Source organism: Aegilops tauschii, chromosome 5 (assembly GCF_002575655.3).
Source record: "Aegilops tauschii subsp. strangulata cultivar AL8/78 chromosome 5, Aet v6.0, whole genome shotgun sequence".
Classification (NCBI taxonomy): Eukaryota; Viridiplantae; Streptophyta; class Magnoliopsida; order Poales; family Poaceae; genus Aegilops; species Aegilops tauschii.
Genome location: NC_053039.3, coordinates 375,640,070 through 375,711,401, shown reverse-complemented (window position 1 = coordinate 375,711,401; position 71,332 = coordinate 375,640,070). Strand labels below are relative to the sequence as shown.

Sequence of the window (71,332 nt, the reverse complement as noted above, 5' to 3'; positions counted from 1 at the left end):
CCAGCGCCCAGGTTCGCATTTTCTCCGCAAAATCACTCCAAACATGTCCGGAGCGGGAGGCAAGTGGATGGTCTCCTCCGTTATGGAGGAGAACATTACGAAGCTCCGGGAAGCCGGATACCTGGCCGCAGATATAGCGCACCGGCTCCCAGATCCGGGGCAGATCGTTCCCACCCCCGAGCCTCACGAAAGGGTCATGTTCCTTACCCATTTCGTCCGCGGACTGGGGTTTCCCCTCCACCCATTTGTCCGCGGGCTCATGTTCTACTATGGGCTGGACTTCCATAATCTGGCCCCCAATTTCATCCTCAACATCTCGGCGTTTATCGTCATGTGCGAGTCCTTCCTCCGCATCAAGCCCCACTTCGGCCTGTGGCTAAAAACCTTCAACGTTAAACTGAAGGTGGTGGTCGGCCAGCAAGCGGAGTGCGGAGGCGCCATGGTGGGCAAAATGCCCAACGTCACCTGGCTTGAAGGCTCCTATGTGGAGACCGTAAAGGGGTGGCAATCGGGGTGGTTCTACATCACCGAGCCGCGCGACACCAACTGGGTGGCGGCCCCCGAATTTTGATCCGGAATCCCCATGCGGCTCACCTCCTGGAAAGAGAAGGGCCTATCCTGGGGTTCATCGGTGGAGCTGACCGGACTCCAGACCTGCGTCAAAAACATGATAAGCAAGAAAATCAAGCTTTTCAACATGGTCCAAGTCATGCTCTTCCGCCGGATCCTCCCGTGTCAAAGATGGGCATTCAATTTGTGTGAGTTCGACCCGGCTAAGCACCAGACGCTGCGAGAGCTCTTCGACACGACGCACAAGGACGCCTGGAAGGTGCTGTTCAAGGGCGCCGAGGTACCTCCTCCCCTTCCCGAGGATCGCGGACTCAACGCAAAGCACCCTGCCAATCCGGTAAGTTTTTTATATCTCATAAGATGTTCTTTTCCCCAGTATAACCGTGTGAGGGATCTGAGCCTCCACACCTTTTAACAGGACTGGGTAGCGACAGCGGAGCAGATCTATTGTCCAGCCCCCCTGCCCGAAGATCCAGCAGATGCTCTCCTAACGGATATGTTGGTTCCGGTGCCTTATGAGGCGCCAGAGAAGAAGGCCAATAAGAAGGCCACGAGGACCAGGAAAGGTCTGCGGCGCAAAGTTATATCGGACTCATCGTCCGAAAACACCGAGGCGCACTCCTCCCACGAAAACGAGGAGGAGGAAGAGGAAAGTTCTCCCCCCCAGCCGGGGGAGACAAGAAAAGGAAGGCCGCCCCGTCTGGGGAGGCCGAAGGGTCCAAGAACGGAAGGACTCTCCTTCCGGACTGTTCCACGGCGGCCGCTTTAAGCGACGAGGAGTGGTTACCCAGGGACAAGCCCCTGGCGAAGTCGTAAGTATCCGGATACCATAGTTCTTGGTATGTTTTATTTTATTGCTTCTTATCACGCCGAACATGATTATGCAGTCCATCCCGAGCCCATATCGACGTATCTTCTTCGGATGATTCTTTGGGCCCGTCGGATATGAACAGCGATTCACTCCCGACCGCCTCCTCCCCCCGCCCTACGGACGACGCCGAGGTGTTGTCTCAAAGGGCACTGAACCAAGGGGAGACAGTTCCGGAGGCGCCCCAAGGCGACATTCCAGGCGCTGGGCGCACGAGGGGCAAGACTCTCCTGGGCCCTAACGCCGGGTACTGCGCTGGAACCTCCAGTGGTTCCGGATTCTGTCAGGCAACCCCTCGCCAAGGGGGGCAAGCCGTCTGTGCCGATGGCCTCCGTCCATCCAGAGGCATCGGACAACCTGCTGGAAGCGCTTCGCGGCGCTTCCATCAACGAAGAGCACCGCACTGTTATGAGTGCGGTGGTCAAGAAGGTTCAGTCCGCCAAAAGCGGACTGACTGAAGCCTGTGCCAGCCTCCTAACAGGCTTTGAGGTAAGTAATCAAATTATAAGAAAATGTTACAGCATAGACAGTAGCCCCTGATGCTCTGTTTGGCGTTCGCGTAGAAATGCCGAATAGGGGATCAAATAATAATCGCAGGAGTCTAATCAGAATGTGTCTATGTGAACAGGCTTCACTGCTGGCCGCTGCCGCTCGTACTGCGGAGGTCGCCGCACTGAAGCGGGACCTTGAGCGGTCCCAGGAAGAGCTCGGCCTTACCAAGAGGCAGATCGAAGAGAACAAAGGTAAGTGATACCCCGTCTGTATATTGATAAAAAAATGTGGTTTTTGAGTAATAGGATCGTCATGAATTTTGCTAGCGGCCACGACCGAAGTGGCGGCCCTGAAGAAGGCGCTGTCCGAGGCCGAAGACAAAACGGCCAAGGAGCGCATCGAGCGAGAGAAGCAAGAGGCCCGAGTCGGCGAGGTGCAGTAAGAGCTCCAGGCTCTCGTCAAGAAATACGAGTCCTTGGAGCGTGACTCTAAGACGCAAGGGTCCGAGCTTGCAAAGGCCCTCGAAAATGCACAACATGCCAAGGCCGAAGCCCAAAAGGCCCTCCAGGAGATTCAGGCGGTTAAGAAGATAGCGGCGGGTAAGGCATTCATTATGCAAAGCAAGCATGTGAAGGAAGCTTTCCTTTTACTTACCCGAGTTCGGAGCTCTCCAGGAGCGTTCGCAGATCTACCCCGCAGTGTGTCGGATGCCGCGGAGTTCTACCGGGCCGAGGAGGGGAGCTCGACGGAGAAGTAGTTCTGGTCTCAGTATACTGGGACCGAACATCCGATGCCCTTGAGCGACCAGTTGAAGCAACTGGTCGAGCTTCACAAGGCGGCCGAACAGGCCATGAGGGGTCTTATAGTCCGTATGTGGCCTGGCGAGCCCCTGCCTGGTAGCTACTTCGGTCTGGTAAGGCGGCTTGTGAATGCCTGCCCACGGTTTGAATTCATAAAGCGGTCCATCTGCATTGAGGGTGCGCGCAGGGCCTTTGCCCGGGCAAAAGTGCACTGGGCGAAGTTGGACGCCGAAAAGCTGGTGAAGGAAGGGCCGCCGGAGGGCAAGGAGCATCGCCACCCCGAAAAGTATTATGACAGTGCCCTGAAGGGTGCTCGCCTTGTGGCGGAGGAATGTGCTAAGGATGTAATATTTGAATGAATGTACTCATGTGATCCTGTAATATGAAACGAGTTCATCTGCGCTATGCAACGCTTGTTAATTTAAAATATTACCCTCTGTGCGGCCGTTTATAAAATCTGTGAGTTGGCCAGTCGTCGGCTTCTGCCCCCATGTAACTAGTACTGAGGTGTTCGGGATAAACCTGATCACTCTTTATCCCAGTTTTGGGTCCTTCGAAGGAGGTGTTCAGCACAACGAACCAGGCAATCGGACTATAAAGCTTTATCACTCTCACTTAGCCATAGAAGTCTACAATTTTAAATTTTGGTGAAGCCCCTAGTATTCGGAGGGCCGAACTTGGGGCGCTATGTACGCCTAAATCGGACAAGGCCGACTCCTCGCCCGAAACGGAAAAAATCTTTAAGGATTTGAGACCTCTCGAACAGCGACCAGCTCTCACCTCATCATGACAGTCAGTTTCCAGTTTTCTCTACTGAGGTGTTCGTCCGGAAGAACCGGGACACAATTGCAGTAGTTCTCCCAGCGCTACCTTAGCCGATATAGCGGAACATAAGGTACCAAAACATGGGAGCCGAGCAAACCCAACTATTGACCCAAGACATGATTCGGAGCTGATGCATATAATGCTATAAGTTCGGGGTGCCGCACTGTCGAAAGTGTTCAGACTTTTCATGCCGTGTTATGGGGTACACCGAAGCCCCTGGCGCACTGGTCGTATCAGAATGTACGGGTGCAATTTGTCGTAAATAAGCAGACAAAGAAAAAAAGGAAATGCAATAATAGGCTAACGCTATGCATTGTTATTTAAATAATACGTCAAAGCGTACGGATACAAGTAGTGCAATAAGCAATAAATAGGACTATTTGACATGTCCTATCCAAGGTCAAGCTGCGTATGGGTATGTAAAATAGGTATATCGATCGTTATCAGAGACCACCTGGGGATTCCCTTGTACGTCAGAGCGTCTTGCTTCCTTGGCATTTCCTTCCCGCAATGGGTCCAATGATCAGGCTGTCGGAAAGAGATTCCAGAGAGTAGGGTCCTGAAAGAGAGAAAATGATAAAGATGTACGGGGCCTGAAGCGGTTGAGCCGCATTGTGGGCCGTGCCTCCGCCTGTGCCCATGGTATCTTGAGTGTGTAATTATGTACGCGCGGCACGAATTTCGCCGCTTGACTGGGACTAGGACAGAGGCCGAATTGCTAGCCGAGCTCTGAACGTGCCTGGCGATCCTGTTGCAGGGTACTCCGGATTCGCTTGAAGGTGTCCGGTGGCTTCTTCGCCGAATTGGCGGTTGTCCTCAGAAGGCTGCTTTGTACTTCCGCGACGAGGGCCGCAGTGTGCTCCTCTGTGCGGAGCTTGCGTTCTGTGTTTCCATTGACTGTTATAACCCCGCTAGGTCCTGGAATTTTGAGCTTGAGGTATGCATAATGCGGTACCGCATTGAATCTAGCAAATGCGGTTCGTCCGAGTAGAGCGTGATAGCCACTACGGAAGGGGACGATATCGAAGATTAATTCCTCGCTTCGGAAGTTGTCCGGAGATCCGAAGACCACTTCCAGTGTGATTGAGCCCGTGCAACAGGCCTCTACACCTGGTATGACACCTTTAAAGGTGGTTTTTGTGGGTTTGATCCTTGAGGGGTCTATACCCATTTTGCGCACTGTATCCTGATAGAGCAGGTTCAGGCTGCTGCCACCGTCCATAAGGACTCGAGTGAGGTGAAATCCGTCGATGATAGGATCAAGGACCAATGCGGCGGAACCACCATGACGGATACTAGTGGGATGGTCCCTGCGATCGAAAGTGATCAGACAAGAGGACCATGGGTTGAACTTTGGGGCGACTGGCTCCATCGCATAGACGTCCCTTAGTGCACGCTTCCGTTCTCGCTTGGGAATATGGGTTGCGTATATCATGTTCACCGTTTTCACTTGTGGAGGAAACTTCTTCTGTCCTCCTGTGTTCGGCGGCCGGGGCTCCTCCTCGTCGTCGCTATGCAGCTCCTTTTCCTTGTTTTCGGCATTCAACTTGCCGGCCTGCTTGAACACCCAGCATTCTCTGTTGGTGTGATTGGCTGGCTTATCGGGGGTGCCGTGAATTTGACACGAGCGATCGAGTATGCGGTCCAAACTGGACGGGCCCGAATTGCTTCTTTTGAACGGCTTTTTCCGCTGACCGGATTTAGAGCCACTGAATCCGGCATTGACTGCCGTGTCTTCGGCGTTGTCGCCGTTGTTGCGGCGCTTGTGTCTGTTGCGACGTGGTCTGCCGTTGCTATCTATGGCATCTGAATTGCCAAGATTTCTTGGTGTGTTATTGCTGCAAGCCAGCCAGCTGTCTTCGCCCGCGCAAAAGTGGGTCATGGGTGTCGTGAGGGCTGCCATGGACTTCGGCTTCTCTTGGCCGAGGTGTCGGGCAAGCCACTCGTCACGGATGTTATGCTTAAATGCCGCTAAGGCCTCGGCATCCGGACAGTCGACAATTTGGTTCTTTTTAGTTAAGAACCGGGTCCAGAATTTCCTGGCCGATTCCCCTGGCTGCTGGGTTATGTGACTCAAGTCATCAGCATCCGGTGGTCGCACATAAGTGCCCTGGACGTTGTCAAGGAATGCATCCTCCAGATTCTCCAAACTGCCAATGGAGTTTGCTGGCAAGCTATTCAGCCAATGCCGAGTCGGTCCTTCGAGTTTTAGTGGGAGGTATTTGATGGCATGTAGATCGTCACCGCGGGCCATGTGGATGTGGAGGAGGAAATCTTCAATCCATACCGCGGGGTCTGTTGTACCATCATACGATTCAATGTTCACGGGTTTAAATCCTTCTAGGAATTCGTGATCCATCACTTCATCAGTGAAGCATAGGGGGTGTGCGGCGCCTCTGTGCCGGGCTATGTCACGATGCAGTTCATACGAGTCTTGTCTGCTGCATTCAGCCCGGCCGGATATGCTTTTAGTATATCCGGCGTGACGATCATCGTCATGCGCTAGGGCGCGCCCCCGTGATCTGTAGATCGATCTTGTATGTCCTGCTTTGTTTCCAATACGTTTCGCATGTCCTGCGTATTGCCCTGGGCCTTGGTGTTTTTGTTTGACTGGCGACGGGGTGCGGGCTGGACTCCAGGTTGATATGCCGTTCTGTCTCGGCCACGGGGTGGTCGATCAGCCGCATCATACGCTGGTAGTGTGGGGTTTAATGCTTCCTCCTCGAGTTGGGGTAGCAACCTGCACTTTGGGTAACTCTTGGTTCAGCACTCGAGTTCGTATTCCTCGGCCGCTAGGACCTCGGTCCATCTATCCGCCAGCAGATCTTGATCAGCTCGAAGTTGTTGTTGCTTTTTCTTCAGGCTATTTGCCGTGGCTATAAGCTGGCGCTTGAAGCGCTCCTGCTCGACGGGATCCTCAAGCACGATAAATTCTTTGTCGCCGAGGCTCACCTCGTCTTCGGAGAGAGGCATGTAATTGTCATCCTCTGATTCTCCGTCTGCTGCCTGTTCCTGAGGGCTAGCTTGCTCATCCTCCCGCTCGAGGCCTGGCTGGGAGGTATTGTCTTCGTCTTCGGCACTATCCGAAGCGTTATTGTCTTTTGTGCCGGTATCGCTGCTTTTTCTATGGCGGGACTTACAGTGGCGCCGCTGACGCCGGTGCTTGGATTGCTTCTTGGAGGGATTATCCTCCGTTGCCTTATCACCATCGCCTTCTTTGGGGGTGTCCACCATGTATATATCATATGATGAGGTGGCAGTCCAGCGCCCTGTGGGCGGTGGTTCCTGTTCATCTCCTGCATCGTCGTCCATACCGTCGATGTCTTCGGAGCCGAAATCGAGCATGTCGGTTAAGTCGTCGACAATGGCTATTAAGTGGGTGGTGGGTGGGGAACGAATTTCTTCGTCGTCCGCTTCCCACTCGAGCCGGACATAGTTCGGCCAAGGGTCTCTAGATAAGGAGAGAGACCTTAATGAATTTAGCACGTCGCCCAGGGGCGAGTGCTGAAAGATATCCGCGGAGGAAAACTCCATGATCGGTGCCCAATCAGATTCGATAGGTACTGACGCAGGCGGTTCGGAGCCCGTGGCCGGGGACGAATCCAAGAGTCCGGCGACACAGGTCTCATGGCAGGTGAAGTCAGTATTCGGCTCTATAGCCACTGAGTGTGCGGCCTCCGAGGCGGGGTCCATCCACCCGTCCTCGGACGGCGCAATCGGTTCCGGATCGAGGGCCAGAGTAGACAAAGGTGTGATCTCCCGAACACCGTCCGATGGCAGAGCTAAGTCATGCTCGTCGTGACTGTGCGGCGCACCTGACATGGGCTCGAATCCGTCAAAGATCAAGTCTCCGCGGATGTTGGCAGTATAATTCAAGCTTCCAAACCTGACCTGACGGCCAGGGGCGTAGCTTTCGATCTGCTCCAGATGGCCAAGCGAGTTGGCCCGCAGTGCGAAGCCGCCGAATACGAAGATCTGTCCGGGGGGAAAACCTCACCCTGGATCGCATCGTTGCTGATGATCGAAGGAGCCATCAAGCCTTGCGTTGACGGCACAGTGGAACTCTCAATGAACGCACCAATGTCGGTGTCAAAACCGGCGGATCTCGGGTAGGGGGTCCCGAACTGTGCGTCTAAGGCGGGTGGTAACAGGAGGCGGGGGACACAATGTTTACCCAGGTTCGGGCCCTCTCAATGGAGGTAATACCCTACTTCCTGCTTGATTGATCTTGATGATATGAGTATTACAAGAGTTGATCTACCACGAGATCGTAGAGGCTAAATCCTAGAAGCTAGCCTATGGTTATGATTGTTCTTGTCCTACGGACTAAACCCTCCGGTTTATATAGACACCGGAGGGGGCTAGGGTTACACAGAGTCGTTTGCAAGGGAGGAGATCTACATATCCGAATTGCCAAGCTTGCCTTCCACGCAAAGGAGAGTCCCACCCGGACACGGGACGAAGTCTTCAATCTTGTATCTTCATAGTCCAACAGTCCGGCCAAAGGATATAGTCCGGCTGTCCGAGGACCCCCTAATCCAGGACTCCCTCAACCGCACTGGGGTCTTTTCAAGCACATTTTCACCATCCGCTCCCAAACAGTGAAGAAAGCGAACTCGAACGACGAGAAAACCCATGTTATCCAGATGTGTGGGGGTCTGGGTATCCAGAAGAGGAAGAGGAGTTCCTTCCCTTCGATGACTCTTCCTGAGTCGGTCAGGGGCTGGCAGTCGACCTGGTTCTACTGCCAGGATATCGTGACCCCAGGCCAGTCGACTGGACTTCCCCCTTTCTCTTTTGATCGTGTTCAGACTCCATCTTCGTTGAAAGTGACCGCCGCAGAGAAGGCGGAGACGGGCATGCTGGTCGAGAGAGTAGTTCAACTGATCAACTAAGGTGTCACCGGCATAGATCTGTTGGAGGTGTTCCTCAGTCGGCGCATTCAACCACTCCAAGCTCGTGATCACTCCATGTGGATGTACTCCGGGGCTGGCGACACCGCTCGGGTTCATCCGGAGGAGGTGGTGGCCAAAACAGTGGCCCAGTGGCTGAGGGGCATCACCGGGAACAAGGACAACCCCAGGGGCGCCAGGAGAGTCAACCCTTTCTGCGACAGCAACCAGCCAGACAAGGTTTGGCCACTACAACTGATTGAATTTGGATGTGTTTTCTGACCGTTTGTTGATCCGACTGCTTTCCACTCGGCTCCTTGTTTTGTAGATTTACACAGAGATGTACTCAATGCCCAATGGCGAACAAGCTCTGGAGCAGGACCATGAGGGCGAGGACAGCGCGGAGGAGAGCGACGAGTGGGAGTCACCAGCCGACGATGAAGAAGATGAGAGCGATGAGTCGGACGATGAGGCGGTAGCCGACTCACCACCTCATTCCGAACGTCGATCCAAGCAGCACCATGATCCCGCGGGCAGGCGCAACAAGGCTGTGGCCTCGAGCTCTCCATCTCAAAAGCGCGCTCGGTCTTCGACTCCAGAATTGGCTGAGAGGGTCACCAAGCAGCCCAAGATCAATCCTTCGAAGGCTCGGAAGACCTTGCCTAGAATCAAGATGGACGTCCCTGTTGCTTCTGGGTAAATGTTCTTCCCGTATTTTCTTGTTCTGACCGATTTTCTTGTACTGAACGAGTGGATGATGAACCTTTACAGCCCGGCCTCGGCCGCGACTGATATGGATATCGACAAGACCCCAGACGACGAGGAAACCGACAACACAGCTACCTCCAAAGCCAGTAAGTCTGCCTGACTCGAATTTATTTAGACGACTGGATTGTTTGTCAGCTATCTCTTTGACTTTCTCTGTTTGTTGTAGCTCCACGAGACGTTGTTGTGCTCCCGGACGATGAACAAGAAGTACCGCTGAGGGGAAGGAGGAGGAGGGACAAGGAACTGAGTGGGAAAGTGCCTGAGGCCCAGGTTCCTCAGTCGACTGTGATGCCTGGGACGGCAGTCGAGCGATCGACAGATCCGGCTCGTACCAACGTCACTTTCGCTATCCCATTGTCGACTAATTGCCCATCAGGATCAGCTGCTCAGACTTCTGCTGCACCAATATAGCTCCACGCATCAGACCCAGCGGCTGCTCTGACTGCTCTGCCGTCATCGCTTTTCACTGCGTATCAAACCCCGGACGACCCACCGGTTGCCGCCAAGGAAGCTCTTCTTCAGTTGAACCTTGTGATGGGGCAAATGAAAGAGGTGCATGAGGCCAGTCAGGTGGCCTTCAACGCCGGAGCTGCTCTGTAGACCAATGTCCAGGTTAATTGATTTCCGATTGATCATATTTCTCGTCCGATCACCCACTGGGGTGTGACTGTTTTGAAGTTGCACAAGTCAATTTGAGTCGTCTTGGATTGAATCTTTGAACTAGTGGGGGCACTCTTAGTGCACCCACTGGGTGTAGTCCCCGAGACCATAGTTGACTGCGGGCAGTCGACTGTGGTCTGAGAATCTGAATTTTGTCACTCGGTCTGGACGGACCAGGTAGAATGAAACCAGAACCAGTGGGGGCACGCTAAGTGCACCCACTGGGTGTAGTCCCCGAGACCGTGGTTGACTGCGGGCAGTCGACTATGGTCTGAGAACTGCTTTTTTTAACTTGCGCTGGGTAGACCATGTCGAGTGTTTATTCAAACTAGTGGGGGCACGCTAAGTGCACCCACTGGGTGTAATCCCCGAGACTGCCGTTGAATGTTTGATTCGGCGGTAGTCTTAGAATAGCTATCACTGTGATGTCTTTTTATCTCAGTCGACTGATATGGCTTATACTGCAGAAATCTTGTGACCTTGGGGCTCAGCTTTCTACAATGAACAAGCAGCAAATCAGCCTCAACCTTGATCTGGAATTGGCCAAGAAGAATCTCAAGACTGCTCATGATGAAGTAGCTGCCATGGGAGGTAACCAGTCGTCAACTGTCTATCTCACTGCTGGCACTTTTCCTTTCCATTTTTTGAACCGAGTGACTCCACTTGAGCAGATGTATGTAGTGAAAACCGTCAACTCCAAGCCCGTCTGAAGAATGTTATTTCTTTAGAGAAAATGAAGCAGGCTTTGGAGAAGAAGGATCTGGATCTTGCTGCTGCACAGAAGGAAGCGCGAGAGAAAACGACGGTTGCTGACAAGAAGCTTGCTTCAGTCGGCAAGTTAGAAGAGGAGAACTCCAAACTGAAGACTGTTGTTTCTGACGCCAATCGGGAGGTCGAGCGACTGAAGAAAGACAAGGACAAGCTGACTGACGAGCTTGGGAGCCTCAAGGCCAAGAAGGGCGAGTTGGAGTCTTATCTGGGCCAGCTTGCTGCAAAGCTGGTCCTAAAACTTGAAGGTACTGATGATTGACTGACTTATTACGGTCGACTGTCAGGCCTGATTATACCGTCGACTCACCATTTACTCAACTGTGCAGAGCTTTGTCAAGACTTTGAAGCGGAAACTGGGCGGGTCGAGACGGGTCTCGATCCCATAAATTGTCCAGTCAAGGATGATGTTGCGATGAATGTGCTGCGGTTGGAATCTCGTATGGACAGCGCGGTTGCTTATCTTGCCCGCCTGAAGGCAGCGATGACTCGGGTTGACGCTGAACTCTGGCCTCAGTCGGAACTGTCTCAAGACCTCGAGTCTCTGATGGCTCGACTGAATCAAATACCTGAGCGAGTGCAAGAATGGAAGAAGTCATCTGCTCGTTGTGGCGCTGATGTCGCGTTGTCCCTGGTCCGAGTGCACTGCAAAGACGTCAAAGAAGACAAGCTGGCGGAGCTCAAGGTTGCTAACACAAAGAGGCACACTTTCCAGTCCTTCATGGACACTTTCCTTGACGCCGCCACTCGCATTGCAGACAGCATAGACCTTGACAGTTTCTGCGACCCAGCCAGTCCTTCTCCTGACGCGTGACCGAGAAACATTATGCTCCACCTTTATTTGCCTCGGAATGCCGAGTGATTGTGTAATCGTTAAACTTCTTCGGGCTTGATGCTCGAATACTTTTGATCCGTCGTCCAGAACTTTAGGATTTATTTGAACTTGGTTTATCTTTGAATATGCTTGCGTTAGCCTTCAAGTGGAATTTGCTCTTCACTCGGAATAATCCTTGTACTTGAGATGCAGCTATGTACTTATGGCGCAGCTCCAAGGAGAAGGTTGCAGTCGACCTGCACCTCGCCGTCCTTGCGGATAGGGATGGAGCGTACGTTGTACTTGTGGCGCAGCTCTGAGGAGAAGGTTATAGTCGACCTGCACCTCGCCGTCCTTGCGGATAAGGATGTAGCGTACATTGTCCCTGTGGCGCAGCTCCCAGGAGAAGATTGCAGTCGACCTGCACTTCGCCGTCCTTGCGGATAAGGATGGAGCGTACATTGTACTTGCGGCGCAGCTCCGAGGAAAAGGTTGCAGTCGACCTGCACCTCGTCGTTCTTGCGGATAGGGATGAAGCGTACGTTATACTTATGGCGTAGCTCCGAGGAGAAGGTTGCAGTCGACCTGCACCTCGTCGTCCTTGCGGATGGGGATGGCGCGTATGTTGTACTTGTGACGTAGCTCCGAGGAGAAGGTTGCAGTCGACCTGCACCTCGTCGTCCTTGCAGATAGGAATGAGTTTCAAACTTAGGCGAGTAGTTGACTGCAGCTAAACCCCCGAGTGGGAGGGTTGCTCACCACTTGGTGGGATTTTTCAAACTTAGGCGAGTACTGGACTGCAGCTAAGCCCCCGAGTGGGAGGGTTGCTCATCACTCGGTAGGATTTTACAAACTTAGGCGAGTACTGGACTGCAGCTAAGCCCCCGAGTGGGAGGGTTGCTCACCACTCGGTAGGATTTTACAAACTTAGGCGAGTACTGGACTGCAACTAAGCCCCCGAGTGGGAGGGTTGCTCACCACTCGGTAGGATTTTACAAACTTAGGCGAGTACTGGACTGCAACTAAGCCCCCGAGTGGGAGGGTTGCTCACCGCTCGATAGGATTTTTCAAACTTAAGCGAGTACTGGACTGCAGCTAAGCCCCCGAGTGAGAGGCTTGCTCACCACTCGCTAGGATTTTTCAAATTTAGGCGAGTACTGGACTGCAGCTAAGCCCCGAGTGGGAGGGTTGCTCACCACTCGGTAGGATTTTACAAACTTAGGCGAGTACTGCACTGCAGCTAAGCCCCCGAGTGGGAGGGTTGCTCACCACTCGATAGGATTTTACAAACTTAGGCGAGTACTGGACTGCAACTAAGCCCCCGAGTGAGAGGCTTGCTCACCACTCGGTAGGATTTTTTTAAACTTAGGCGAAACGGATTCGCGGCTAAGCTACCCACTGGGGGATTTCAGACACAAATATAAGCAACGATAATCATTTTAGAAGACTGTAAAGCTCTTGTCTTTGATAAACAGACTACAAAGGTATTTCTTATTACATCTCGACGGAATGAGTACTTAAGTATAAAATGGGCGGAGCAGCTCCGCATTCCAAGCGTGCGTCTCGTCTTTCTTGTGCTCGACATTGTAGAGGTTGTACGCTCCATTGTGGAGCACTCTGGTGACAATGAAGGGACCTTCCCAGGCAGGAGCGAGCTTGTGTGGTTTTTGCTGATCCACTCGGAGAACCAGGTCTCCCTCTTGAAATGCCCGACCCCTTACGTTTCTGGCATGAAATCGACGCAAGTCTTGTTGATAGATGGTTGACCGGTTCAGAGCCATCTCTCTTTCCTCTTCCAGGAGATCGACTGCATCTTGCCGTGCCTGTTTTGCTTCATCTTCTGAGAAAAATCTCGACTCGGGGTGCATTGTGGAGCAAGTCACTCGGGAGTACAGCTTCAGCTCCATAAACTAAGAAGAATGGAGTTCGGCCAGTCGACCGATTGGGAGTTGTCCTTAGTCCCCACAGCACTGACGGAAGTTCATCGACCCAGGCTCCTGCTGCGTGTTTGAGATCACGCATCAGTCGGGGTTTCAACCCTTTTGAGAATCAATCCGTTTTCTCTTTCGGCTTGTCCATTCGACTGGGGGTGAGCGACCAAAGCGTAGTCGACTCGAGTACCTTGGGAAGTACAGAAGGCTCTGAACTCATCAGAATCGAAGTTTGACCCATTGTCAGTGATGATGTTGTGTGGAACACCATATCTGAATGTTAACTCCTTGATGAAGCTGACAGCAGTACTGGCCTCAAGGTTTTTGATAGGCTTGGCTTCAATCCATTTGGTGAACTTGTCGACTGCCACAAGCACGTGAGTAAAGCCGCTCCTACCAGTCCTTAGAGGTCCAACCATATCCAAACCCCAAACAGCAAAGGGCCAGACGAGTGGAATGGTCCTCAGGGCCGACGCAGGCTTGTGAGACATGTTGGAGTAAAACTGGCAACCTTCACACTTGTCGACTATTTCTTTTGCCATCTCATTTGCTGAGGATGTTGAGGATGTTGAGGATATAACCATTAGAATCACCCGCCCAGGAGGGGCCGGGTTACGTTATAATGATCATCACGTGAAGCCTAGTACCAGGCCAGAGGATGGCGGATCAATAATGGGCTTAAGACCCGGAGGCGGCTTAAGGCCCGTAGTTATAAACCGTCGTTATGGCAAGACTTGTAATGTAAGGCAAGAGTAGTTAAGAGTCCGAGCCGGATACTGTTATAAGCCGGCCGAGACTCTGAGAGCCGCTGGGCGTCAACCTCTCTATATAAAGGGACGACCCGGCGGCGGTTCAGGACGAGAGACAACAAATCGATAGCCAGGCATAGCGATTAAGCTCCCTGGTCATCGAAACCCTAAGTAATACCACCTCAACTGGACGTAGGCTTTTACCTTCACCGTAAGGGGTCGAACCAGTATAATCCTCGTGTTCCTTGTCCCGCTTAACCCCTTTAAGCTTCCTAGCTGTGATGGCTCCACGACTAAGTCCTTGCACGAGGACATCTGCCGTGACAATTCCACGACAGTTGGCGCCCACCGTGGGGCCAGCGCACGGTGGATTTGAGTTCTTGAAGGGCAGCTTCGAAGGGCTCAAGGGATACGCTGTGGGCCGGATGACCAAGAGTCGTCGCGGCAAGCTCTACATCGACGATGCAAACTGGGGCCCCGACACCGGCTCAATTGAGTACGGGTACCGGGTCCCCTTCGGCGGAATCCATGTCTTTATTGGCAAGATTGGTGAGCCGGGCCTTGAGCTGGACCTTTGCGCCGATCTCATCGAGACGGCTCAACGTGCAAGACCCACCCGGACTTTGCCTGCCTTGAAGCGTGCTTTCGTGGGATGCGTTCATGGAGGGCTCTCTGAAGGATCTGGGTCTGGTGATGAGACGGCCGCTCGCTCTGACGGCGAGTCATCCACAGAGGAGACCGATTCGTTATACCAACTTCAAGATGGCAGGCTCAGGGGTTGTTCCGAGGGCGACAGTATTCCGGACCCCTTTGAGCCACCGAGCCGGGTTGGAATCTTCATGGCTGGCGCACAACCTGTTCAAAACCCCACCGCCGGGGCAGGAAGCCCTGTGCCCTCGCCGGCTCAGGTGCTGATGGATCTCACAGACAAGATGACGGTCCTGTTAACCGCTACGTTCGCCCCGGTGGATCAAGCTCAGCATGACGCGGAGGTGGCACAGTTAAGGCTCGATCTAGCAAAAGCCAAGGAGGATCTGGCGGCGGAAGGGATCAGGATGGCTGCAGAGAGGGCGGCTCTCGACGCCCAGACTCAGCTGATTCAAGCGCAGTCTTTCCGGCTCACGATGGATCAGAACGCGTCCAATGAGATCATGAGAAGGAGGCATCAAAAGGCTCAATCTCGACTCCCTCCGGTTTACGATCCTCGAAACCTCTTCAACATGCCTGGTGCAGGGCCCAGTAACCCGCCAGAGATCACGGCGCCCGGGGCTGGAACGCCAATTCAGCCCCAAGTGATGGGGCCTCCCCGGGTGAACACTACTCCGCCTCAGTACGTGCCAATACCACCGGGTCATTATGCCAACCCGTTGGAAAACATGGTCGCCGCGGCGGCGCGACTGGCGGCTCTCCCAATCGAGGGCGACTCACCGACGGCGGTTGAAACCCGTCGGGTCAGAGAACTCTTTCAGACGGCTCTGGCGCAACAGGAGGCATATTCTTATAGTCGGGACAGGATTCATTCAACCCCTCGTCCTGGCTGGAGCCCGAGTTACAGTAGGCACATGGTTTCTGCGACCGGCTCAAGCAATGTCCGACACCGTGACTTGCCTCCTGGCCACGGCCCGGTTCATAATGGAGCCTTTAACGCGGTAGACCAGGACAGAGCACGGCAAGAGGTGGAGCAGGCGGCTCAGTTGACGGCTTACCAGCCACTCCCGGCTTATCCAACGGCTTCTATCGACGCAGGTATACCTACGAGGGCTGGAGGTGTTCCTTGTCTGGTGCCGGCTCTCCGTAATGAACGTCTGCCCAAGGATTTCAAAGGGCCTAGGAAGGTGCCTAATTACACGGCTGATTTACAACCCGGAGCATGGATCGAGAGTTACGAGATGGCTATGGAGTTGCTGAAGGTTAGTGAAGCGGCAGTGGCCAAGTACTTCACCATGATGTTAGATGGGACTGCCCGCACTTGGTTGAAAGGACTGCCGCCTAACTCTATCGGGTCTTGGGCTGAGCTAAAAGCCCGGTTCATCCAAAACTTCAAAGATACCTGTAGGCAGTCTATGTCAATTGTGGATTTGACTAACTGTAAGCAGCAGGAGGGTGAGTCTACGACCCATTGGGTTCGCCGGGTCAAAGAGATAATACATTCATCTGATAAGATGGATGCCGGTTCTGCAGTCTTAATGTTAGAGCAGAATTGTCGTTTTATGCCCCTGAAGATGAAGCTCGGGCGGCTCAAGCGCGATTGTAATGATATGGGTACGCTGATGGCGGCTCTGGTCAAGTACGCCGACTCTGATAGTACCAAGGATCCCGCGTCGGATGATGAAAGGACAGGGAAGGGAAAACGGAATGGCAATGGCAAGGGCCCCCAGCCTAACCCGGCGAACCAGGGAGGTAACAAGCGTAAGGCTGATGGCAGTATGGAGTTTGTGGCCAACACCGGTTCACAGGGTAACAACCACCGGCGTAAGGGGAGACCACCTCCCTGTGCCGGCGGGTCAGGCCCGACGCTTGAGCAGTTGTTGAATGAGCCTTGTCCAAGGCATGGTTCTAGGGAAAAGCCGTCCACTCATCTATGGAAGGACTGCGCAATCATGAAGGCCTTTAAAAATTCCAATGCTTTCAATGGCAACAGTGGCCCGGGCGGCGGCTCAGGCGCCAGCGGCTTTCATGGCCCGGGCGGCGGTTCAAATTCCAATTCTCAGAATGTTGAAGGGGGCTTTAATCAGCAGTCCGGCCAGGGTCATCAGCAGCAGCAGCAGGGGGGATACCAGACCAATCCAAAGTAGCTCAATGGCGGGCAGTATCATGTGTTTACTACCAGTCTGTGCAAGCGAGAACAGAAGCTTCATAAAAGGGTTGTGCATGCTGTTGAGCCGGCGGTTCCACGCTATTTAAGATGGTTTGAGCAGCCTATTGTGTGGAGTAGGGAAGATCATCCTCCCCGGGTTGATAATCCGGGTCACCTGGCCTTGGTGGTGGCTCCTCAGGTTGGGGGATATAAATTCACTAAAGTGCTCATGGACGGAGGCAGTAGCATCAACATCCTCTATTATGAGACCTTCCGTCGTATGGGTTTGACTGATAAACACCTCAGCCAGTCCAATACTGTTTTCCATGGCGTGCTGCCCGGTAAGTCGGCGTATCCAGTCGGTAAGATCGAGCTGGAAGTGGCCTTTGGAGATGAGTACAATTATAGGGCGGAAAAACTAACCTTTGAGGTGGTTAAGATAAGGAGTCCGTACCATGCTTTATTTGGGCGGCCGGCTTACGCCAAGTTCATGGCACGGCCATGTTACGTGTATTTGCAGCTCAAGATGTCGGGTCACAATGGGACCATTACGGTTCATGGCAGCCGAAAGATAGCCTTGGAGTGTGAGGAAGGTGACGCGGCTTACGCTGAATCTGTTTGTGCAACAGAGGAGTTGAGGTTTTACAAGGACAATGTTGACCCGACAGATATGACGTCTTTGAAAAAGCCAACCACGGAGCATGAGCCGGCAATGAAATTTAAGTCAGCTGATGAGACTAAACTTGTTGACTTTGTTCCAGGTGACTCATCTCAGCAGTTCAGCATCAGTGCCAATCTGGATCCGAAATAGGAAGGCGCGCTCATCGAGTTCATCCGTGAGAACAAGGACATTTTTGCATGGAAACCTTCTGACATGCCAGGTGTACCTAGAGAACTCGCTGAGCACACTCTCAATATTGATCCGAAATTTAAGCCGGTCAGGCAATTCCTTCGGCGGTTTAATGAGGAGAGGCGGAAAGCCATTGGTGAGGAGGTAGCCCGGCTCTTGGCGGCTGGGTTTATTGTTGAAGTTTTTCATCCAGAATGGTTAGCTAACCCGGTGCTCGTGCTCAAGAAGAACGGCACCTGGCGGATGTGTGTGGAGTACATGGATTTAAACAAAGCTTGTCCGGATGATCCTTTTGCTCTCCCCCGTATTGATCAAATTATTGATGCTACGGCAGGTTGTGAGCGCTTAAGTTTTTTGGATGCTTATTCTGGATACCATCAGATTAGAATGGCAGTTAAGGACCAGGAGAAGACGGCATTCATCACTCCCTTTGGAGCCTTCTGTTATGTGTCTATGCCTTTTGGGCTCAAGAGTGCGCAGGCGACTTACCAGCGTTGTGTGCAGAATTGTCTTCATAACCAGATTGGGCGCAATGTTCATGCCTATGTGGATGATATCGTGGTTAAATCCAGGGAGAAGGAGACCCTGGTAGATGATCTTAGAGAAACCTTTGATAATCTCCGGGTTTACAAGATGATGCTTAATCCGACCAAGTGTGTTTTTGGTGTTCCCGCAGGCAAGCTCTTGGGTTTTCTGGTTTCTCACAGAGGCATCGAGGCTAACCCGGAAAAGATCAAGGCAATCACCTCTCTAGCTAAGCCGGCGTGCGTAAACGACGTCCAGCGTCTGGCGGGTCGCATCGCTGCTTTGAGCCGGTTTATAAGCCGTTTGGGTGAAAAGGCCATGCCACTGTACCAGTTGATGAAGAAAACAGATGACTTTATCTGGAATGATGCTGCTAATGCTGCTTTTGAGGATTTGAAGAGACAGCTGGCTGAGCCCCCAGTCCTTGCTGCTCCTGTTGACAAGGAGCCCTTATTGCTGTATGTAGCCGCTAACACACGAGCCGTCAGTGTGGCTGTGGTGGTGGAGCGTAAGGAAGAGGGTAGGGAGTATCCGGTTCAGCGGCCGGTTTACTACGTCAGCGAAGTACTCATTGAGTCCAAACAACGGTATCCACATTGGCAGAAGCTTGTTTATGGGGTATTCATGGCAAGCCGGAAGCTTAAGCATTATTTCCAGGGTCACCCTATCACTGTGGTTAGTTCTGCTCCCCTAGGAGATATCATCCAAAACAGGGAAGCCACAGGAAGAGTGGCTAAGTGGGCTATAGAACTTGGGCCTCATGGTCTGAAATACGTGCCACGCACTGCTATCAAATCTCAAGCATTGGTGGATTTCATCAACGATTGGACAGAGCTGCAGGTGCCTGAAGAGAAACCGGATAATACATACTGGACTATTCATTTTGACGGGTCTAGGCAATTGGAGGGCTCAGGGGCTGGAGTTGTATTAGCTTCCCCTCGAGGTGACAAGTTTTGCTGTGTGCTATGGTTGATGTTTCCCTGTACTAACAATGCGGCTGAGTACGAGGCTTTGCTCCATGGTCTTCGGATGGCTAAGGAGATGAGCTTGAGCCGGGTAAGGTGCTTTGGCGACTCAGATTTAGTGGCCCAACAAGTGTCAGGCAAGTGGGATTCCAAGGACCCTCTCATGGCGGCTTATCGCCGCGAAGTTGATGCCATTGCTGGACATTTTCAGGGTTACCAAGTAGAGCACATCGATCGCAGGAAGAACGAGGCGGCTGATGCTTTAAGCCGGCTGGGCTCTCAGCGAAAGCCGGTGCCGCCTAACATTTTCTTGGACATCTTGCATAACCCTTCTGTTAAGTTGCCTACAGAGGAAGACTTGGCTGTTCCTGACCCGGAGGCACAGTTGGTGGCGGCTCTCCGCATTACCCCAGACTGGACAGTACTGTACTTGGCTTACATGACCCGGGGAGAATTGCCTGAGGATGAAACTTTGGCCAGACAAATAACCCGGCGGTCTAAGTCAATGATATCAATGGCGAGCTACATCGTCGCAGTGTCACTGGAACTTTCCAGCGTTGTGTTTCACCTGAGGAAGGCCAAGAGATTTTACGTGAGATTCACGAGGGGGATTGTGGCCATCATGCCGGTTCAAAATCCCTTGTGGCCAAGGCTTTTCGTCATGGTTTTTATTGGCTGGCGGCTCATGCTGATGCGGAGGATTTGGTCAGTAAATGTGACGGTTGCCAGAGGTTCTCGCGACGGGCTCATGTGCCGGCTCAAGAATTGAGGATGATTCCAATCACTTCGCCGTTTGCGGTCTGGGGGCTTGATATGGTTGGGCCTTTTAAAAGATCCAAGGATAAGAAGACCCACCTCTTGGTGGCGGTCGACAAGTTCACAAAGTGGGTTGAAACAGAGCCAGTTAGTAAGTGTGACGCAGCCACAACGGTTCAGTTCATGAAGAGGGTGATATTTCGCTTTGGTTTCCCACACAGCATTATAACTGATAATGGTACCAATTGTCTAAAGGAGCCATGGAGGAGTTTTGTCAACGAGAGCATATTCGGCTTGATGTTTCATCAGTGGCTCACCCTCAATCCAATGGTCAAGCTGAGAGAGCCAATCAGGAAATCTTGAGGGGCATCAAGCCCCGGCTTTTGGTCCCTTTACAACGGACGCCGGGTTGTTGGGTGGAGGAGTTACCCTCCGTGTTATGGAGCATCAATACTACTCCTAACAGGTCTACGGGTTACACGCCTTTTTTCATGGTTTATGGAGCGGAGGCGGTCCTCCCTAGCGACATCCGTCATGACTCGCCTCGAGTGGCGGCTTATGTTGAGGCGGATAATGAGCGGGCGCGCCAAGATGCTCTTGACTTGTTGGACGAACAGCGTGATGTGGCAGCAGCTCGCTCGGCGATTTACCAACAAGACCTGCGCCGCTATCACAGCCGCCGGGTTAAGTCCAGGGTCTTCCAGGAAGGTGATCTGGTGCTCCGGCTCATCCAAGATCAAACAGATGCACACAAGTTATCCCGGGAAGGGCCCTTTGTGGTCAGCAAGAACTTGCATAACGGGTCATACTACCTTATCGATGTTCGGGAGCACAAAGATTCACATAAGTCGGAGGAAGAAACCCGCCGGCCGTGGAACATAGCTCAGCTTCGGCCTTACTACACTTGAGCCACCGGCTCTCATAATGTACATATTTCTATAGCCATGTATATATTATGATAAATAATAAAGCAGGACCTCTGTCCTTTTCTCCTCCAAAGGTTAATGTGTTATTTCCTTTACAACATTACATGGTCACTTGGAGGTGGATCCGGCTTATGATCGTATTCGAATCTAGCCATTAACAATATGGTCACTTGGGGGCTTCCTGTTCAAACATAGGTCGTATTCGAACCAAAGAGAACATAGCTCTCGATACCCACTTGATTGGCAGATTGCCGAGCTCATTGGGGAGTTTTTCTTGATCATATTTGAATCATAGTTCAACCCCCTTTGGGAACCGACGTGGATCGTATTCGAATCAGCGTCGTTAAACAACTCTCAAGGTCATTTGGGGGCTTCCTGTTCAAACATAGGTCGTATTCGAACCAAAGAGAACATAGCTGTCGGTACCCTCTTGATCGGCAACGCCAAAGCCACTGGGGGCTATATGATCGCATTCGAATCTTAGCTTAACCCCTTTGGGACGGTTCTCTGGTCGTATTCGAACCAGAAGCCCCTAAGTTTTGATCTTTTGGTTTGCGACAAGTTCTTTTGATCATATCAACAGTGTGCAAGGGCGGTTCTTACTCCGCCGGCTTAACTTTGATTAACAATGTTGATAGCACACAATAAGCATTATCGATGCTTGTGAACCGGAGTTGAGTTCTCAACCTCCTTATTTGGGTTACATAAACCGGAAGTATACTTGAAGGCTTGCAAGTATGCTATTATGGTTACCTCGAAGATATAATTGAGAGCCAGTCTTTGATGACTTTGGTTCATATTCCGGGTTATATGTAAAATATATGACTCTCAGTGCGGTAAGCCGCCCAGAGACTTGTGATTTGTTTTCTATGCAGGACAGTTAAAGACAGCTCTTTAACTTAAGGAAGGTAGATGATCGAACATAACTCGGAGGAATATAAAGGAGCAGCTTCAACGGAGTTAAGCACTATACACGTGCACGATGGCACGACAAAATTAAGTGTTTGTCCTGCTCTATTACAAGACTCCCCGAGTCCAAAAGGTGAGGCATTGTTTTAAGGTGTAACCATGAGCCGCCTAAGAAATCAAGGTGCTTGTTGGGTTGAAGCTCCCGGCTCATCCCTCTCCGCTCCTCCGGCTGTTCCCATGACCTGGAAGGTTGATGATTTCCAGTCAATGCCGCTCAAAGTTTCAAATTGGGCCTCATCATCAATTAACCCAGCCGGGTCAACTTCTGGGGCGAAGGTATGCTTACGAGTCGGAGGGATCAGGCTGACTGCTTCATAGCGTGGAGTTGGAATCCTCTGATTCTCCGCGTCATAGCCCGGCTGATACTTGGTAAGGTCTGTGTCATTCCCAATCAAGGTGGCCACCGGGCGCACGCTCTTCACACAGGCGGCGAAGTCTTTTTGGTCAAAGGGAGTGCCGTCTTCCTTCAGGCTGGGGTATCCAAGAGCGATGTTGGCCGGGTCTAGCTCCGGTAGAAACGCCTTGGCCCGGCTCAGAGCAGCTATGGCTCCGGCTCTTGCAGAAGCCCGTCTCAGCTCTTGGAAGCATTGAGGAAGTATGGCAAGCCGCCTGAGTACGTCTGCCAGGTGAGTGGGAACCTCATTGGACAGAGCCACAACGGCTAAGGCACGTTGTGACCCGGTGTAGAGTTGCTCCACCAAGGTGTAAACAGCCTTCAGCTTGGTCAGCACGTTTTGATTAAGATTGGAGCTTCTGGGACCTGCATAATAACGTCAGGTGAGCTGATGGCAATGGTGGGACTTATGAGACATGAAGAATGTAAACTTGTTAAAAGCTTGCAGAATGACTTACCGAAGATTGCGGAGACCATCTGTGACACATGGCGTTTTAAGCCGGAGAGTTCGGCGGTTCTTTCAGTCAGAGCAGCCTCCGCTTGTTCGGCCCGGCTGAGCAAGGCATTCTTCTCCTCGGCCCAAGTCTTTCTTTCTGTTTCAAATTTCTTCTTCAGTTTTTCTTGTGCAGCAACACTGAACTCAAATTTGGCATTAGCCTTCCGGGTCTCAGTTTCCTGAGTCTTCAGGCGGTTCTTCAGCTCAGAGATTTCCAATTCAAATTTCTTGCAAGCAGCCTGTACAAATTCCGGGTTATAGTTTGAGTGATTATCATGCAACATTAAAGTCCCAAGCACTTTGCAAGCAAAGACACTTGGCACTTGGGGGCTAATGTATGCTGAAAGATTCTAGTTATAGTGCCGGTTCATGAAAGTAAGTCGGAATTAAGTCTACAACATATTCTATCATAAGTAATAGACTTGGGGGCTAGCATGGTAAGGATGACTATGGAGTAAGCAAGAGAGTTGTACCTCAGATTTTTGCTGTATCTGTTTCACCATGTCAATTTCCAGGTCCCGGCTGCTGTGCACTTGACCAATATAGCCAGAAACAATGTCTCCAATGCTCAAGTTAGCATAGTCAGTGATATCCAGCCTGGCCCTGCGGCGCTCCAGCAATTCTTCTTTAGCAGAGCATCTGGCCAGCACAATGGGTCTTCCCGGCTCAACATATTCGGTCCGGCTAATCACCACATCCGGGTCATCGGCCGGTTGAGCTGAGCTGGGGATCTCCGGGTTGTCAGAACCTCCCATGGCTTGTTGTTCAGTTGGAGCGGTGGTTTCTGGAGCTGGTGCAGATGGCGGCTCAGAAGCAGAGGCGTCGGGTTCAGTCAAGACCGGTTCTTCGACCGGGTGACTTTACTTTGCCCTCTTGCTGAGCTTTGCTTGTGCGCTGAAAGTCGAAAGGTTAGTGCAAGAACATGAGTAAGATAAGCACAAAATAAGATGACCATCATTACCCGGGTGCAGTCTTGAAAGCCGGCAACTTAGATTGCATGGAGTCACCGGAGGAAGGTGAAGTTTCCTGATAGTTTGAATCAGAAGAGTTGAGTGGTTGACGAGTGATGCCCGCCAAAGGATGAAAAGGATATAAGTTGGCGATAACCTCGGTCCGGCACTTCCTTGATGCTTTAGGTAAGCCGGAGGAGAGATCTGCATCCTTGTTGGCCCGGGTTTGCCTCCGGCTCTCATGAATCTGTTGCTTCAAAAGAAATTGAGGATCTTGATAAGCTAAAGGATGGGAAAATCTTACTTTCCGGGTTACTCTTCGGACTTTCAGCCTTGGCAAGGGCTCCGAGTCGGAGGAAAGTATAGTTACCTCTTCAATCACCGGGTTACTCGCTCCGGTGTCCTCCTGCTGATAATCAGTGTCAGTAAGGTGGTTAAGAACCAAAAAAACAAAGAGAAGAGCATAAGAATGAAGGGTTACCTCTGACTCGGAGGTGTCATCCAGCTGAAGGAGGTATGAGGCGCTAGGCTTACTCCCCTTCTTGCGGGGAGCGGCTCTCCTGGCAGCTTTCTTAGCCTTCCTGGCTTTTTTAGCCGCCTCATGATCGTACTTGACCTTCCAGAACTTATCATTAGCCTAAAAAATACAACAAAGATTTCTTGAGGTTAAGATGAAAATTGTTAAAATGGAAAGTAAGGTGCTCAGATCAGTAGCTTACCGCCGGAGCCGGGTTGGCTTTGCAGAAGGGACTTAAGCCTGTCCTCCCGCAGTCTGCTAAGCTCTCGTTCAGAAGGGACTTGGTCATGTCGTCAACGACGTCCTCAGGTAAGTCATTGGGGCTGTGCCGCAAAGGATCATCCTTCCGGCCCGTGTAATCACACATTAAGACGGGGCGGCGGCTCAAGGGAATCACCCGCCAGGCAATCCAGACCCGGACCAGATCAACGCCGTTAAGACCATTTCCCAGAAGAGCTTTTATCTTGTTGATGGTGGGGATAAGCGGTTGACGCTCAGCTTGAGATAATTTGTCTGGCAGGGGGTGATTTGACTCCAAACGCAGGGCGCGAAAGCCGGGCAGAGGGTTCTCATCAGCCGGAGAAGTATCCTGGCAGTAGAACCATGTCTGGTTCCAGTCCTTCGGGTGGCTTGGCGGTTCAGCATAAGGAAAGAGGCAATCTCTCCGTCGTTAGATTGAAATTCCACCAAGTTCCAAGCTAGGCCCGTTGGCACACTCGTTCTGGCGGTTCAGATAAAACAGCTCCCTAAAGAGCAGTAGGCTGGGCTCTTCTCCAAGGTATACTTCACAGAACACTTGAAAGTTACAAATGTTCGACACGGAATTGGGTCCAATGTCTTGAGGCCGCAGATTGAAGAAGTTCAGGACATCTCTAAAGAATTTTGAGCCGGGAGGTGCAAAACCTCGGCTCATGTGATCAGCAAATATCACAACCTCTCCATCTCTTGGTTGAGGTCTTTCTTCCGACGGGTCAGGGGCACGATAGGACATGACCTCCTTCTTAGGCAGGTAACCCGTCTTCACGAAATCATCTAAGGTATCATCAGTAACATTGGACCTCACCCAGTTGCACGTAATGGGTGCCTTGGGAGCCTTGGGCGGCATTGTGAAAGACGAAAAGCCTATGACAAAAGGAAATGTCCGGTTCAAATATAAGCCGGAGGAAGATTCCAGTTCAGTATTCAAGATGGCGGCTTATGAAGGGGCCTAATGATATATGGCTAATTGTGTCGGGTTATCTAAGCCGCTGTGGACATCATGAGTAATTCAAGTTGTTTAAAACTCTATCATAAATGCGCCGGAAATTTCACAGCGCATGGCCTCTTTTAAACCGGAGATATGAGCCGCCATAGCTAACAGATGCAATTTTTGACTAAGTGTGGCACAAACAGGTTTCACATATCGCAGTAATTATTTTGGATCAAACGGTCATCTAAAAAGGAAATTTTTTCTAGACCTAAAAACTGGCACAGAGAAGTTCATAAGTTCTAATGAGGTCTTTTTGCAAGCAAGAGGGATCTGCTTGTACTGGAAATGGGTGCGAAACCACTACCGCAGGAGTTCTATCCTACTTCCGGATCAAAAGAGGTCGCGGTGGCGGAACTGCGAAGAACTTGAGATGAACTACGAAGAATAGGGGAAGAATGACAGAACCCTAATGCGAATCTACTGTAGGGAGGGGCAAGGACTTACTGGTGCTGATGAGATGCGGAGGTCGCCGCCGTTTCTCTGGACCAGTTCAGGGTGATGCAGCGGCCGAGGTTGAGGAAGACAAGGGGCGCGGCGGCGGCGGCGGAGCTCGAGCTCTTGGGCGTCAGAGGAGGAAGATGATGGAGGAGAGGAGTGAATGAAGGCTTATGGGCCGGGCCTATTTATAAGGGTAGCTGGTAAATGGGCGCGAGAAACGAGGAGGCCGAAGACGTGATTATCTTGCCACAGAAACGCCTCGATTTTCGGGATGGTCATTAAGAGATAAGATCCGTTGGGATATGACAGAATAAAAAAATGAATTTAATGGAAGATGACATCATGGCGGGTTACCAGGAATCCAGAAGATGACGTCACGGCGGGTTATAACCTTCGCACGAGCAGAAGCCGGAAGATTTTCTTTCAAAGGGATTAAAGATTGACATGAACCGGTTCAAATCAATCCGGGGCCTAATGTTGAGGATATAACCATTAGAATCACCCGCCCAGGAGGGGCCGGGTTATGTTATAATGATCATCACGTGAAGCCCAGTACCAGGCCAGAGGATGGCGGATCAATAATGGGCTTAAGACCCGGAGGCGGCTTAAGGCCCGTAGTTATAAACCGCCGTTATGGCAAGACTTGTAATGTAAGGCAAGAGTAGTTAAGAGTCCGAGCCGGATACTGTTATAAGTCGGCCGGGACTCTGAGAGCCGCTGGGCGTCAACCTCTCTATATAAAGGGACGACCCGGCGGCGGTTCAGGACGAGAGACAACAGATCGATAGCCTGGTCATCGAAACCCTAAGTAATACCACCTCAACTGGACGTAGGCCTTTACCTTCACCGTAAGGGGACGAACCAGTATAATCCTCGTGTTCCTTGTCCCGCTTAACCCCTTTAAGCTTCCTAGCTGCGATGGCTCCACGACTAAGTCCTTGCACGAGGACATCTGCCGTGACAATTCCACGACACCATCTCATTTACTCGTGGCCAGTAAAATCCTGCTCGGTATGCTTTGGCCACAATGGTCCGAGAGGACGCATGATGACCACAGGACCCCGAGTGGATGTCATTGAGGGTCACTCGGCCTTCTTCCAGTGTTATGCATTTCTGGCAGACTCGAGTCGCACTCTCTCTGAACAACTGTCCTCTTATCACAGTAAAGGCTTTGGATCGACGGACGATCTGTCGAGCCTCTTCTTCATCCTCTGGGAATTCCTTCCTGAGAATGTATGAAATATACGGCACTGTCCAGTCGGGAGTGATGACCAAAACCTCCATGATCAAGTCGACCATGGCTGGGACTTCGACTTCAGTCGGATATGCGGCACTCTTAGGCTGCGGGGGCTCTTCAGTGAAAGGATCTTCTTGAACTGAAGGTGTATGAATGTGTTCCAAAAACACGTTGCTGGGAATGGCCTCCCTCTTGGAACCTATCTTTTGGCAAATCATCAGCTGCTTGATTTTTCAGTCGGGGTATATGATGGAGCTCTAACCCCTCAAACTTCTTTTCTAACTTTCTCACTTCATTACAGTAACCAGTCATAGCTGGGCTTCTAACATCCCACTCCTTCATCACTTGATTAACCACCAAATCTGAGTCGCCGTAGACCATGAGGCGACGGACGCCGAGTGTAATGGCCATACGCAACCCATACAGGAGTGCTTCATATTCAGCTTCGTTGTTGGAGGAATCAAAGTGAATCTGGAGGACATATCTGAGCGTGTCTCCTCGGGGGGATACCAATACCACCCCAGCACCGGAACCATTCAGCATCTTGGATCCGTCAAAGAACATGGTCCAATGTTCCGAGTGAACTTGAGTCGGCAATTGCTGTTCGATCCACTCGGCGAGGAAATCTGCTATTGCTTGGGACTTGATAGCTTTCTTTGCCTCAAACTTGATATCCAAGGGAAGGAGTTCAATCGCCCACTTTGCCACTCGACCAGTTGCATCTCTGTTGCTCAAAATCTCTGATAATGGAGCGTCGCTGATGACTGTAATGGAGTGATCAGAGAAATAGTGTGCAACCTTCTTCGTGGTCATGTAAATCCCATAAACAAGCTTCTGATAATGTGGATATCTTTGCTTTGATGGAGTCAGAACTTCGGAAACATAATATACTGGGCGCTGAACTTTATAGGCTTTTCCTTCTTCTTCCCGCTCGACCGTGAGTACTGTACTGATAACTTGTCCAGTGGCTGCAATGTAAAGCAGTAAAGGCTCTTTGTTGATTGGGGCAGCGAGCACCGGCTGGGTGGAAAGCAGGGCTTTGAGCTCTACAAACGCTGCATCAGCTTCAGGAGTCCACTCGAACTTATCAGACTTCTTCATCAGTCGGTAAAGAGGCAATGCCTTTTCACCGAGGCGAGAAATGAATCGGCTCAAGGCGGCCAAACAACCAGTAAGCTTCTGGACATCGTGCACACGCACAGGGCGTTTCATCCGGAGTATAGCACCAACTTTCTCTGGGTTAGCGTTGATCCCTCGTTCGGAAACGAGGAAACCGAGTAATTTTCCGCCAGGAACTCCGAATGTGCACTTTGATGGATTAAGCATGATATCGTACCTTCTGAGGTTGGCAAAAGTTTCAGCAAGGTTAGCCAGCAGGTCGGAACGCTTAAGTGACTTGACTACAATGTCATCCATGTATGCTTCTACATTCTGACTGATTTGAGTGAGCAAACACTTCTGAATCATCCTCATGAACGTAGCTCCGGCGTTCTTGAGGCCGAACGGCATGGTGACATAACAGAAGCACCCGAATGGAGTGATGAAAGCTGTTTTTATCTCATCGGGTCCATACAGTCGGATCTGATGATACCCGGAATAGGCGTCCAAAAAGGACAAGCGCTCACACCCCGTAGTCGAATCGACTATTTGGTCGATGCGGGGGAGAGGAAAATGATCTTTCGGGCAGGCCCGATTGATATGCTTGAAGTCAATGCACATGCGAAGTGAGTCGTCCTTCTTGGGGACCATGACAACATTGGCGAGCCACTCGGAGTGGTAAATCTCTCGGATGAACTCAGCTGCCAGGAGCCGAGCCACTTCTTCACCAATTGCTTTTCTGTTCTGTACGGCGGACCATCGAAGATGTTCTTTGACTGGTTTCACTTTTGGGTCAACTCGCAAACGGTGCTCAGCCAGCCCCCTGGGAACACCCGGCATGTCAGAAGGTTTCCATGCAAAGATGTCCCAGTTCTCACAGAGGAACTGTATGAGCGCTTCTTCCTATTTGCTGTCGAGTGTTGTTGAGATGTGGGTCGGAGCAGCATTGGGATCGGTCGGGTGAATATGAATCGGCTTCGTTTCACCGGACGACTAAAATGCAGAGTCTGTGGCAGGCTTCTTGGCTCACAGCAAATCACTCAGATCTGCATTTTTCTGATACTCTTGCAATTCTACTACTGCCATTTGTGCATCGGCGATCTTTGAGCCCTTCTGGAAGCACTCTTCTGCCTTCTGTCGATTGCCAGTGATAGTGATCACTCCTCTGGGACCAGGCATTTTCAATTTGAGGTACACGTAACATGGTTGAGCCATAAAACGTGCATAAGCAGGCCTACCCAGAATAGCATGATAAGCACTCTGGAAATCCACGACTTCAAATGTCAACTTTTCCTTGCGGTAATTCTTGGAATCACCGAAAACCACATCGAGGGCGATCTGGCCGAGTGATTCAGCCTTCTTGCCAGGTATAACCCCATGGAAACTCATATTGCTTTCACTAAGTTTGGACATCGGAATGCCCATCCCTTTCAAGGTTTCGGCATAAAGGATATTCAGGCCACTGCCACCATCCATCAGCACCTTAGTCAACCGAGTGCCTTCGACAACCGGGTCGACCACCAGCGCTTGCCTCCCAGGGGTGGCTATGCGCGCTGGGTGATCAGACTGGTCGAATGTAATGGCAGTCTGAGACCACTTCAAATAACTGGGTGTCGCCGGAGCGACCATGTTCACTTCTCTGTTAATGACTTTCAGTCGACTTTTGCTCTCTACATCAGCCAAAATCATCAGAGTGGAATTGATGTTGGGGAAACCATCATCATCTTCTTCCTTATCCTCACCCTTGTCCGACTCCTTTTCCTTCTCCTTGGGTTGTTTCTCTCGGAACTGCTGAATCAGGAGCCAACACTGTCGAGTGGTGTGTTTAGGGTAAATGAAATTACCCTCTTCATCTTTTTTGGTGTGAATGTGGCATGGTAAATCTAACACATCATTTCCATCTTGATCTTTCACTTTCTTGGGGTTCCACGGCCCTTTGGGCTTCCCCTTGAACTTTCCTTGAGTCATAGCTAAGGCTTCACCAGGAGCAGCTGGCTCGGCTTTGCGCTTCTGTTTCCGACTGGAATTCCCTCCTCCGGTTTCTTGGGCGACTGTTTTGTGCTTGCCACTCCGGAGTCGATCCTCCTCTTCACCATTAGCATACTTGGTGGCAATCTCCATCATCCGACTCAGAGACATATCCCCGGTCCGACCGAACTTCAGGTTCAATTCTCGATACTTGACACCTCCCTTGAAGGCACAAACTGCTTGGTGATCTGACACATTCTCCACTGTATGGTGCAACGTGATCCATCTCTGGATATAATCTCTCAAGGTTTCATTCGGTTTCTGCACACAGGACTGCAACTCTGTTAACCCTGCTGGCCGTTTACATGTACCTTCAAAGGTCCTAACAAACACTCGGGCGAGTTCCTCCCAACTATATATGCTGCCAGGTGCTAACTGATTCAACCACGCTCTGGCCGAGCCCTCCAATATCAGAGGAAGGTGCTTCATGGGCCACTTCATAATTGCCGCCGCCAATCTGAACAGCCACTCGGTAGTCCTCAAGCCAAGTGTCAGGCTTGGACTCACCAGCGAACTTGCTGACTCCAGTCGCCAACCTGAAGTTGGGAGGAATCACTGCAGCCCTGATGGCTCTGCTGAAACACTCTGGACCTGAGACATGCACTCTACTGCTAGTCGGATAATCTCTGTCATGACCTTCTCTGTGAGCTCTGTTCCTGTCAACCAGACCCTGAACGAGAATAGATCTCGCATCAAAGCCCGGCTCTCGGGGGTCGACTGGAATCCTTCGCCCACCACTGTGAGGGCGTCTGTCATCGTGTTGCCGAGGCACGTATGACCCACTCCTTGGGGGAGGCGTGGGCACTCGGCGACAATCATCGTGGTCGAGTCGGTGATCATATTACTCACGGTTTCTATATTGTTCTCGCCGATCTCCACGTCCCTCACGCCTCGGAGGCGATCTTGGGCTGTGAGCCGACTGAACTGTGTCTGCCACCACAGATCTGCTATGAATCCTATTCCGCGACTGAGACACTGCTGTGTTCTGCTCTCCCGCTGCCCGGAGTAAAGCCCGGATCTGCATCAAACCTCTGCCAGCTTCTGACTGGGAAGGCTGAATCGACTCTGCTATTCGGGCTGCAGCTGTGAGATTCTGAATCGGAGTTCGGTATACCTGAGTTGGGGGCGGAAAAAGCTGTCGTCGACTGGACTCAGGAATCCGCTGCCGAGCACGCTCGTCGAGTGCGTGCTGGAGATTCTCCAGTCGAGTGCGCTCAGCCAAGTTGGCCAGGCGCGCCTCCTCCAAGGCCCGGGCCTCAGGGGTTTCTCCAGCGATAGGAGTGTGAAGTGCATCCATGTTACGGCGGCGAAGCTCTTCCCTCTGCTGCGAAGAGAGGGGCTCGGGGCGTAACTCCTCGTGGACGCGCGACGGATCGTCTCCGCCATCGCCACCGTCGTCACGGGGGAAGCCAGGAGGACTGCGCGGTCCGTTGACCATCAGGACTTCCGCCGCGGGGTCACTGCTGTCGCACTCGGATGCCGTCTCGACGGAGCCAGTCGAACAGGCCGTAGAGAGTTTCATCGGGCTCGATTGCCGCGACTTGTGGGGTGGCCGACTGGCGAGCCACCGCGTGCCTCACCCACTGCTGGAGCCGCGACCGACCGGAACGCTTGCGCCGGTGAACAGCAGGGAGTGAGGACGCCACAGGAGCCGACCGATACTGAGTCGACGACTGCCGCAGAAGGACGTCGCGGACGCACGCGCGAAAGTGCGTTGCCCCGCGGACGGGGAGCGCCTCGACGTCGAGTGGAGCCTCTTGGAGCCAAGCGGAGTCGTCGGCGACGAACACGAGCGCGCCAAGACAGATTTCGCGGCCCTCGGCCAATCCTCCGCCAGAAACCATGATGATGGGGATCGGAAAAATTGCAACTTCTCCAACAAGTCGCTAAGACACCTGCCCACGGTGGGTGCCAACTGTCGTGGTACTAAGACTGACAGTGGAATAGGGGGGTAAGTATGGAGAGGCAAGATCCTAGCTATGGCGAAGTTGTACACACGAGTTTTACGAGTTCGGGCCCTTCTCGGAAGAAGTAACAGCCCTACGTCTCGGAGCCCGGAGGCGGTCGACTGGATTATGTATGTGTGTGTTTACAGGGGTGCGAACCCATGTGCCAGTGGAGGGGGGTGGCTTATATAGAGTGCACCAGGACCCCAGCCAGCCCACGTTACATAGGGTTCAATGTACATAAAGAGAGAACGTTACAGGTAACGTCCGTAATAAAGTGCTATAAATGATCATTAAGTATATGAGTAAACGCCCGACCGTTGCTGCGCGGAGTGGCTTTAGGTCTTCTGCACGTCGAGTGGTTTAGTGGTCGAGTGACCTAAATAAGGAGGGGTCTTCGAGTGAATGGTAGGTCGAGTGGATTGCACTCGACACCTTTGTTGGGCCCCCTCTATTTACACTTGAACTTCTTTGCTTCTAGGACAAGGACCTTAGGTAGGACGTATAGGTCAGGCCTATTACCCTACCCCAGGTCTATGTCCTCATCACCAGCCACCTTCACGGGGACGGTCTCTGAGCACCGGCCACGAAGAGGAGGCATGAGAGCCGCTGCGTTTCTATGTTCAGATCAAGGACATGGAGGATCTCGCCATGCTCATCATCCCACCCAAGTTCACGGAGGTGATGAAGCAGCGGCTGGTGATTAAGCCCCCGTGCGTCGTTATGCTGTCGGCCAACTAGTGGTGTGAGTTCTGGGTTCAGGTCCAGAACTTCCTGGGTAAGATGGTCCTTAACCGAGGCTGGCTGTACTTCTGCCGCCGCCACATGATCGTCCCCTGCGACTTCCTCGTCTTGTGAATCTCCAGGCTTGACCTCAAGGTGCAGATCTACAACCACGACAACTCGATCATGTGCAGGGGCCGCTGCAACAGGCACAACTGCATCGGCAACATTTCTCTCGCGCTCTAGAAGTCTTTAAGTATAAACATGTTAGTAGTTTGTGTTGATGGTGTGAACTAGTGTTGTAAACTTGTTTATATTTTGCCAGGATCAACACCTGGTGTGAAGTAGGGGGCATGGGATGCCCCTGTTGTCTTAAACCTTAAACCCTACTATTAGTATGCATGCTTATCAGTGGTTGTTTATCTGTTGTTGTGTTGTTAATTAGGTAGTTTGTTCTTATGCTATGCTTGTTGTTGTGCTACAAATGTGGTGGTAAGGTCACCGAATTTAAAAGGGATGAGCAGAATACCAACGTGCACGCAGCCAAATAGGTGTGATGTGCATCTGCCGACTTCTGAAGCACATATGTGTGCAACCAAACAGCTAGCCCTAAAATCACCATTGATGCAATACAAACAACCAAACAACATGCATATATTGATTTTTAACCTGTTTTTACTCAGCTAGGCTGAACTGAGACAAATATGCAATGCTGGTAATATTTGATATGACAACCAGACATGCGCTTTTAGCAACTCAGCTCATTCACTAGGAGGGATCTTGGATGCGTGGAGGTGGAGCCACTGCAAAGCTGGCAGTATCTAGGCACCGGTGTAAAAACGTTGCCCAGCATCACGTTCAAACGATTTTGATGAAGTTAAAAGCATCAGGAGTCTTACAACTTGCGCCGAATGTGATGGTTTGGTCCTGGAACTTGCATCTTGACCCTACCCAGTCCTTGAACTTGCATCAAATGTGCAAATTTGGTCCTGACCAATCACAGAGCGACAAGTGGACGCCTGGTTCCGGCCCGGTCAGCGCTCGGCCTTTTGCAAAGAGGCCCCTGCCTTTGGTTCGAATCTACCCGCAGGACACGCCAAAGTTCGCCACGAGGTGGTCCGCGTCGGCGCCGTGTTCGCCTACGGCCTCCTGCGCGCGATCCGTTTCCTCCAGCTCAACTGGAAGGAGCTCGCCGCCGACATCGAGGCCGGCGCGCTCAGCCCACGCGTCACCGACGCGTCCGTGCGCGAGGCGGTCGCGGGCATCCTCCGACCGGACCCCGAGCTCGCCCAGTTCGTCCGGGACGAGTGCTGCAACGACGACTGGGCCGGCATCGTCAGGCGCATTTGGCCCCACACGAAGTATCTCGACATCATCGTCACCGGCGCCATGGCGCAGTACATCGGGACCCTCAAGTACTACAGCGGCGACCTGCCCATGGCGTGCACGATGTACGCGTCGTCGGAGTGCTACTTCGGGCTCAACCTCCGCCCGCTCTGCGACCCTTCGGAGGTGTCCTACACCATCATGCCCAACATGGGGTACTTCGGGTTCCTCCCCGTGGACGAGGCGACCGGCGCGACGTCGTGCATGGACGCGGGCAACCTGGTGGACCTCGCCCGCGTGGAGGCCGGGCGGGAGTACTAGCTGGTGATCACCACCTACGCCGGGCTGAACCGGTACCGCGTCGGCGACGTCCTCCGCGTGACGGGGTTCCACAACGCGAAGCCGCAGTTCCAGTTCGTCCGCCGCAAGAACGTGCTGCTCTCCATCGAGTCCGACAAGACCGACGAGGCGGAGCTGCAGCGCTCCGTGGAGCGCGCGGCGCGTCCGTGGCGGAGTACACCAGCCAGGCGTGCACCAAGAGCATCCCCGGCCACTACGTGGTCTACTGGGAGCTGCTGAGCATGGGCGCCGGCGCGACGGCGGTGGACAAGGCCACGTTGGACGCCTGCTGCCTGGAGATGGAGGAGGCGCTGAACACGGTGTACAGGCAGAGCAGGGAGGCGGACGGCTCCATCGGGCCGCTCGAGATCCGGATCGTCCGGGCCGGCACGTTCGAGGAGCTCATGGACTACGCCATCTCCCGGGGCGCCAGCATCAACCAGTACAAGGCGCCCCGGTGCGTGATGTTCCCGCCGATCGTCGAGCTGCTGGACTCGCTCGTGGTGTCCAGCCACTTCAGCCCCGCGCTGCCGCACTGGACCCCGGCCCGGCGCTCCGGCTAGAGCGCGACGGCGGTCGTCCCGCGAAGCACGACGACGGCTCCGCCTGAATCGATTCACCCGTTGAAAGTTTTGGCTGTTGCCGTCGGCGTCATCGGCTAGTAGTAGCAGTAGCAGTAGAAGAAGGATAGTGAGTGCCCCCTTTGATGCTAGGAATGAGGCTGGAATATGGTTAATGGTTGATGTAACAGTCCGATTACTGCCGGAGTATGATTAATGATTGATGGTTAATGATTGATGTGCTTGTCTGTCTGTATCTATCTATCGGGAGTTGTATGATTGTTAATTAATTCACGGAACATGCCTCCAAAACCGTACGAGTTAGTGGTAGTACTGTACTTGGAAGATATTTCCCCCAATTATTGTTCGCTAGCCGACACCTGCATAGACTAGAGGCCGATGCCGATTGTTCTTCTTTCTTCATTATCCTGCCTTTGGCCTTTCCATTTTGCCACTGAGAATCCGTTGCTGCTGCTCGTTCGAAAGTGTTAGCAAGAGGAGCAGAATTAACCGCGTCACATGGCTCATCGCCGCAATAATTGAGGCGTCCGCGGCTTTTCGCCGTCGATGGACGACGTCACCGCGTCTCCTTATTGTTATTGCGATGGTGACGAGGAACAAAGGGCCGGGGAGATCATCGAAATTACCTCTAGCCCGGAGCCAGAGGGGGTCGTCGACGGCGGTAATCTGATTGTTGATGATAGCTGTCTAGTCGGAGTTACGTATATGTGTTGTTCGCTGTTGACACTTGATTAGACAAGACCGGCTTGATGATCAGGCCATGACAAGCGTTGCCCATTGCTAAATCATGCATGCCGGACCCAAGCACGATCCTGCTGTCTGCGAGGTCGGTCGTCAGGCCGTTCTTTTGTTTGAATGGTTTTCGGGGTACTATTGCTAGTAGGAGCGGACCAGCATGCTTTCTTGACTGCACGGTCAGTGCTGTTGCGTCTCCTCTGCTCGTTTTCCTCTTCTACCGAGTCCAAACTGAGATGATTTTTACTTAGAGAAAAATTCACTATACGTCACAAACTTGAGCCAGTTGACAGACTGGTACCACTACTTCAAAATACCCTAACTACGGTTCACGTACTTGCGCACAGGGTTTACTTCTACTTACATCGATCCCTCCATTCCAAGCAAGGATTCCTCACCATCACTTTGCATAAAGTACAGGTCACAGCGCACGTAGTATCCAACATTTGAAGCAGAAAAACAAACGTACCAGGGACGGTCACCCCCTTGTAGACAAAACTTTTAGCGAGAAAAGAAGACAAAGGGAGGGATCGATGTAAGTAGAAGAGAAAAATTCACTGTAGGTCAGTAAACTTGAGCCGGTTGATAGATTGACACCACTACTTCAAAAATACCCTAACTACGGTCCACGTACTTGCGCACAGGGTTCACTTTGGTCCATTTGTATGATTTTGTGTACGTATTTGCTGACTTGGCTTAGTCAGCGCCCGCCACCTTGCTTTGACCGCCACCTGGTCGATCCTGGGTGAATACTAGTCGATCCGGGGTTTTTTTTTTTTTGCAAAAACACCCTGACCATTAAACCAGCCCCTAAACACGGCCTCCACGCTCGCGCCCGCGGAGGTCACGGCCTCCATGCTCGCCGTCGCGGGGGGCTCCGCCATCTGCGGCGTCGCCGCCGACAACGGCACGGCCTACTGCATCGCGGCCGGCGCCGGCTCGTCGGCCTACAACGCCTCCGCCTCCTCCGTCGCGCCGCAGCTCGTCTTCTCGCAGGTCTCGGGCGGCACGGGGTTCCTCTGCGGCGTTGGCGCGGTCCCAGGCGGCGGCGTCACCGCGCTCTTCTGCTGGCCGCCGGCGGCCCCGAGGCAGCTCAGGCGGGTGTACAGGGGACCGGCGCCGCTCTCGGACCTCGCCGTCGGGGCCGACCACGTCGCGGCGTACGACGGGCAGGCGCGCGGGATCCGATGGTGGAGGAGGGGGTCTGGGCAGTTCCCGGAGCTGGTCCCTGGCGCGTTCGGGTCCCTCGTCTCCGGCGACGGCTTCACCTGCGCGCTGGAGACCGGCTCCTTGGTTGTCCGATGTTGGGGCCCGCTGGGTAGCGCCGTGCAGGCAGCCTTTGCCAACGTCTCTGTGTCGTCCCTCGCCGCGGGGGGCTCCCGTGCGTGCGGCGTGAAGGCGGCCACCGACTCGGGCGTGGGCGTGCTCCCACAGAGCGACCTCGACCCGGACGGGCGCGTGGCCTCTTCCGGCGGCAACTCTCCCGCGCCATGACGCGGCAGCGCAGCGGGCCGTCGTCCTTCAACTTCAAGGAGCACACCGAGGAGTACACCTTCGCGCAGCTGGCGACGGCGACGAACGGCTTCGTGGCGGAGGCCAAGATCGGCGCGGGGAGCTTCGGGACGGTGTACCGCGGCAAGCTCCCCGACGGGCGCGAGGTCGCCATCAAGCGCGGCGAGGCGTCAGGGCCAATGGCGCGCAAGTTCCAGGAGAAGGAGAGAGCGTTCCGGTCGGAGCTGGCCTTCCTCTCCCGGCTCCACCACAAGCGCCTCCTCGGCCTGGTGGGCTACTGCGAGGAGAACGACGAGCGGCTGCTGGTGTATGAGTACATGAAGAACGGTGCGCTCTACGACCACCTCCACCCCAAGGGCGCCGGCGCCGACGCGGCGTTGCCGGTGGTGTCGTCGTGGAAGTTGCGCATCAAGATCCTGCTGGACCCGTCGCGGGGCATCAAGTACCCGCACTCGTACGCCGTGCCGCCCATCATCCACCGCGACATCAAGTAGTCCAACATCTTGCTGGACGGCGGGTGGGTGGCGCGCGTGTCGGACTTCGGGCTGTCGCTGATGGGGCCGCCGGAGACGGAGGAGGCGGGCGGCGTGCAGGCGCAGCAGCAGCACCTGTCCATGAAGGCCGCTGGCACGGTGGGGTACATGGACCCGGAGTACTACGGCCTGCACCACCTCACCGTGAAGAGCGGCGTGTACGGCTTCGGCGTGGTGATGTTGGAGACGCTGACGGGGAAGCGCGCCATCTTCAAGGAGGCCGAGGGCGGGAGTCCCGTGAGTGTGGTGGACTACGCGCAGCCGAGCATCGTCGCCGGGGAGCTCGGCAAGGTGCTGGACGGGCGCGCGCCGGAGCCGTCGCCGCACGAGGCTGTCGAGCTGGTGGCCGGCCTACACGGCCGTGCACTGCGTGCGGCTCGAGGGCAAGGACCGGCCGGCGATGGCCAACATCGTGGCCAACCTGGAGACGGCGTTCGCGCTCTACAAGGGCAACGCGGGCGGCAGCCGCGGCGCCACCACCGGGGGCGGCTTCGGCAACAGCTCGTCCAGCGCCAGCCTCTCCATGACGTTCATGGAGCTGTCGGGAAGGCTCACGGAGTAGCTAAATCCGTTCGTGAATTCAAATCCAGGAGATTCAAATTGTGATTTGTCCGGGAACAGAAGGAGGCGAGGTCTGGCGGGGAGTAAGAGCGGACGGACGGATTAAATTAGCGTGCATGGAAAAGGTAAAAGGGCGGGCAGGACGAATGGATGGGGCGACCGCGTCGGGGTTTCCGGTGCGTCTGGATGGTTTCCGGGCGGTGTTTAGGGGCTGGTTTAATTGTCACGGCGTTTTTGCAAAATCCTCCCGGATCGACTAGTATTCACCCAGGATCGACCAGGTGGCGGTCAAAGCAAGGTGGCGGGCGCTGACTAAGCCAAGTCAGCAAATACGTACACAAAATCATACAAATGGACCAAAGTGAACCCTGTGCGCAAGTACGTGGACCGTAGTTAGGGTATTTTTGAAGTAGTGGTGTCAATCTATCAACCGGCTCAAGTTTACTGACCTACAGTGAATTTTTCTCTTCTACTTACATCGATCCCTCCCTTTGTCTTCTTTTCTCGCTAAAAGTTTTGTCTACAAGGGGGTGACCGTCCCTGGTACGTTTGTTTTTCTGCTTCAAATGTTGGATACTACGTGCGCTGTGACCTGTACTTTATGCAAAGTGATGGTGAGGAATCCTTGCTTGGAATGGAACCGTGTCCTGCGGGTAGATTCAAACGAAAGGCAGGGGCCTCTTTGCAAAATGCCGTGCGCTGACCGGGTCGGCACCAGGCGTCCACTTGTCGCTCTGTGATTGGTCAGGACCAAATTTGCACATTTGATGCAAGTTTAAGAACTGGGTAGGGTCAAAATGCAAGTTCTAGGATCAAACTATCACATTCGATGCAAGTTGTAGGACTCCCAGTGCTTTTAACTCATTTTGATGTGTGATATTCCTAGAGACGTGTGGGATTTTCGTATTCTCTGAATCAGTCAGCTCTACTCCAAGATGGCCGGGGCCCAGGAGGTTCTCCGAATCAGTCAGCTCTGCTCCAAGATGGCCAGGGCCCATGAGGCAGTACTCTCTCTGCACGAACGAGGCTCCACTCGTTGGTCTAGGATTACTGAGAAAAAAAAAGCCTGCGAGCATGTGGACCAATTCACAGTCCGTAACACGTTTTGTCCTCACACTGCGCCTCTGCTAGTATTTTTTTTTAAACAGAGGCAAAAGCTTTGCCTTTTTCATTAATTAAGAAGAAGGTAGTTGCCCGGTTAATTGATGGAAAACCGGGCGAAAACCGATACATCGAGGGCCAAAACCACAAGACTCAAAACTAACGGAGATACCGCAGGTGGCACACAACAAGCCATCCCGCGAAACCACAAGCGGACTACTCCCAAAAAGACGGCCACCGGAGAAACAAGCACGTGCTAGCGACTAACATCCTGCAGGGTTGTCCCCCAAGGGGGCACTGATCCGCTGGTTGACCTTCTTGATCTTCTCATTGACCAGGCGACACAAACCTTGAATGATTGGAGTCTGACCTGTGAGCAGCTCGGCGAAGTCATGCAAAGTGCCCTCGCTCTCGGTCGCCAAGGCGCATCCCTCAGCAACATCCCTCACTTCGCCCGCGGCAGAAATGGCCACGCTACACTCAGTGGCCATGCTGCCCTCGACACCTTGGCCCCCATCTTTTGCTACCAACGGCGCCAATGCAGTCAACATCGAGCCATGAGTGTCCGAGTCAGAGAAGCAGGGTCCCTGCAAAGAGGCTTGGATCGACCCCTTGTCACCATTGGAGACCTCTGCCTGCTCCAATAAGGTGGTTGCACAGGCCACCAACAAGCTCAAAGGGCGAAACGTCTTTGCCACCATGGATTGCAGCTCAGCGGTAAAAGGTGCAAGCAAAGCGTCAGCGGACCTTGCCACAACATCATAACCATGACAACCTTCAGTAGGATCTTCAGAAGACATCACACACTCTGGAGCAACAACAGAAGCCCAAGAGCGTCCGACTGAGGAAGGAGAAGGTGGAGCTGGGAGGGGGGGAGGGCAGGCGCATTGCGGCGAGCTCTGACAGAGGAAATGCGACGACGACGACAGTCCCTCTCACGGTGCCCAGAGCGCAGGCAGGGGAGGCATCGAATCGCACGACAAGAGGCAACCTTGTGGTCTGGAGCCAAACAACGGAAACAACGACCGTGAGTTCGACGCCTGAAGTCAGCAGCTTGCACAAGCCTCGCACCACTCCTGGCCAAGACATCAGAAGCTTGGCTGCAGTGCTCACGGTCACAGGGGTGGTGCTTTCGCCCCACGAAGATCCAGGGACCATCCCCTGGCAACACGTCCACCGTCTCTGCCGGATCACAAGGAAGCGGCGCGGAATCGCTCGACGACACGCGAGCAACACCACGACAGGAGCCCTCCTCAGCAGCTGCGGGCGACTGTGCGCCATCTCCTGGAAGCAGGCATTGCCAGCGCCACGAGCTACCAAATCTGGAGACTGGGGATCCGCACCAACTTCGAGGCCTTGAGCAATGGCTAGAGGCGACTGCAGGGACAGGTCCTTGATAGCGTCCTCGCGGCGGCCGGAGGCGGATGGAGGCGACTGCAGGGTCGGGGCCTCACCCATGACGAAACCAGGCTGAAGCTGCGCATCGCGGGAGACAAATCCCGCCAGCGGAGACAGCGGGGCAACCTCCCCATCCCCGGCCTCATCACCATCGGCGGCGCACGAGGGAGCAGGCCGGGGCTTGAGGCACCACACGGAAATTAACACGTAAGCATTTTTCTATATTTCCAAAACCGAAAAGAGCACGTATTCCTCGCAGCTACGCACAGTCGTGTCGAGTTGTCAACTTGGACATGCATTTTTGTTCTTCTAAAACACAGTACATATGCAAATGGTCATATGTATGCTCATATATACTCATCCATATGAACGCACACACATTCTACCTCTGCATCTCCAATAGACTGAGCCGGCACATTATCTTGAGATTGATGAAGTCGTCACAGACATCTTCGTAGTTGACGGAACGTCTCCTACCCCTGAACGCACATTGATGGAAGGCTTAAAATAATTTTAAAAAAAGTGAGCATCAATGTCAAGTCTAGGACATAAACTTTGATGGGCTCTGTCCTTCTAACCATCCAACCATAAATTGGTTCGCACTTGAACGTAACTTTGGTGGGCTGGGATACTACTGTCCTTCTAACCATCTAACCAGAAGTTGGTTCGCACTTGAATGTACAAGTTGGGACGGGCTCTTTATCTGTTTGTGCTCCTATAAGTTAGAAAAATAATCTGAAAAATTGACAAGAGATATCAAAATAACAACCAAAACATAGTCTAGACGTCTCGCTATTGACAAGGACGTCACCTTCCTAATTATCCAACCACTGATTTAGACTCTCGTGAGTTGAGAATAAACTGCCCTTCTAACCATTCAATCATAAAGGCACTGTCTATTTAACATTCGACTGATTTTCAATTGACTTTCATTCAAACTTTCTGACAACTAAAGAGATGACACCTGTATGTCCAAACACAGCTGATACAGATACTTGTATGTTTGTATGTTCAACAAAACGGCCGGACTAAAAATTCTTACCCGGTTCTCACCGAACCAAAACATCACCCGATTCATTTCTGCTCAACTACGCAACCAACTAGGCCCTCCTGGATCACAAAACACCAACACTCTCCTACTCTTTTTTGCTCTCCCTTATAATGTACAAACACCTTTTACGTGAACTTGTCTGCAGAAAACATCAAAGAATCAAGTGAAGAAAAATTGGAACCATTAGGTTCTAACTGACTGAAAGCAACACTGAAATTTATTTAGATCAGGGTAAAAACAGTGAACCAAACAGGAAATACTGAGTTAAAATGCATTCTAATACACATGAAAATAAGGGCGTTTGGTAAGTACACATGAAAATATGTGCTGCATTACAGTGTAATGTGGCATCAATTTACATTATCAGAAATTCAGGAAATTAGAGATGAAGCATGGACTATAATAAATGTGGGATATGCAGTGAAAAAATCAGAGGAGCTCCCTACAGTATATACAATGTAAAAAATGGGGTATTTACAGAGTGTAATTCCCTAAAATAATCTTAGGTATTGCACTGTAATACCTACAATTTTTACAGTGACTATTCCGTAAATTACACTGTAAAATATTACATTGAAATCAAACTGAAAAAGCACACTGCAGGAATGACAACAATGAAGTAGGCACAAAGACAACATTTTAGACACATCAGAGAAAATTCACTGAGTAAATCAGTGGAAATTGCAGTGCAAACACCAAGGAATGACAACAATGAAAAATCACAGGAAATTACAATGTGAACACCAAGGATTTACAGTGACTAAAGCTCTGGAATTACACTATACATTCTAAGGAATTACTCTGAAAGTAAAGTACAGTGAAGGTACACATGAATTATAGTGCTTTACAAGAAAATTTACAGTCTAAATACATATGAATTACTATAAAATAAGTACAGCAAAATACAATCTAAGAACACAGAAATTAACCAGAAGCAATTTGGGGCATTCTGCCAAATTACAGTAAGCACAATGTCACAAGAGTTTATTGTTCATATTTTTGCAAATATTGACATTTACTTTTTCAAAATTGCAGATGGGAAGCAAGCCAAGAACAATAACTGAAATTGATCTACTCACAATGACACAAGAAGAACTCATTCTAAATGTGAGATCGAAATAGCAAATAATGATCTCAGAAACTTGAAGAAAAATGATATGTACATAATAATGAAAAGTTGACAATCTATTGCAGGAAACATTTTCATTTACTGCTCTCCTACAATCTGACATTATATACAACGCAAAAGACCTAGTTATCTACATGATGAAACTAGCAAAAGCAAAGCGCGAAGAAATCAGAACTACAATACAGTACATACATTACAGCAAACCCAGCTCTACGACTTCATGAGCACATATATAATACAAAAAAACAGGGGAGGAAATACTCTGATAATTACAATTAATTTGCAGAGGAAAAACACTGAAATTCCATGAGATGTGCAAACAAACAATAAGATGCATAAGCAAAAAAGATTAATTATGGCCTAAATACAGAACTACAACACTGGGAAACTGCAGTGCAACAGTAAAGAGAAGAACAGACTAAAGCCATGAGAGAGCTTAGTATAACAAAGGGGGCTGACCACATTCCTTCTTCAAGCACATGATAATTTCCTCTTCAATGATTCACTTTATGCAAAAACAAAAAAGACAAGGGTCAATCCAAACAAAGATCATCAAAAACACAATCAACTACTTCAAGAAAAAAGAACACACATGATTCATATATAACTTGAATAGAGCTTTGTCAAAGCCTCCATCATACCAAAAAGTTCCTGAAAGAAAAGCCAACAGACCCAAATTAAACAATCTGAAAGAGAGAAGAAAGAAGAAAATAAAAACTAAAGAAGAAGAAAGAAATAAGTACCAATGACGTAGCATTAGAACCATCGTCCGCGAAGTCATTAAGCACAAACGGAACATTCAAAGAATTTGCACTCTCAATAGATGATACTAATGGAATGTCCTGGTGAGAGACTCTCCGTAGCCTACCCATTCGAATAAAAAGCAAAACAAATGAGAAACATATCCGAGAGCTAGCTCTAAACACATGAATATGGCATAGGAATGTAGCTAAAAAATTGCGGAGAATGAAATAAAATTACAGAGAATGCAGCTGAAATTTACAGTCAAATTACGGTGAAAAAACTAGGGAATTACAGTGTAAATCTCAGTCAAATTACAGAGTAAATCTGACGCAAATTCCAATGTAAATCTCGCTTAAATTACAGTGTAATATATGCGACATATTGCAGTGCAAATCTGGGGAATTACAGTGTAAAACTCAGTCAAATTACATAGTAAATCTGAGGCAAATTCAGTGGAAATCTCAGTCAAACTACAGTGTAATATATGCGACATATTACAGTGCAAATATGGGGAATTACAGTGAACGCAGTCAACTTACATAGTAAATCTAGGCAAATTCCAGTGTAAATCTCGGTCAAATTACAGTGTAATATCTAGGACATATTACAGTGCAAATCTAGGGGATTACATTGTAAATTTTGGTCAAATTACAGAGTAAAAGTAGCTGAAATATACACAGAAAACGTAGGGCATATTACAGTGTAAAAACTAGGGGATTGCAGTGTAAATCTCGGTCAAATTACAGAGTAAAAGAAGTTGAAACATACACAGTAAATCTAGGGCATATTGCAGTGTAAATCTAGGGGATTATAGTGCAAATCTCAGGCATATTACAGTGTAAAAGAAGCTCACATTTACAGAGAAACTCTGTGGCATATTACAGTGCATATCTGGGACATAGTAGGCATATTACACTGCCTATCTGATATTTGGAGATTAAAAGACTACACTGGATATACTACACTGCAAAATCTAACACTAAAAACAGAACAAATTACAGTGCTACTACACATGGAATTACAAAGTAAATACCCAGGAATTACAATGATAGTGCACAGAGAAATACATGGGATTACCCTTGAGACTACACTGCTCACTCTGCAAAATCTCATACGGGAATAAGCACTGGAAAAGCTTACAAAGGGAAACAATTAATACTACCAAAATACAAACAACTACAACTAAAATCAGGAGGGTTGGAGTAGAACTGCCATGAACCAACCAGACGAAGAAAATATAGAGCCTACCTATTCAGCAGAAATCACTGAACCCTAACCACAAAAACAACCATCTGATGACAACTACCACCGCCTACAACCGATGGGATCAAAACATGGAGACCTAAAACCTAACAGCGGAACGACAACTCAGAACAACAAACTAATTCATACATCTACAAAAGAAAGCAGAGGAGGAACCAACGAAATCTACATACCCCGAAGCTGAACAAATAGCTACATCTACAAGAGCTTTCCACAACAACACCCTGGAACCTACACACACCAGGAAACCAAGCAAAAACAGAGTTAGATCTGGAAGCTAAGAGGCAGAAACATGCGAAATCACACAGGGGGAGGGGGAGATGAGAACAACCAACCGTGGCAACCGTGAATCAAAGTGAAAATTAAGCTCCGCAGGGGGGAAGGGAGGATCTCCGGAACGACATGAACATGACGGAATCGCCTCCTCTTCTCCGCCGCTCTACATCTCTCTCTCTCTCTCCGTCTCTCTATCGAATCGAACACTACCGCCCAGATGAAATGGGGAAGGGAAGGGCGCGGAAAAAAACAGACAGAAAACCACACCCGGCAGGCGGCGGAAAAACGGGCTGGAGCCAAACGAAACGTGCGCCCGATAAGAAAAACAGACCCAAAACGACAACTCTCAGCGCGAATCTTAACACGAGATCGAACGGACACAGATTTGAATGAAAGCCAATTGCAAAACGCTCGACTGAAAAATAGCAAAACCGATCATAAATTGGTTGACACAAAGAAAGACAGCCGAGTTCCAGAGATATAACCAAAAACCAAAATGCCCTTGGTAACTCGTCCAATTATTGTGACATGCTTTGGCAAGTACTCCCGCGAGCAATCGACAAAGATAAGTTTTAAAAATGAATGGCAATCAATCGAGTTGAAAGGTCTTCCAAGGACTGGCCAAGTCCAAGTCTTCGTGTCCCTCCAAATTCTGTAATCAGCGTGCCACAGTCCGTGACCGTGAGAGGACTGGGGTGACATATTTGAACACCCCGGCGTAGCTAGGAGCTCAGGAGCACACATCCACACCTACCCTTTCACCGGCAAAGATGAAGCTGGGGTGTTCTCGGTTTCTTCTTTCTTTCCATGTTCTTGCCTGCCTTTCGGCGATTTGGGTTCTGGCCACGGCCGATGTACCGGCAGCCCACCGTCCCGGCTGCCAGGCCAAGTTCGGCGAAGTCGACATCCCATTACCGTTCGGCATCGGCGAGCAGTGCGCGTTGCACAACGGCTTTAACCTCAACTGCACGAGCATCAACGGCGCCACAAAGCCTTTTAGCGGGGATTTTGAGGTGACCAAGATCTCCGTGCCAGACGGCAAGGCCTGGATGAACACCACGACGATCTCGTGGCAGTGCTATTCCGAATCCACTGGTGGTATGACCCACTACAAAGGATGGGCGGACTTCACCGGCACACCTTTCTGGATATCGGAAGTGGACAACAAGATCTTTGTCATCGGGTGTAATACTCTCGCTTATATGATGGGCTCTTCTGTAAGTACTTCGCCTTTTTTCTCTCTATATATATATACTCTTATAAAAGACTCAGTTGATGATGATGGTGTGTCTGTCATCTGACATTTCTGATCATTAGATCTGTATCTAATGACTTAGATCTGTATCTAATGACTGTGAGATAAGTTGTGGCATTTTTTATAACAATAGCCCACTTCTTTGTTTCAATTTGCAGAAAATCCCTTAGTATCTTGAAATCAAGCACATCCCTCCCTCACCTCATCAAAACAGTTCGAGGAATATATTTTAAGTGAAACATAATATATTTTTAGTGATATATTTATATCAAAACAAGAGTGTGTGTTTTCAAGTTTGTGAACAAGTATTTCGCCTGAGTAGGTTCTATTCCGTGTTTCTTTGGAAGGACCTTTCTGTTCCTGATTAGGTCAGGATCATGTGCCAAATTGTTTCAGACAACTTGTTAAACACCATTTCATTAGGATTCCAACGCAGGCGCAGCTAGAACTTCCATCGGTTATAATGCCACCTCCTTTTCAAATATATCATTTGACTTGTAAGATGAAAAATAATGAAATGATGGCAGAAGTCATCCAACACGGACCTGTATCAGTCCGCGGCATGGTCCGAACGCGATTTCTTTCGCAAGCCGGAGACAAACAGGGGGGGGGGGGTGTTTTGCGGGGGTCCGGACAGATCACAAGCCCGCTTCTGACCGTCTTGCCACACCAAAAACCCCTCCCCCACCCGCGCCCGCTTCCCGCCCGGCGCAGTTGCCCGCTTTCATGCCGTTGTAGAGCGCGCCGCTCCACAATGAAGGCGGCTCAGGGCGGACGTCGACTCTCACTGTCTCTGCCATTGAAACGGCGTGCCGGCCAAGGGCGCTGCCCGCTGCATGCCCGGCTGACCACGCCTTCTCATCGCATTCAAACGCCTCCATTAAACCCGTGTGAAAGCCGAGGAACCTACTCAGGCCACACGTCCGCTCATGAGCGGACCGGCATTAAATGCAACCTGGGCAAGCTCATTCCGTCCGCCGCTCCCCATCTCCTCATTCCACCACTTTCTCCACCCTTTCAATGGTATCCGACGAGCAGGAAGACCAGTTCCCCGGCATAAAAGCCGGCTGGGAGGCCCGCCGAGCCCGCCGGATATGAGCGAGGCAGCTCGCTGCTGCTCCACCCCCTCACCTAGCCAGACGGAGCATGTCACCGCCCCAAGCTGGCGCGTGGTTCAGCAACTCGTTGCTCCAAGCCAGCTCGTGGAGGAGTGGCGAGTTGCTCCAGGCCGGCACGACGGGGAGCACGGCGGCACGACCATCGTCGTTGCCGTTGACGACGCCACGTCGTACCGCGTTGTCTGCTATCGATGCGCGCATACCCGCGCCATGCGGGCAGAGAAAGAAGCCGGCTGTGGGGAGAACGACGAGTCGGCGGCCGGCGCGTCCGTGTCTGCCGCCAACATCAAGAAAAAGTAGAACACGGGAAGCCGCCGCCGGTTGGGTCCCAGGAAGGCCACCGCCAAGGTGACGCCTGAAACATATATCTCCGGGGCTCCCGGCCGGTGAGCTGGCTGACGGACATGGGAAGACAAGTCGCGGCCGGGGGTAGACTAGCGTAGTGTATCTGTGTTGTGGTGGAGCTTCGCGCGACCGTACGTGCACATAGTTGTACCATTTTAGTTAAAAAATATATCCAAATTGTAAACGTTTTCGTCCGATTTATGTGAAATTTGTCATGTTTATATGAAATCCAGACTTGTTTGAACGATTTCGTCCATTTGATTCGAGTTATTATGAGAATATATGCGTCTACGGTTGGATGACAGCCTTCCGCGTCCGTGTCCGCAGACCGGACCCCTCTATTCGCGGACAGATGCCCCTAGATTCTACCCACATAGTACATAGTTTGGTTGAAGACGTCACATATTCTCATGTACTACTACACTTTTTGGGTGCAGTATTTAATAGGTTGCAAGTCAACGTGCGACGACACCTTGATGGATGGCACATGCTCCGGCGCCGGCTGCTGCCAAGTAGATGTCCCGACAGGCGTACGGTTTTATAATGGTAATTTCGACCAAAGCTACAACAACACGGAAATATGGCATTACAGCCGTTGCAGCTACATGGTATTGATGGAAAAGGCGGCTTTCAACTTCCGCACTAGCTATGTCGGATCCACGGTGTTTTATAATGCATACAATGGGACAGTTCCACTTGTGCTGAACTGGCGGGCAGGACGGCTGACTTGCGACGAAGCTCAGAAGAACATGAGCTCCTACGCATGTGTCAGCGGCCACAGTGCGTGTGTAAACACCACTGGCGACAAGCCAGGTTATCGCTGCACGTGCTCCGATGGATACGAAGGCAACCCTTATATCCAGAACGGATGCCAAGGTTCTTTCTCTTTTGATGTCTCGTACATTTGATATGAACGCTCGTGTACCTTGATTCATGAGTCACATGTGTATGCACACCCTGGAAGTTGATCCGGAAAAAATGTTTTGTTGCAGATATTGATGAGTGCCTTCAAAATGCTACTATCTGCGGCTCTGGAATGTGCGAGAACACGGCAGGGCATTACACCTGCTCATGTCGACGTGGAAAAAATTGGACTAATGGCAATTGTCAATCCCGTTTTCCAGTGATGCCTGTTGTAGGTGAGTTATTCTCTTTGTGAGCACTATATATAACATACATACTGCTTATGAATGATTAATCGGAGATCTGTAGGAAACTTACAGACTTTATATTATTATTATAGTCCAGTCAACTATTATTATGTTGTTGAACAAGTAACAACGACCCGTGTTCGGCAAACTTTATCTTGGCCTACCAAACTCATCAGCCAGTATTTTTCTTTCTCCTCGACAGAGTACTTTAAGTTGTCACTACTCAACAAAATTACATTAGTATTGAACAGATGTATTATAGCTCTATGTGCATGGATAATGCAGGTACAACTGTTGGACTAGTCGCCTTAGTGATTGCTTTAGCATGTGCATGCATGATCCAAGAGAGAAGAAAGCTACAGAAGATGAAACGAGACTACTTTCGGCAGCACGGTGGTCTAATATTATTTGATGAAATGAGATCAAAGCAAGGTATTTCATTCAAAATCTTCACGGAAGAAGAACTACAAGAAGCCACGAACAGGTTTAGTGAGCAACAAGTACTGGGTCAAGGGGGCTATGGGACCGTGTACAAGGGGATTCTTGAAGGCAACGTGGAAGTAGCGGTGAAGAGATGCAAGACCGCTGACGAGCAACAAAAGAAAGAATTTGGTAAAGAGATGCTAATCTTGTCTGAGGTCAACCATAGAAACATTGTGAAGCTCCTTGGGTGTTGCCTCGAAGTGGAAGTCCCCATGCTAGTATATGAGTTTGTCCCAAATGGCACCCTCTTCCAGCTCATACACGGTAACCATGGCCTACGTATCTCCTTGGCTACTCGCTTGGGGATCGCCCACGAGTCGGCCGATGCACTCTCCTATCTTCACTCATCGGCTTCGACACCGATCCTTCATGGTGATGTCAAGTCCTCCAATATTCTTCTTGATAGGGACAACAAAGCCAAAGTAGCTGACTTTGGTGCCTCCATCTTGGCACCAACTGACAAGTCGCAATTCATCACACTGGTACATGGAACATGCGGGTACCTTGACCCGGAGTACATGCAAACCAACCTGCTGACGGACAAGAGCGATGTGTACAGCTTTGGGGTTGTTTTATTGGAGCTACTCATGGCCAAATTGCCATTTAATTTCGATCCGGACGTCCCTGCCCATGAGAAGAGCCTATCGATGATGTTTACGTATGCCATGAAGGACAATAAGCTCGACCAGATCTTGGATGCTGAGATCAAGGATGGGGATAACATAGAGATTATTGAAGAGATCGCGGAGCTAGCGATGCGATGCTTAGAGATGTGTGGTGACAATAGGCCATCGATGAAGGAAGTTGCGGAGAAGCTTGATAGTCTGAGAAAGGTCATGCAACATCCATCGGTGCAGCGGAACCCTGAAGAGATGGAATGCCTACTTGGGGAGCCATCATCGACGGCCAGCTCGACAATAACCAGTGCCGAATATTTCAGCATCGAGAAGAAAGCTGTTAATGGTCTACAGTCAGGTCGTTAAGTAATCACACCATCGCTTTGCTTTGTTTATTTTGTATTCGAAAGCAAGAAATCAGTGGCATAAAAAATAGAATAAACAGTCAATTGTTATAGCTACCTCTATGTTATTGTTCATTTTGCCAATTATACATGTGCAAAATTCCGGTGTATAATGCTTATGTATCTTCTGAAAAAATGGAGATATATGTGAGTTATTATTTCGTCAATCTTGCATAGTTCGCTTTTCAAATGTGATTTAGTGTGGTAAATGCTTGACACACCCTCTAAATCTTTGTATTTTATTACCAGTCTTTCGCAACAACAAAAAAAGAAGCTATGATCAGTCAAAGAGTATGATATCATGCATAAACCAATTCAGGCTACTGCTGCATGAGCCTTTTTCTTTTTGCGGGGAAGACACAGGCGCCGCTATGGCTCGCTTCTAGCAAGACAAACTGTCCCCTTGCCAGAAACGACATGGTAATAGGCCGGCCCAGTGGCGATGTTCGCTCAATCGTTTTTCATTCGTTCACTCGATTTCGTTTTTTATTTTTTCAAAAGAGTATAAATTACACATATTTTAAAAAATTATTGAAGTTTGAAAAAATGTGGGTGCAATTTTAAAAAAATGTTGATAGCTTTTGAAAAAATGTTTCAACACTTATTTGAAAAAAATGTTTAACTAATATCCGAGCAATACTGTTCATGTGTTTTGAAAAAAGTTAATCATATATATGGAAAATGTAAAACGTTTACAAGATAAATGTTTCAGTTCTATATGAAAAATGTACAAATGTGTATGGCACAAAGCAGACAACGAAACATGTATTTAAAAAAAATTTAATCATTGTTTAAAAAAATGTTAAACATGTATAATAATGTACTTTATGTATATAGAAATTGTAAACATCAAAACATGCATTTAAAAAATGTTAATCAGGTATTTCAAATTTTTTGAACATGTATAAAAATAATGTTTCATATGAATACGAAAAATGTACAAGGTGAATGAGAAACAATTAGACATCAGGACATATATAATAAATAAATAGACATAAAAATATAAGTTTTCAAATATTTTAACCATGCATAGGTAAAATGTTAAACTTTTATATAGAAAATATTCCTGATGTATACGAAAAATGTTGAATGTGTAAAGGAAAAAACATGCGATGAACACAAAAAGAAACCAATGAAAATCGACAAAAAGCATAGGAATACGAAGAAAACCAATAGAGAAACACAAATAAAACCGAAAATAAAATTTAACCCAAAGAAAACCAATGCAAAAATGTAAAATGTGTATAGAAAAAATGTTGACCATGTATCAGAAAAATATTTTTCTTTTATTTGAATTTTTTACTCAAGCATTTGAAAATGTTAATGTCTATAGAGAAAATGTCGACCATGTATTAAAATGACAATCTTCTATTTAAAAAATGTTAGTGAAGCATTTGAAAAATGTTCAAAATGTATATAGAAAAAATTTGATCGTGTATCCAAAAAAATGTTAAACCTGTTTAAAAAAAATGTTAAACATGTATTAGAGAAATGTTCCTGATGTATACGAAATTGTAGAATAAAAACCAAAAGAAACAAAGAAAAACAAGAAAACCAAAAAATAAACAAAGAAACCAAATAAAAAAGGAACATGAAAGACAAAACCGAAAAAACAAGTGCAAAAGAATGGAGAAAAACGATTACTGAAAAAGAAACAAAGAAAAACAAAAGAAACCATTAAAAAATCATGAAAGAAACAAAACCCGAAGGAAAAAAAGGAATGTGTATGAAAAGGAAAATCAAGGAAAACCCTGAAAGAAACAAAGAAAATATAACCATATATCGAGAAAATGTTAAAAGTGTATATGAAAAATGTGCCTGTTGCATACCCAAAATACTGAATCTGTACCGAAAACAAACATGTGTTGAACAAAAAAGAAACCGACGAAAATTGACAAACATCACAGGAAAAAGAAGAAAACCAATTAAAACCACAAAAGAAAAGAAAATTGAAAAATAACAATGCAAAAGAATGAACATGAGAAGGAACAAAGAAAAATGAAGAAAGCCAAGAAAAGAAACAGAACAATGAGGAAAAGCAAAGAAAGAAAGACAACAAATAAAAACCAGTGAAAACCAAAATAGAACGAAAGAAAGAGAAAAAAAAAGGAGAAAATAAGTAAAAACCATGAAAGAAACAAAGAAAACTAGTAAAAACAAAAAAACAAGAAAACCAGTAAAGAGATGAAAGAAACGGAAGTAAAAGAAAGAATACAAAAAATGAAAAAAAATGAAAGAAAAATCAGACGAACCAGTACGTCACCGAGCGAGCGAGCTGAAGGTAGCAAAGCGAGCAAGCGACCTATGCTAATGGGCCAGCCTGGTATGCGTGCAAGACCCTAGCTCTACAGCTCTGCAAGAACCCTAAGCAAGCAACAACACTAGACGGTCTTGAATCGAGCTCGAATCACACCGATGAGCGGTGTTGTTGACGACGGAACTGGCTGGTGACGAAAGGAGCAGAGCATAGGAGAGTGAGGTAGAGACTCACAATACTTCAAAGGGAAGACGCCGAACGGGCAGACAAGATGATCGGAGGAGGCGCCTCCACACCGCCAGTTAGCTCCAGCGACGATGCCGTGGTGGCTGATGTCATCAGCAGGCGATCGCTGTTGAGCTCATATCGGCCCCGACAGGACATAACGTGGGTGGCGATGAAATGGGATGTGTGCAAGGAGACAAATTTAATGTAGGTAAGCTGTCATGTGGGTTGAATAGGGAAAACAACAGGGGGGTCGACGACCGGTCCGGCCACTTGGCTGCCACATGTCGCGCTGTGTTAGGCTTAGGACTAAATTGTCATATACAAGACAAGTTTGAGGATGGCGGGGTGAAGTTTTACAATTTGTAAGCTAAATCATCACATTTTGTGCAAGTTTTAGAATTTAGGTGCTTTTAACTCCTCCGTAAGGTAGGCAATGCCGCACAAAATCTCAGGTGCATGGATGGTCCAAAATGGAATTTGAGAAGCCACTTACACAGATCTTCAAAATAGCTTGAATTCATCACATTACTACTAACACTTATGCGTTCCTGTAGAAAAATTAGGCACTCGATCACTCAGCGACGTCCGAGATGCCCGGGGCGATGCAGTAGTACGGCCGCGCCGTGTCGAAAAGTCGACACGGCCTAGCGTCAGGTCAAACGTTTGATGTGTTGAACTGATGATATTCCCAGCCAAAGACATCTGGAATCCTGGTGCTCTCTGAATCAGCTACTCTGTTCCAAGATGCCCGGAGCCACGCAGGCACGGAGCGTCGCTGTGTGACAGGCAGTACCAGTACGTACGTCTTCTAAGAAGCTCTCGCTGTACTACTACGACTGAGAACGAGGTTTCCACTCGTCTGGTCCACCGTGATTGCAGCTCGCCGGGAGAAAACCGGCGGGATGGACCGATTCGCACTGCCGTGGGTTCTCCGTAACAAGTTCTGTCCACACAGTACACCTGTGTTCAGTACTCCCAGAGACCTGGAATGCTGTCTCATGCGAGCCGGAAGCACCGCCGCACGTAGAGTCGTTAGATGTTCTCTGTATTTTTCTATAACGAAAAAACGTATTTTCGTTGCGATCACGGACGGACGCGTTGGGTCAAGGTCGCCCCAGTTCACTGGATTGGACGTGCATGTCGGGGCAGTCCTTTTCATCGGGTTGGAAATTTCTCCGAAATAATCTTCTCCATGGAGAAAAGCGACAAGGATACTCATAAGGACAACTCGTAACGACCGAAACAACGCATCAGGTCTTCACGACTTCAGGATCGCGATGGACGGCTGAGTTACTATTTTTTGAAGCTTTTTTTTTTTTTGAAGCTACGGCTGAGTTACTTAAGATACTCATAAGGACAACTCTGACCGATCTCCTATAATCGACTAGAGAGTAAAAAATTGATTTTACTGCTCTAATCTAGCTGATCCCCAACCAACGTTAGTGGAGAATAAATTATCCTCAGTCATGCCCCACCTCCCTATTTATCCTCCATCGCTCGGGCTTGGAGAAAAAAATCTCCTCCCCTCTGCGGCCTCCTCCATCACACTCCCACGCCGCATCTACGTCGGCGCCCCCCTCCCCATGCCGGCCACTGGCCACCATCGCGGATGTTCCCTAGGCTCCGTCGCGGTCCTTAACCCCTGGATTTGGGCCTCTCTCGCCTCGTCCCCGGCGCAAAATCAAGATATCTGCAGCTGCCACCGCCGCCGGATTTGACGCATCCGGCCGTCGGTGACTACGTGTTTGTCATGGATTGGCCGGGTAGCGGACCGCACAACCCCCGCAACGCCTTCACGCCGCATGCAGGTATTGCCTTCGCCTCTAGCCGCTCGGATCTGTCCCGTCAGCAGTTCGTCGGGGAAGACACGCCCGTCTGTCGCCCGAACTCGGCGCTAGCCCAACGGCTCGTGGGTTCCCCGTTGCCAGTCATAAAGTGCGACGACTGCCCGGGGAGGTGGTGCGCCGAGTGTCCACCACGCCGGAACACCCCGGATGGGTGTTCTTCAAGTGCAAAAAAGATGGAGTATCGGTTGTTCACTTGATCTGGCGCAAATTCGGTAGTTCATTGTTTGCTCAAATTTTTTGTGTGTAGGATGGATGCAAATTTTGATATTGGGAAGAAGATTACAACGATCTATTGATAGCATGAAATTTGATAGATGTTCGTGCACTTGTTGTTAGAATAGAGCCTAGAGATGAAACTAGAATGGAGGGAAAGTCAAGTGTTTAAATGAAAAAACGAAAAACAAATATGAACGCTGAGATATGGTGACTCTATGTTTGTGGATCGCCTCGGCAGCCTTCGTATGCATATGAAGAGCATTCCATACATATGGCTGATGGTGATTAGGATTATGGCGGTTCTGCTAGAGTTGCTCTTAGATACGGTACAACTATTAAGCTTTGTCAATTATTATCTTTGTCCGGGTTTATTAGGCACCCTTGTATTTTGATTAAAATCTGACTGTAGATTTGATTTGCAAAATATAAGTGATATGTCACAAAAAATAGTGTTGGATTCGTATTTGAATAAATTTTCAATGATGCCAATTTTTTTTCAGATATAGCTTACATTTAACTACCTCCATCGGGGCTTATTGGCCCCATCGTATTTTGGATCAAAGTTTAACCATATATTTGCCAAGCAAAATATTAATGCATGCCAAAAAATAATTGTTAGATTTGTATTCGAATGTAGTTTTAAATGATATTATTTTTATGACGTATAAGTTGTATTTTATTAGTTAAAATCATGATCAAAATATGACCTAAAATACGAAGGGGCTAGTAAATCAGGACGAAGATAGTATTACGCATAAATATATGGTCAAATTTTGACTCAAAATATGAGAGTCTAATAAACCCGGATGAATTATTTAAATCGAATAACTACAAGTCAAGTAGTAGTCAACCTCCAGTTGGCCATTCACGAGAACTATTAGCTCGCATCTATTTATAGCGCACGGTGGCACTATCGTCAGGTCCCGGAGCTCAGCAGCACACACCCACGCCTACCGGTTCACCGCAATGATGAAGCTGGGGTATTCTCGGTTTCTTCTTTCTTGCCGTGCTCTTATCTGCCTTTCGGCGATTTGGGTGATGGCCTCGGCCGATGTACCGGCAGGCCAGCGTCCCGGCTGCCGGACGAAGTGCGGCGATGTCGACATTCCATTCCCGTTCGGCATCGGCGAGGAGTGCGCGTTCAAGTTCAACCCCGGTGTTGATACCAGCGGCACTGGCTTAGATATCAGCGGCTTTAATATCGACTGCATGACCATCGCTGGTGGCGTCGAGAAGCCTTTTGTAAGTACTCCATGGTTGGAAGATATGATCGAGGTGACTAATATCTCTTTGCCTGACGGCAAGGCCTGGATGAAGGCCACGACGATCTCGTCTCAGTGCTATGACCCATCCACCCGCAGTATAACCGAGCGAAATGGAGAGGCGGCCTTCTTCTTGACACCTTTCTGGATATCAGAAGTGGACAACGCAATTATCGTCATCGGGTGTGATACTCTCGGTTATACGAGGAGCTCTTCTGTGAGTACTTCGGCTTCTTTGTTATACTTATTTGATTCAGGTGAAAATGTTCGAGCTTTAGTTTCAATTAACTTCCGGGGAGTAAAACCTGCCTGGAACAACTATTTTTAGCTCAGGACATATCCATCGTTTCATAAAACCATGCCAACAACATGGTAACAAAACAAAACACTGAACTTTTTACGCGATGTTACTCTAGCTCACCCGCTTGTATATACGGCTTTGAACGGCTACAACCCGGCGGCCATCATTAATGTCAGAGGACATATCAAGGCTTCCCTGGATATCAAGTACCTTATGGGTAGGGTTTGGCCATGTTTTTCTTGCCCATGGCAGCCCGTGAACCCTACCAGATAAATGATGGGCATTGACATGGGTACAACTCTGCGCGCACAAGCATAAACTAGGCAAAAGGCAGCTGCTCAGAGCATCTCCAGCCGTTGGCCCCTTAGGGGTGCCTAAAATCGCCGCCTGGGGGCGAGCCGGCGCAAAAAAAGGTCTGGGGGCGAGCTGGTCCCCAGTCGCCGGCCCCAGGGCCGCCCCCAGACGCGTCTAAATTTTTCAAAAAAAAAAACGTTCGGCGAATTTCGGCTAAACACGTCTAAATTTTAGCAAACTTTGGCATATATTAGACATGTTCGCGGTACATAGTAAAGAAATCTAAAATAAGAACTCGCTGAACGCGGAGTAGTCGCCGTCGTCGCCGCCATCCTCGCCACCGTCGTCGTCGTCGGCCTTCTCCTTCTTGACGCGGCCGTCCCTGGTGGACCCCTGCCCGGCGTCGCCAAGGCGGACTGGTGGTGGCGGCGGCGCGTCGTCGTCGTCGCTGTCTTCGATGACGACGACCCCTCCTTCGTCGCGGCCCCGGCGGCGCTGCTCGAACCGCCGCAGGGCGGCACACTGGCGCTCCATCGCCATCTTCAGGGAGTCCTTGCGCGCCCATTCCAGGGCTGCGTCGTCGTCGAGCTCCACGTCGCCGTGCTCCGTCTTCACGGCGGGGAGACCCGGCTCCGTTTTCACCGGCGCGAGCCCCGGCTCCGTCTTTGGCTTGACGATGCGCGGAGGAGCCGACGAGGAGGCGCGCCGGCCGCCCTCATTGATGACGATGCCGGCGCTGCGAGTGCGCCGGCCGAGCGGCGTCTCCGCCGCGGGCTCGGCCTTGACGCCGAGCAGCGCCGGAGAGCCGGAGGAGTGGGAAGAAGAGTGCGAGGAGGAAGACGAGGAGGAGCCAAACCTCCTGGGCATCCATTGCCCGGCGCGTCGGTGGTGGGCCGGGGCGGCCGCCCTCGCCGGGGGAGGGTATGCCAGCGGCGGGTTGTTGCCGCCCTCAAGGTGCGTCAGCACGCCCTCGAGCGTGCGGCCGGGGACGCCCCACCACAGGTGGCGCCCCTCGCTGTTCTTCGTGCCGCCCACCACCGGCGCCCCATTGGTGGACGCCGGCCTCTACTCCTGACGGCACTCGAAGTACGCCGTCCACGCCGCGTGGTTGTCGGCAGCGTACTGGGGCAGGGCGAGCTGCTCGTCGGTGAGGGAGGAGCGCACGATCTCTACCTCGGCGGCGAAGTAGGGTGCGCGCGCCACGGCGTCGGGCAACGGGGGAATGGGCACTCCCCCGTTGCTGAGCCTCCACCCCGTTGGCCCGGCGCGCATGTCCGGCGGCGCCGGGATGTTGGCCTCGAACAGGAGTCACGACTCGTGTTCGCGGAGCGAGCGGCGGCCGAAGCCGTTGGCCGCTGCCTCGTCGCCGGGGAAACGTTCGGCCATCGGGAGAGGGAGAGGGAGGGCTCGGCGGTGGCGCACGGGAGAGGGAGAGGGAGGGCTCGGCGGCGGCGCACGGGAGAGGTAGAGCTCGGCGGCTAGGGCTGGTGTGGCCAGAGGCGAGGGAGGCCACCGGCTTATATAGCCGCGCCCGTGTGTACGCCGCACCTGTATGTACGCGTGCGCGGGAGGGAGGCGTCGCCGCGCCGCCCCATGACGCGCCGCCCGTGAGGAATCAATGGCAAGGCTGACCGGCGGTGGCAGCGCGGCAGCCTTGGCATTGATTCCCGCATGAACCGAGGCGATGAGGGCGACGAAGCGCCCGTCTCGCTGACTCGGCGGGCCCGCGGCTGCTTCGCGCCAAAACATCTCGCCCCGGCGTCCCTGGGCGCCCCCCAGCGCGCCGGGTTTGGCCTGGGTCCGCCAGCGCTGATTTTGGCCCAGGCCGGCGAAAATCGGGCTCCTGGGGGCGCGACTGGGCCGTTTTTTCGGCGCCGGCGCGAAAAAATCGCCTGGGGAGGCCTTTCTGGGGGCGCGACTGGAGATGCTCTCAGCCCCCACGCCGCTTGGCGGCAGCCCCCACCGCGCCGCCACCAGGCTCCCCTTCGCCAGCTCCTCCCCTCGCTGCCGTCGGAGGCCACCACCGGGCAAAGCTCGTGTAGTGGCAGTGGAGACGGGGTCTCTCCTCGAGACTCGTCTTGGTGCGTGCGGGATTCGGCGGCTGGCGGCCAGCGCGGCGGCACCTCTCCCGGTGGCCTGGCGGCTGGCTGCATGCGTGCCCCTGGTGGCAGATCCGGGTTGGTGCTCTCCCTCTCGTGGTCCCTCCTCCTCGCCTTCACGAGTCCCAGTTCCTCCCCGCCGCCGCCACTCCCTCGGTTTCCTGCATGCCCCCGGGGGCAGATCCGGGATGCGGCCCTCTTGGTGGCGCCATCTCGTGGTTCTTCCTCTCCTCCACAACTCTCTCCCCGCTGTCGTCACTGGTGATTGCGGGTGCGACGCGTCTAGACCCCTTCCCCTACGCTCCACCTGACCTCATCCATCCACTCCCCCCCTTTCCTCCGGCAGTCCGACGTTCTCCTAGTTGCGGAGGCTCGCCCCGGCCACGCCTCGTCCCCTTGGGCTGGCCGTGGTGCTGCTGGTGGTAGTTTCTAGCCTCCCTGGCAAGATCTTACGCGTGGCAATTTGTGGTTGTTGGCGATGATGGAGCATCCCACGGCGCCCGATGTCAGCTTCCCCAGTGATGGGCGAACTCTCTTTTCGGCGGTGGTGGTTCCCACATCTTGGAATCCTGATTTGACGGTGTTTTGGATTGTTCGGACTTTGGCCGGGGCGAAATCCCTACTCGGCTTGCCGATGCTGGCGGCATCGACACCTGTGGGTGTCATCCCCCTTTTTGGAGGTGCCTTCATGGACTCTTTTCCATGCCCCTTTTCGAGTATCGGGGGAAACCCTAGGTCTGGTTCGCCGAACCAGATGGCAGCTGCAACTTGGCATCGTATCGTTCATGAAGGCGTTCTCTTGGTTACTCGTGGTATGTTCGGTGTTGGATTCGAAGATCTTGGGTGCTTTGGTGGTCTGGACTGCTCCTCATGGTGTGGGCAGCCGGGGCGCAAAGTACGACGTCGATGGCGCTCCCTTCATGGCTTCTCCATCCAAGCCGGCTAGGTCATGCATCACACTTGCCGATTCTCTAGGGACGTGTATGGTTGCGTGCGTGAGGCCCAACCAGGCTTATTGTATGCCAATCTTTTTATGTCTGGCTGTTTGGTTATATGCAAACATTGTTCGGCCTGCATGGCATGGTTCTTAAAGCATCTTTGGGCTTGTATCGCTGGGAACTACCAAATCGGCAGTTTCCAGCTGGCCAGACCCGAGCGATGCTTTGGAGTGCACATGGGTGGCTCTGGCAGTACGTGTTTGCACATGGTTTGTGGTAATCACCTCCTTAATCTCCTTCGAGATAAGTTGTACACGGAAGAAAGTGAGGACATGCCGACGCCAATGACCTGTTCAGCGGCAACCACGGGTTGCACCCGCTCTGCCGTGTGCTCACCACCGTCAAGGCCCTCTCGTGAGCAGTCGAGTCGACTGCCATGGAGGCCGGAGGTGGTGTGGTTGGTGGACCGCGGGTCTGGTGCAAGGCAAGGCGAGGGATCACACAGGCGGCAGGGTGTGTCATGACGGATATCCAGGCCAGGTAGGAGCGTGAGCTCGCCGCGCACCTTGTGGCCACACTGAGGCAGTAGGGCAGCGGGGGCAATGCCGACGCCCGGGCGCGCGCGTTGCTGGCGGAGCTGGAGGCATGGCTATTGGGCGGGGCGGGGTGTTTAGACGCATGGCTGGAGGATGCGGTGCTCTGACACGACATTTTTGCGGCGGTGCAGGCATGGTACAGGGACCCGAGTGAGGTAAGAGCATCTCGAGTCCCCCCCCCCCCCCAACATGCCCCCAGGGCTCTTTTTAGCGCCGGCGCCGAAAAATCGGCCCAGTCGCGCCCCCAGGTCCTCATTTTTCGTTGGTTTGGGCCGAAATAATAGCCGGCGAACCCGAGCCGAACCCAGGCCCCCGGGGGGCGCCGACCGAAGCCAAAAGATGCATGCGTCCACTCTCTCAGTGACAAACAGGCCCTTTCCCGCCGTTTCCCCACTTTTCCTCCATTTTCCCATTGCTTCCCCCCTTCTGCCCCTCTTCTCCCGACATTCTTCTCCCATCTGTCCGCCATCCCGCCATGCCGCCGAAGAAGTATTCGGCCCCTCGTGCCGCTGCCACTGCTGATTCCACCCAACCGAAGCAGAGGAAGCCGGGGGCGCCGATGGCAAAACCACCGGGCATGTCGAACGCCGAGTGGAGGGCGGAGGTTCAGTGCAGGGAGGCTGTCACCACCGACCGGCGGTATAGGCTCAACGCCAAGAAGGTCCGGGACGCGGCCGCGTCGGCGACAGAGCAGGCAGAGGCGTCTCGTGCGGGGATGACGAATCCGCCTGGCAGCCACGGCCCGCAAGCTGCGTGGAGCCAGCAGAGCGTCGCATCGCCGGCCAGCTTCTCGCCGCCGCCACCGTCCTGGGGGTACGCACCCTCGCCTGGCTACGCCGACGGCGACGCGCATGGTGGATTCAACCCCAACATCACATTTCCACATGGCCAGCGCACCTCACCCTCCAGTCTGAACCCCGACCAACGCACTCCCTCGCCCGCGTTTGCCGGCCTCCAGTACACCCTGTACAACTACTCGTCGCCGGCGTACATAGCCTCCCCGACGCTGCCTCTACACCGTGGCACCGTGCCCTTCTCGCAAGTCTCGTCGTCACATTTCGGCAACCCCGACGTGACGGAAGCCGACATGGACGAGATCATCACGAGCGGCTCGGTCGCCGCCGCCTCCTCCCCCGGGTTCCGCGCGCAAGACGACACAATGGACACCACCGACGACATGGACAACAAGCTCGACGACGGCAAGGAGGAGGAGGAGGAGATGGAGCCGGCGCCCGCGCCGGCGAGGAAAGGGAAAAAGAAGAAGCGGGGGCCAGGACGGGCGAGCCGCGCGTCAAGTGGACGTCCAAAGAAGACGAGTGCCTCGCCGACGCCGACGCCGGCCAGTCCAACGCCGGAGGAGCACGTTGTTTGATGCATTCCTTTGTCTATGCGTCCTTCCTTTTGAGCGTCGAACTATCGTCTATGTTTGATCGCCGAACTTTGGGGCTGATCGCCGAACTTGTGGCGTTTTTTGGCAGCGGGAAAAGACAAGTTTGAATTTATGTGTGTCTTGGGGCCGAAACCAGGGGGCACGGCTGGGAACTGCATTGCCCCCAGGGCAAAAAAACGCCGGCGCATTGACCAAACCGCTATCGCCGGGTGCGTTGAGGGGCCGAATGGCTGGAGATGCTCTAAGCGACAGGTGCGCAGCGGCGGCGCTTGCGCTGGTGTCCACCGCAGCATCCCACTCCTCATCGGCACCCCTACGAGCTCTCAACGGGTTGGTGGCGGCGATTCGGATGCCGCTGGTGGATGAGCCGCACGCGCGTTGGTAGCTCCCGCGGCTGGTGGCCCTGCTGTGCGTCGCCGACCCACACAGCATGCGCCGCGCTGGAGCTTTGCTTTCGCGTCGCCTACTACGGGCGGCGTGAGTTGTTTGATGCGCTCCTCGGCAGGGGCCTCGTTAAGCGCCTCCTCTGCCTCCAGCGCATCGCCACAGACGCACATGTGGAAGCCAAGCAGGGGCTGCGGCCGCGGGAGAAGCGCGCGGTGAAGCCGGAGATCCTCCGGTGCGTGCCGGAGGCGGCCGTGTCACCCACCAAGGAGGCCGCTGTGCTGGCCGAGGTGGTCTATTTCAAGTGTAGTTGTTTACTCCTAATCACCATGCGAGCCAGGAAACCAAACGCCGGGTGAAAGTTGCTCAAGTAGTCTCCACTCAGCCTGGTTTCCATGCAACCACTAAAAATCGGTGTGGGTAACCAAACACGCCCTAGGCGCTTGAGGTGGGAGGTACGTTGAACCGACCAGTCTTGGCGTCGTGTTCAACCCGGTCATTCTTGATGTCATGGTCATGCGATGTTGGTGCCTACCGTTGGTCGTGACGTGGTCTAGAAGCCCTCTATCTCATCGCTTTGCCTTCTCGGCTAGAGTTTGAGCTTAGAGAGTTTGTGTCGTGTTGTATCCTTCTCTGTTCTTCCCACAGCTAGTGTGGTCCTCCATTCCCTCTGTATGTCACCGTTGTTTCTCTTCTACCTATCATTGAAAAGATACGCAAGCTTTGTGCATTCGTGGAAAAACATATCCAAACCCAACCCGAAAAATTGGGTGTGTTGTTGTCGGACTGTTATTGATGCCATGTTCCTAAAACAGAAAGTTTCTGTGGAGGTCGAGCTACATGAAACCTCTTATCCTTACCCCTCCAACATTGCTTTGAGATTTGTGCTCCCCAACTACCTTACTACATGAAAATTTATCTTTTTTGTTTCTCTTAAATGAAACAACATATGGACTTTAAATTTTGCAGATCAAAGAAACTTTAGAACTTCAATGTTTGATAAAACTTTCAGATTTTTTTGGTGTGACATAAATATACAAAATGAGATTTTATTTTACTAAAAAATATTTTAACCAGTTAAAGGGTATGGAAAAATCCGAAAGTTTTTCCTACATCGTAGTTAGAATGTTTTGTTGCCCTCCAAAGTTTGAAATTTACATGTTGTTTTGTTTGAGAGAAACAAAAAAGACAAATGTGCATGCACGGATCACAATGCAGAAATGGATGGCTAAGATAAGGGGTACCATGTAGCTCGACCTATAGCAAATTCCTAAAATATTCAAGTTATAAACTTTATTTCTGTGATATGTCCTTGCATGTGAAGTCCAACTGTGTAAAAAGTGATTTCAATTTCATATTTTTCATCAAATTTACAATTGAATGACATGCATTTCTGTGTGTTTCTAGACCTGTCTATTAAGTACCCATCAAAGGTGGATGCCTATTGGGTATGGGCACGGGTAAAATCCTATGTCCATGGACATGGATATTGGTAGATATTGACGTCAATGAGCATCTTGGAGATGGATATATAAATTATTCCACTCACCTCGTACCCAATCCATTACTATCCTTATCTTTTGCAAGTCAAATACGTTATGTAGACCCATAGCTTCCACATACGTATGTAGGGTTGCCTTTGCTCCTCCTTTGGTCGGCGGTGACCATGGGCACCGGCAGTGGCAGGTGTGGATGCCCTGGATGACGTGCCTTATTGTTGGCTCTTCGGTGAGTAGCGTGACGACACTGTTTCCTTGGTCATGTGAAGGGTGAGGTGCGTCATGGCAGGTGGTCTTGGCGAGGCCGCTGTTGTCTATGGCGGCAAAACTCCGATCTTGATCGGAGTTCTTGATCCCGTCGTGGTGGGTGACTTCAGCCACTCGGCGAAGTGTGTGGGAGTTGCCAGGCAAAAGCTCCGCGTCTTGGTGCCAGAGATAGCGATGCCTGCGGGTGTCGTGTTTCTCTTGGAGGCACCGCCTTGGTTCTACACGCCCTTGCTAGCGCTCTGAGTGAAAACCAATGCTCGCTCCAGCGGGATCAATGACGGTGGAGATGTGCCTAGTAACCCTCTTGGGGGGGGGGGGGGTGTCTCTGGCGAGTGCGGGTGTCCTCCGGTCGCAAAGGCATGGTTGGGCTTGTTTGGAGTATCACTCGATCCCACCTCATTTACGGCGACTGATGGTCACTTTTGGCCCCCCTCATTTACACATGATGAGGTCTTATGACTCTTCTTCCTTTTTGTGCAAGGCAGAGTCGGCGCTCCTCGGTCTAGAGCGAGAGGACAGAGGGTCCTCTCGGGCGGTGGTGTGCTGGAATTGTTGCAGCGAAATCCGGTGGTTTCTTCTAGGTTGCTTGTCTTCGTGTGTCGCTGATGGCTTTGGTGGTGTCTCAGGGTGTTCTACCCTCACCCTCTCCCATGCTATTACTCGTTAGCTAGTTGGGGGTGTGCTGAGTAGCGCACTTCTGTGTTGTTAGCGGTGTTCGACTAGTTTTTATCATGCTATCTTTGATCAGCTTGTGGGAGAATTTCCTCAACACCTTGCATCGTTCGGCTGTGTGGCTTTATCTATAAAGCGGGACGAAGGTCTATTTCAAAAGAGTGTTTTCTCAAAAGAACAAAAATTGTTGGTATTTACATAGTTTTGTCAACTATGATTTGTTGATTAAGTAAGGTCTATCATTGAATATTTTGCTTTTTGTGATATTTTGTAGCGTGTCTTTCTGTTTTCGGTTAACCAATCATACTTTTTTAATACATGTAATACATTCTTGTCTTCGGGATACTATTTTGAGTGGTCAACTAGAAATACATAATGCTATATATGTGGTATTTTAAGCTTCCAGATAACTTGTCGGCAATCTATGACGCTAACTATAGCATAGAGAAACATTTTTCCATTTCCAGTACACTTTTAGGAAAGATTATCTTAATTATTTTGATTTGGAAAAAGTATATTTTTCACCCCTCAATTATATCGAAAGTCAAGAAATGGTCCCTCGATTCCAAAACCAGAAATTCTTAGGGTCCGAGTCAAAACCAGAACACGAATGGTCGGAGGGGCGAAAAATATCTGGTTTTGATTGTTTGGAGCTAAGAATTTCCGGTTTTGATCCAAATGGCCGGAGGCACGAAAAGTATCCGGTTTTGGCAGTTGGGGGACTAAGAAATTCTGGCATTGAAATTAAGGGACCATTTCTAGACTTTCGATATAATCGAGGGACGAAAAATATACTTTTCACTTTTGATTTTAAAGAGATATTCTGTTTAAATAGTGTTAATTGACATGCAACACATGTGGTATTACAAACCAGGATTCATTTCATGAAAAAATGGTACTAGTGTAAGTTTGGTTCAAGACATCTCATATACACTTTCTCCGTGCAGTATGTGGTAGGCTGCTCGTCCTCTTGCGACAACTATCGTGGCACGGATACCCTGAAGAATGCCACATGCGATGGTTTCGGCTGCTGTCAAGCCGATGTCCCGAAAGGCGTACGGAATTTATGGCTATTTCAACAAAAACTATAACACCTCACAAACATGGAGAGACGGCAGTCCTTGCAGCTACGTGGCACTTATAGAAAAGGCGGCTTTCAGTTTCAAAACCAGCTATGTCAACTCCACAGTATTCAATGATACATACAAAGCTGGAGTTCCTATTGTCCTGAACTGGGAAATAGAATCGTCGAGTTGCGAGCAAGCTAAGAAGAATAGTTCCTACGCCTGTGTTAGCAGCAACAGTGTGTGCGTGAATTCCACCACCAACGCGCCAGGTTATCGCTGCAATTGCTCTGATGGGTACAAAGGCAACCCTTACATCATAAACGGATGCCAAGGTGACTTCCCTTTTGCTGCCTTGTACATTTGACATGAACTCTTGTGCACCTTGTTAATTCAGGAGCCACATTTACGCACTTCTTGGTAACTTAAACTGAAAACAATTGTTCTGTTCCAGATATTGACGAGTGCCATGAAAATGCTACTCTCTGTGGCTCTGGAATCTGCGAGAACACGTTAGGGCATTACAGTTGTTCATGCCACCCAGGAGATTATATGACGAATGACGGTTGTGTGCAAAAGCATTTCCTTTTTCCGGCGATGCCTGTTGTAGGTAAGTTACATCTCATGTAGACAGTTGATTGGAGACGCATGAAAACAATATGAAGTTTATACTAACGTGATAGTCCGGTATATATTTTCTTGATTTAAGCAATTCCTATTTGGCCAAATTCCTACTCATGGTAGCAAATGTGGTCGTTATTTTACAAGTACATCAAACCTTTAAAAGTTTGACCATCACTTTCCAAAACTCTACAAACATTGATAACATAAAATTCATGCTAGATTCATTATCAAATATACATTTATAAGGTTATCAAATATACATTTATAAGGTTGTGATTTCTTTTAAGATAATACTCCCTCCATCCGGAAATACTTGTCCTAGAAATGGTTGTATCTAGACTTATTTTAGTTATAGATACATCGATTTTATTCATTTCTAGGACAAGTATTTTCGGACGAAGGGAGTGTATTTTTGTTGAAACTGATGGTCAAATATTTGCATTGGGTGATCATAATTTTTTTTGCATTGGATATACATGTGTCATTGGCAGGCGTAGTTGGTATTTCTATTTTTCCTTCAACACAACACTTTTAAGTAGTCATTACTCATATGGAAACTAACTTGTTGTGAACAAATACCTGCAGGTGCAAGTGTGGTACTTGTCGTCTTTGTGGTTGTTGTATCATGTGTCTGCTTGATCCAGGAGAGAAACTACAAAACATGAAAAAGGAATACTTCCGACGACACGGTGGTCTGATATTATTTGATGAGATGAGGTCAAAGCAAGGTATTACATTCAAAATATTCACGGAAGAAGAATTGCAGCAAGCCACAAACAGATTCGGTGAACAACGAGTACTGGGTCAAGGAGGCTATGGGACCGTGTACAAGGGGTTTCTTAAGGGTAATGTGGAAGTAGCGGTGAAGAGATGCAAGACCATCGACGAGCAACAAAAGAAAGAATTCGGTAAAGAAATGCTAATCTTGTCCCAGGTCAACCATAGAAATATAGTGAAGCTCCTCGGGTGTTGCCTTGAAGTGGAAGTCCCTATGCTGGTATATGAGTTTGTCCCAAATGGCACCCTCTTCCAGCTCATACACGGTGACCATGGTATGCGTATCTCCTTGGCTACTCGCTTGGGGATCGCCCATGAGTCCGCCGAGGCTCTTGCCTACCTTCACTCGTCGACTTCGACGCCGATCCTCCACGGTGATGTCAAGTCGTCCAACATTCTTCTTGACATGGACCACCAAGCTAAAGTTTCTGACTTTGGCGCCTCCATCCTGGCACCAACTGATAAGTCACAATTCATCACACTGGTACATGGAACATGCGGGTACCTTGACCCGGAGTACATGCAAACCAATCTGCTGACGGACAAGAGCGACGTGTACAGCTTTGGGGTTGTTTTGTTGGAGCTACTCACGGCCAAATTGCCATTTAATTTCAATCCGGATGTCCCTGCCCACGAGAAGAGCCTATCGATGATGTTTATGTATGCCATGAAGGAGAATAAGCTCGAGCAAATCTTGGATGTTGAGCTCAAGGACAGGGATAACACAGAGATTCTTGAAGAGATCGCGGAGCTAGCGATGCGTTGCTTAGAGATGTGTGGTGACAACAGGCCATCGATGAAGGAAGTTGCGGAGAAGCTTGATAGTCTGAGGAAGGTGCTGCAACATCCATGGGTGCAGCGGAACCCTGAAGAGATGGAATGCCTACTTGGGGAGCCCTCATCGATGGTCAGCTCGACAATAACAAGTGTTGAATATTTCAGCATCGAGAAGAAAGTTGTTAATGGTCTGCAGTCAGGTCGTTAAGTAATCACGCCATCGTTTTGCTTTGTTTATTTTGTATTCGAAAGCAAGAAATCAGTGGCATCATTAATAGAATAAACAGTCAATTGTTATAGCTACCTTTATGTTACTATTCATTTTGCCAATTATACATGTACAAGTTTCGGTGTTTATATGGTTATGTATCTTTTAAAAATTGCAGATATATGTGAGTTATTATTTCATCAATTTTGCATAGTTCGCTTTTCAAATATGATGTAGTGTGGTAAATGCTTGACACGTCCTCTAAATCTTTGTATTTTATTAACAGTCTTTCGCAACAACAAAAAAAGCTATGATCAGTCAAGAGTCTGGTATCATGTACTTCCTCCGTCCGGAAATAGACAAATGAATAAAATGAATGTATCTATAACTAAATAAATCTAGATACAGCCATTTCTAGGACAAGTATTTTCGGACGGAGGGAGTATAACCCAATTCAGACTACTGGACTTCTACGTCAGCCTTTTTCTTTTCGGCCGGGAAAACACAGGCGCGGCTATGTCTCGCCTCTAGCAAGACAAACCATCCCCTTCCCTGAAACAACATGGTAATGGGCCGGCCCAGTTGTGCTTTTCGCTCGATCGTTTTTCATTCGTTCGATTTTGTTTCTTCCTTTTCTCTTTCTTTTTCTATTTTTTCTATTTAAATAATTCTAAATTACGCATATTTAAAAAAACTTAAGTTTGTAAAAATGTTTGTGCAATGTTAAAAAATGTTGATAGCTTTTGAAAAAATGTTGCAACACATATTTGGAAAAAGTGTATAGCACATATTGGAGCAACAATGTCCAAAAACATGTGTTTTGAAAAAAGTTAATCATATACTATTTGAGAAATGTAAAAATTATATAAGATAAATGTTTTAGTTGTATACGAAAAATATATAAATGTGTATGGCACAAATTAGACATCGAACATGTACTTGAAAAAAAGATTTAATCATTGTTTTTGAAAAATGTTAATCATATATTCAAAAAATATTAAACTTTTATAAAATGTTCTTGATGTATATAAAAATTTTAAATATCAAAACATGCATTTAAAAAATGTTAATCGATTATTTTTAAAATATTGAACATGTATAAAAATAATGTCATATGAATACGAAAAATGTACAAGGTGTATGAAGAAAGTAGACATTAGTACATATATATTAAAAGAATAGGCATAAAAAACATAAGTTTTCAAATATTTTAACCATGTATCGGGAAAATGTTAAACATGTATATAGAAATGTTTTTGATGTATATGAAAAATGTTGAATGTATACTGGAAAAAACCTGCTTTGAACAAAAATGAAACACCGAGGATCGACAAAAAGCACAGGAATACGAAGAGAACCAATAAAACTAAAAGATAAAACAAATAAAAACGATAATAAAATACAACCCAAAAAACCAATGCAAAAATGTTAAATATGTATAGAAAAATGTTGACCATCTATCAGAAAAATATTAATCTTTTATTTCAATATTTTTACTCAAGCATTTGAAAATGTTAATGTGTATAACAAAAAAATATTGACTATGTATTAAAAACATGTTAATGTTCTATTTAGAAAATGTTAATCATGCATATGAAAAATGTTAGAAATGTATATAGAAAAAATGTTGACCGTGTATTCAAAGAATGTTAAACCTATTTTAAAAATAATGTTAAACATGTATTAGAGAAATATTTTCGACTTTACAAAAAATGTAGAATAAAAACCAAAAGAAAAAAAGAAAAAAAGAAAAAAGAAACAAAGGAAACTGAATAAAAAATAACATGAAAAACAAAATGAAGAAACAAGTGCCAAAAAATGGAGAACAATGAATACCGATAAAGAAACAAATAAAAGCAAAAGAAACCTTTGAAAATCAAGAAAGAAGCCAAAAACCCAAGGAAAGAAAGGGAATGAGTATGAAAAGGAAAACCCTGAAAGAAAGAAATAAAATGTAACCATGATGTTAAAAGTATATGTGAAAAATGTGCCTGTTGTATAGTAAAAATGATGAATCTGTACAGAAAAGAAAGTTGTGTTGAACAAAAAAGAAACCAATGAAAATTGGCAAAAAGCACAGGAAATAGAAGAAAACCAAAAAAGAAAACCAAAAAAGAAAACCAAAAAGAAAATAAAAAATAACAATGCAAAAGAATGAACTTGAGAAGGAAACAAAGAAAAATAAAGAAAACCAAGAAAAGAAACAGAACAATGAGGAAAAACGAAGAAAGAAAGAAAACAGATAAAAAACTAGTGAAAACCAAAAAAGAACCAAAGAACAAAAAAAGGAGAAAATCAGTAAAACCCATGAAAGAAACCAAGAAAACTAGTAAAAACAAAAAAAAACCCAAAGAAAACCAATAAAGAAACAAAAACAGTAAGAAAAGAAAGAAAACAAAAAATGAAAGAAAAATCAAACAAACCAGTACGTCACCGATCAAGCGAGCTGAAGCTAATGGGCCAGCCCGATATGCGCATGCTTCAGGTGAGAGGAATGCTATAACTCACTACAAGCGTGGAGCTCCTCAAGGGCCACTCTGAGCCGTTGCCACGTGTTATGTGAGGTTTGCTCTGAGCCGTTGCAACATATTTTTTTTATTTTTTTTATGCATTTTTGGGGTTTAGATTGGTTTTGGGTCGTTTTGGCTTTTCATTTTTTGACCGGCTGTCCATAGGTTTTGGACCCCAAAAATAATGCGCGAGAAAACG

The 71,332-nt window shown here is 49.9% G+C and overlaps 1 protein-coding gene, 1 long non-coding RNA gene and 3 pseudogenes across 3 annotated transcripts; 4 read left to right on the top strand and 1 right to left on the bottom strand.

The window, feature by feature from the left end:
- The first annotated feature begins 32,914 nt into the window (after positions 1-32,914).
- On the top strand, positions 32,915-35,464 carry LOC109733248 (indole-3-acetic acid-amido synthetase GH3.8-like; annotated as a pseudogene).
- Positions 35,465-36,837: 1,373 nt separating this feature from the next.
- On the top strand, positions 36,838-39,223 carry LOC109733228 (putative serine/threonine-protein kinase-like protein CCR3; annotated as a pseudogene).
- A 2,763-nt stretch (positions 39,224-41,986) lies between these two features.
- On the bottom strand, positions 41,987-46,032 carry LOC120965176 (uncharacterized). 2 transcript variants are annotated; one of them, XR_005757499.2, is made up of 6 exons: positions 45,610-46,032; positions 45,448-45,505; positions 44,011-44,131; positions 43,860-43,918; positions 43,727-43,772; positions 41,987-42,277 (listed from the first exon to the last, which is right to left on the bottom strand). It is a non-coding gene; the product is annotated as an uncharacterized lncRNA (long non-coding RNA). The 2 variants fall into 2 exon arrangements; XR_005757498.2 differs by having other exon boundaries at positions 41,987-43,772; positions 45,610-46,027.
- A 178-nt stretch (positions 46,033-46,210) lies between these two features.
- Positions 46,211-51,090, top strand: LOC109733227 (putative wall-associated receptor kinase-like 16). Its single transcript, XM_020292423.4, has 4 exons — positions 46,211-46,767; positions 48,706-49,144; positions 49,261-49,407; positions 49,705-51,090. Exons 1-4 carry the CDS (start codon positions 46,321-46,323, stop codon positions 50,883-50,885), a joined length of 2,214 nt encoding a protein of 737 aa, XP_020148012.1. The 5' UTR covers positions 46,211-46,320; the 3' UTR covers positions 50,886-51,090.
- A 5,274-nt stretch (positions 51,091-56,364) lies between these two features.
- LOC109733226 (wall-associated receptor kinase 3-like) lies at positions 56,365-68,795 on the top strand (annotated as a pseudogene).
- Positions 68,796-71,332: the final 2,537 nt, after the last annotated feature.

Excerpts from the sequence above, each read along its gene's own strand:
- LOC109733227 (XM_020292423.4), top strand. The coding sequence starts at position 46,321 with ATGAAGCTGGGGTGTTCTCGGTTTCTTCTTTCTTTCCATGTTCTTGCC. Across the intron at positions 49,145-49,260 it reads TATCCAGAACGGATGCCAAG|ATATTGATGAGTGCCTTCAA; the intron begins GTTCTTTCTCTT and ends GTTTTGTTGCAG. Across the intron at positions 49,408-49,704 it reads TCCAGTGATGCCTGTTGTAG|GTACAACTGTTGGACTAGTC; the intron begins GTGAGTTATTCT and ends TGGATAATGCAG.